We start from the raw sequence: 60256 nt of genomic DNA, 5'->3' as shown, positions 1-60256 counted from the left end.
CTGGATGGCCTGTCATTGTAAGAAAACTTTGTCACGTTTGTGCTGTTACAGGGAAACTTTCTAATGCCAAGTTTGATGATATATTCTGTTATATTCTGTGCCCTTGGAAACCAATCATGATAGAACTCAGTAGATTAGTTACCCACCATAAGCTTGGAGCCAAAGCAAGCACCCAACAGCACTTTCTGTACCTGTGTATAAGCTTTTATGATATAAACTGCCCCTGAGATGGACCCTCACATAAAAGAGACACAGGAGGATCTGGGGGTAGCCACTAGAAAGTCCCAGATGCCAGGGGCCCAAGAGGTTCCCAGGACCCAACAGGGAAGACATTAGCCAGAGTACCCAACAAAAGGGAGATAAAACCTGTAGAGACCATATCCAGTGGACAGGCACAGCCCCCAGTTGAGGGATGGGGTCACCCACTCACCTCAAAATACTAATCCAGAATTCCTCCTGTCAAAAGGAAATGCAGGGACAAAATGTGGAGCAGAGACTGAAGGAAAGGCCATCCAGAGATTGCCCCACCTAAGTATCCATTCCATCTGCTACCAAACCCAGACACTATTGCTGATGCCAAGAAGTGCTTGCTGACAGGAGCCCAGGTATAGCTGTCCCCTGAGAGGCTCTGCTGGAGCCAGACCAATACAGATGTAGATGCTCACAGCCAAACACTGAACTGAGCATGGGGACCCCAATGGAGAAGTTTGGGCAAAGACTGTAGGAACTGAAGGGGTTTGCAACCTCTTGGACAAACAATATCAACCAACCAACCTCCCCCAAAGCTCCCAGGGACTAAACCACCAACCAAAGAGGGACCCATGGCTCCAGTTTGATATGTAGCAGAGGATGGCTTTATCTGGCATCACTGGGAGGGGAGCCCCTTGGTCTTGTGGAGGCTTGATGACCCAGGATAGGGGAACACTAGGGCACTGAGGCAGAAGTTGATGGGCAGGTAGGGGAACACCCTCATAAAGGCAGGGGGAGGGAGGAGAGAATAGAGGGCTTGTGGAGGGGAAACTGGGAAGGGGGATAACATTTGAAATGTAAATAAATAAAATAACCAATAGAAAATGAAAAAAGAGAGAGAGAGACATACTCCAAAATGAGAAACTATTTGGAATAAGACTTCCATTTTGAGTCGTAGAGCTCCCTGGGAACTGACATACTACTTGGCAGAAAGAGGCATGTACATGGGTAACTGACATCTTGGTTGTCAAGCTAAGACATGAATGTTAGACAAGTCCCATCCTAGAAGACAAGTTAAGACATGAGTATTACACAAGGCAAGTCCCCTGCCAGAGTTGAATACCCCAACGAATGGGAGCAGAATATGTATACGACAAAGATGTGTTCCTAAGGCAACCCCCATCCCTAAATCCTGATTGATAAAATAACTTGGCACAGATTTTCTGCATTTTGGGTTTAAAACCCTTATAGAATCTTAACTCGGGTCATGGTTCATTTCCTGAATCTGAGCCATGGCCCTGGTCAACCAATCTTGGGGCATATGTTCAATAAGCTATCACTGTCTGACTAAGATCAAAAAGGAAGAGAGAGAGAGAGAGAGAGAGAGAGAGAGAGAGAGAGAGAGAGAGAGAGAGAGAGAGAAGAAAGAAAGAAAGAAAGAAAGAAAGAAAGAAAGAAAGAAAGAAAGAAAGAGGGGGAGGGAGGGAGGAAGGAAGGAAGGAAGGAAGGAAGGAAGGAAGGAAGGAAGGAAGGAAGGAAGGAAGGAAGAAATAGGGGAGGGAAGGAGAGAGGAGGAGGAGGAAAGGGAAGGAGAAAGAAGGGGAGGGGAGGGGAGGGGAGGGGAGGGGAGGGGAGGGGAGGGGAGGGGAGGGGAGGGGAGGGGAGGGGAGGGGAGGGGAGGGGAGGGGAGGGGAGAAGAGGGGAAAAGAGGGAAGTATCTCACACCAAAAGAGTCTTTTCACTAAGAGGACCACAACCCAGTCACTTCCTACAGGCCATACCTCTCAAAGGTCTCAATACCATAACAGTAAATGACAAGCTTCCAGCATACCAACTTTTGGGGGGAAATCATATCTGAACCATACCAGTCTCCAGTAAGTGCCTGATCAATGAACTCAGTGTTCTAGAAAACCAAGTGAGTAACAGTCTACCATGGTATTTCTGCTCAATTCACTTTTGCCTATGTTGTTGGCCTTCCTGCTCAGATGGGAAGGTGTCCTGGGACTCGAAAGCTCAGGAACCACACAGCTTTGAGGAGAGCAGGTATCCCAACCAAAAGGCATCCTCAGACATGGGAGCCCAGGAACCACATAGTTCTGAGAGGACGCCTCCTCAGCAGAGGCATTGCAGCTCCCAGAGGAGGGATCCCCAGCTGAGCTGAGGAGCTCAGGAGCCTCAGCCTGAGCCTCGCTCCTTCTCTTCTCTTCTCTTCTCTTCTCTTCTCTTCTCTTCTCTTCTCTTCTCTTCTCTTCTCTTCTCTTCTCTTCTTCTCCTCTTCATTGTTTCTTGGCTTCTTCTGATAAAAGAGTGACACCAGGCAGCAGATCTCATGAAAGAGATTTATTGGATGGGGTCCAGGATGCGGAAGAACATGTCTGCTCCTAGGAGAGTGGAGAGCCAGGAACTGGACAAAGGGCAGGACTTACACAGGATTTTTAAGGAGGTGGAGCTTTTCAGAGCAGAAATTATCAGATTGGAGATTGGTGGGAGTTCAAGTCCTGCACTTGGGGGAGCTAAGGGATTGGTGGGTTTCGCTGTTTGAGGAGTGTTGAGTTTTCATGCTCAAGGATTGGTGGGTTTCTGTGGGAAGTTCAGAGATTAACGGGCTTTCTTATTCAGGAATTGGTGGCTTTTGTACAGACTCTTCACCTAAAATTAGCATAATCTAGGGAGGGTTCTGTTGAGGGGCTGGAGATGACCTTTGTGACAGTTACAGAGGCTGGATACACAGTCATGACAATTAGGGTGATTTGGGGGAGGGGTCTGGCTGATGGAGCTCCTCAGGCAGGGGCCTGGCCACTTTCCAACCTTGAGGGTTTATAAAGTCTACAAAGTTTACAAAGGGAGTCCATAGCATGGAGGGAAAGCCTTCCCTGACACTTGAGAGGATAGCCAATTCATCTCATATTGAACAATACAGAAGAGAATTATCAACTCATTCAAGACAAGAAAATTTTAAAAAATATCAGGACTCATCAAGGTACCAGTAATTTGTCATGGTACACCTGCCAGTTCGTAGTATGTTCTAGTTTGCTTTTTTTTTTCTTACTGAGATAAAATTTTGATCAAAAGCAGCTTGGAGAATGGTTTGTATAGCTTGAAGGTTGTAATCCATCACCAAGGGAAGCCAAAGGGAACTTAGAGCAGGAACCAGGGTATGGGAACTAAAATGAGAGCACAAAGGAGCACTGCTAACTAGTTTCCTCTGGTGTGCTGGGCTGTTTCTTATACAGCCCAGGCCCACCTGCCTAGGAACAGCAATCCCCACAGAGGGCTGGGTCCTCTTACATCAAATAGCAATAAGGAATGCCTGCCCCAGACACGCCCACACACTAATCTGATGGAAGCAGTTCCTCAACTGAGACTCCTTCTTTCCCAAGTGACCCTAGATTTTGTGTCCTATTGACAAAACCTAACTGGTAATGATAGAACTGGATTCTTATTCGTGTCTTCTTCTGCTACAGTCCAGGCTGTGTGGCTCCTGTACCCTGTTACTCCTATTATACTGATCACAGGCAAAACATGAGGGTGGCAATGAGGACAACGAGGTCATTCTTGTGACCCAGCTTCACCCTATATACTCAAACTAAAATCACAGTTCTATAAGAAAGCAGGCTGAGCAAGCCAGGGGAAGCAAGCCTGTAAGAAACATCCTTCCATGGCCTCTGCATCAGCTCCTGTTTCCTGACCTGCTTGAGTTCCAGTCCTGACTTTCTCTAGTGATGAACAGGGGTTTGGAGGTGTAAGCTGAGTAAACCCTTTCCTCCCCAACTTGCTTCCTTGTCATGATGTTTTGTCCAGGAATGGCACCACCCACAAGGGACCTCCCCAGTTGATCACTAATTGAGAAGATGCCCCACAACTGGATCTCATGGAGGCACTTCCCCAACTGAAGATCCTTTCTCTGTGATAACTCCAGCCTGTGTCAAGTTGACACAAAAAAACAGCCAGTACACTCTGACATTCTGCATGTTACACTTTCTCAGAGGCAGACTTTGGAATGCTCACACAGAATCCTATTCTAGACACGGTCATAAATACTCCGAGGTGCAGATAAATTCAAGGTGGGAGCCTGACATTATATTCATTGGCTCTCGGTGAAACTTCAAGGAGGACTTTGGAGCTTGAAAGAGAAACCTATTATTTCTTCCCTTGTGAGAAATTTCTAAAGCAGCTGCAGGAACTGCCAGGGCCTAAAGAAGGAGACAGACTTGCCAGGACTCAAGGTAAGATTTCTGGGAATTCCTTCATAGAGTCTTGACAGAGCTTGGACCCTATCAAGAGGGCTCCAAGACCTGGACAAGCTCTGGAAAGGTCTTTTGGGAGCTGCAGGAATCAGGAGACCCCTATAGACTGTACACTGATGTATGGTGGGAGCTCACAACAACCCAACCTCTGAGACTATTGCTCAGCCATCTGGGAGGCTGCTGAAGAATCAGAGCAGGTTCCTGGAGCTAGTTCTCCATCTGCCTGAGCAGAGTAGTCCCAGGACAGAAGGCTGGACACCCAGGACAGAAAGCTGGATGCCCATGGTGGAGGCAGAGGAATGACCACTGGCTTTTTGGATGACCACTCCCTGAAACCATCTGGTTAAATGCATGGTGGTCAGGTTTGTTTAGGAACTCAGCCAAGAATTGGTGGGAAAGAACAACCTCCTTTGTTCCTATCAGGTCCTCTGGAGCCCAGCCCAGGGCTCAGCTGCTGTATCAATCACCATGTGTACAACGATATTGCTCTTGAATAACAAGGAACCTTTTATGAAAAAAAAAAAGAGGAAAGACAAAGCTAACCCATTTTCCTATGGCATGGAAAAGAGAATAGCATTCAGCGTAGTATGAAAGGCAGACAGATCTTCCATCCAAACCATCAGGATCTCAGTTCCTGGTTACAGTAGAATATCTACCTAGAAAGCACAGAGCCCTAGGTTTGGCACACACACCCTCAGCTCCACATAAACTAGGCACGGTAGTAATCATGGGAGGTGGAGGTAGGAGAATCCTTAGCTATGTAATAAGTTCAAAGATAGCCTGGACTACGTGAGACTCTGTCTCAAAAAGCAAACCTTAGCTTCAGCATTTCTTTATGACTGTGCTCAGGTTAGCTAACCTCTCAGACCCTCGATAGTAATAGTACATGGCCGGAGGTGTTGCTTATCATATCAGTAGGGCTGTGAGACATAATCTGCAGTTGCTACAGTTGTTACTATCCATCACCTCCCTGGAGAACTTGGAGTTCTTGAGAGAAGGCCAGGGATGCTTGACACAGGATGTTCTTACAGCTGAACATTCATGGTTTGTGTCACCTGACAGGCACAGAATTCTTCTACAGAAGTTAAAACACGGTGGTAACAAGGAGATAAGCCTGGGTTCCAAGCCCACTCCTGAGAGCTGTGTGGCAAGTCATTCCCCCTTCAGAACCATGGTCCCCATGAGGCTTAGTGGAATCACAGGGGATATGGAAATGAGGGAGACATCAGGGGGAATTCCTTGGCTGTCAGGTGTCAGACCAATGACAGGCAAGTCTCTTGTTCATTTTTTAATGGGTGCTGAGGATTGAATCCAGGCCCTCTCGTGCACTGAGCTCTGGCACCACACAGCATTTCCGGGCCTTTTTAGTTTTATGTCATTTTAATTTTGAGACAACATTTTATTAAGTGGTCCAAGTCATCTTGAAATTGCTCTGTAATATAAATAAGTCTTGAAGTTGCAATCTCCTACCTCAGACTCCTAAGGAGCTTGTATCATGAGCCTGTGCAGCCCCAAATTGACAAGTGTTTTGTTGCTGTTGTTTTCTCGGTTTAGCTTCAAGACAGGGCCTCACATATCCCAGGTTGGCCTCAATAGCAGAGAACAACCTTGAACTTCTGAATCTGATTTCACCTCCCTAAGCATGGGACTCTAAGCACATGCTACCACACCCAGTTTATATGATGCTGGGGATAGAACCCAGGATTTCATGCACACAAGGCAAGCATTCTACCCACCAAGCTACATCCACAGTCCTGCCAGGTGTTTTTCTTACAGACAAGAAAAATTGCAAAAGGCCTCAGAAACTAGCTTGGTCTTACAAGGAAAATCTGGATATGTTCTGAATTTTTACCAAGTGATACCTGCATTGCTGACCTAGAGACAACGTTTTAAGATCCACTTGACTTAATATTAGAAATAAAACAGTTCGGAGTCTGAGGGAATGGTAGGGTTCAGAGAGTAGTCTTTCTGTTGCAGATGGCTGCTACTCTTCAACAAACACTGAGCTAAGAGTGCTTTCCTGTGCTGGAGGTGAGAGCCCCAAGGAAGGACTTGAGGGCTTGTTGGAAGGACAAGTCTATATCTACATTTCACAGAGCTAGTGCCCTTACACCTGCAGGTCATAAAAGCAGAAACTGTGAAACAGACCTGGAGCTGTCTGACCTCTGGACCCTGATGCTGCCTTGCCTGTGGCTTCCTTATCTGGGTGATCAGTAGTGAAAGGTGACAGTCCAGCAGCCAGCAGAGTCACATTGATATCAGCCCTTTGGGGTATTTTCCTCACTCTGGCACCTGCTGGCACCATAAAGCACTATCATGAGTTTACTTGGTATTTGTCATCTAGAGAGTCCAGAAAGCTTTTTGCTTGCATCATGCTAGAATCCAGTTCACCTTATTTTGGGTCAAAGCATTTGACGACCTGCCAGCAAGAATCTACAATTTACGTGCCAAAGCGTTAAACACAAGAGGATAGTAACAGGTGATTTTTTTTTCCTCATCTGAGTGGAAAATATTTCTACATATGTCCTTAATGTGCTAAGGAGACTGGCTGCCTCCTCCCAGGCATCCTTCCTCATCAACATAGGGAAAATAAGACATCCTCCAGATCTACCTAAGTAGGGACCACAGTCACATTATTCTCTTCCAGAAATCTCAGACACCTAAGATGGAAATGAGAGGCCATTCTCAGACTCCTCGGTACCCTAGAAATAGCAGCTGAAATATAGATGAACCGAAGCCAGCACTGTGTTTGCATGGTTCAATTCCCAGCACCCAGATGGCAGCTCACAACCACCTGTAACCCCTGTTCCATGAAATCTGATGCCCTAGATTCTTCAGACACTAGGCACATACATGGTTCATAGACATAAATGAAGGCAAGACACCCATACACATAAAAAATTAAATTAAATAAATTTTCAGATACCTGGTCTTTCAAGAAGTCCCAGCTCATTTGAATATGGACCCCAAGGAAACAAAGACTCTTTTTTTTTTTTTTAGATTTATTTATTTATTATATGTAAGTACACTGTAGCTGTCTTCAGACACTCCAGAAGAGGGCGTCAGATCTCCTTACAGATGGTTGTGAGCCACCATGTGGTTGCTGGGATTTGAACTCCTGACCTTCGGAAGAGCAGTCGGGTGCTCTTACCCACTGAGCCATCTCACCAGCCCCTCTTTTTTTTTTAATTAGATATTTTCTTCATTTAAATTTCAAATGTTATCCCAAAAGTCCCTATTCCCTCCCACCGCCCTGCTCCCCAACCCACCCACTCCTGTTTCCTGGCCCTGACATTCCCCTGTACTGGGGCATATAATCTTCAAAAGACCAAGGGCCTCTCCTCTGACTAGGCCATCTTCTGCTACATATGCAGCTAGAGACACGAACTTTCGGGGTACTGGTTAGTTCAAATTGTTGCCCCTCCTATAGGGTTGTAGACCCCTTCTGCTCCTTGGGTACTTTCTCTAGCTCCTCCATTGGGGGACCTGTGTTCCATCCAATAGATGACTGTGAGCATCCACTTCTGTATTTGCCAGGCACTGGCATAGCCTCACAAGAGACAGCTATATCAGGGTCCTTTCAGCAAAATCTTGCTGGCATATACAATAGAGTCTGGATTTGGTGGCTGTTAATGGGATGGATCCCCAAGTGGGGCAGTCTCTGGATGGTTCTTCCTTCCATTTCAGCTCTAAACTTTGTCTCTGAAACTCCCTCCATGGGTATTTTGTTCCCCATTCTAAGGAGGAATGAAATATCCACACTTTGGTCTTCCTTCTTCTTGAGTTTCATGTGTTTTGCAAATTGTATCTTGGCTATTCTAAGTTTCTGGGCTAATATCCACTTATCAGTGAGTACATATCATGTGAGTTCTTTTGTGATTGGGTTACCTCACTCAGGATGATATCCTCCAGATCCATCCACTTGCCTAAGAATTTCATAAATTTATTGTTTTTAATAGCTGAGTAGTACTCCATTGTATAAATCTACCATATTTTCTGTATCCATTCCTGGAAACAAAGACTCTTAGCTTACATAATAGGCTTGCATTTTAGTGAAGACAATAACAGAAATAAGGATTAAGAGGGACTGTTGGGTTTTCGGTGGAAATTGTATCTTGTGTGTTTTGTAGCAGCTGTGCATCATGAGCAATCAAGAGAATGTGTCTGCTGTCACCGTCCCCAGTAATGTCCAAGTTATGCAGCCTACATATGCTGTGGTCTCTGGAAGCCATGAGCAGCCTTTGGGAAAAACCACCACCTACCCAGCCTCAGCAACAATGCTCCAGTATAACCCAGGGAGTGCAAACTTCCAGAACCCACAGGTCATGATCCAGAATCCCGCTGGAACAACAGGCCTGCAGGCTGGGCCCACTGGACTACAGTATTCAGCAGGAATGGCTGGCGTGCAGGCTCCACCAGGAGTAATCCAGTACTCACCAGAAGTAACAAGTGTCCAGATCCCGCCTGGAGACCCTCAGAATCCCCTGAACACTGTCCCCGGGCCAACACAGACCTCAAGCCTTCCCCAGTGGAACATGTCCTTTATGACTTTTCCTGAATTTAATCCCAAGAAATTCATAAATGAAGAGGTCAGAACATTAGGGGTGAGTGTGGCATCATCTCTCCAGCTTCGTAAGTCCATTCCTTCATGGACTTTGTAAGTCTGTGCCTTCGATGGGGTCAGAGGGCAAAGGAGGTCATAGCTTCTAAAGGCTATGGCTAGGATAACCCCACAAATGGCAATCCCTCCCTGCATTCCTCAGCTCCCCAGTTCGTTCCATGTGTTTTGAGGGAGGCTATAATATTGACCAGCCATTCCTTTCCTAACTATCAGTGGCAATTTCACTAGAAAAACCATTGACCCAGGCAAGTGGCCAGGGCTTCCTAGAACCTCAGTCACTGCCTCTCATAAGTAAGCTCCTCTGCATCCTAATGCCTCTGAGGTTGCTAATCCTCTTCCACCAGGGATATTCCTGCCTCTTTTCAGAAACCTCTAATTTCACTTGGCACCCAGAAAAGCTCAACTCTATCCTATTTTTTGAGGCAGAAACAAGATTGGTTCTATGCTCTGCTAATAGATGCCAGCCAACTCCTCGTAAAATGACTGGCTGGAAGGATGATTGGATCATAACAAGTTCTTCATCTCAGTGCACTCCCTCACTCAGCATGGAGCACACTCCATGAGAAGATAGCAATAACCAGGACACAGTTCTCAAAGACCTGGTGGGGTGGGTATTCACTTCATGGCAGCTATTGTAACTGTACCTTCTGACAATTACCATGAGACACATTTGGTGCTCAAAGAGTGCAAAAGGCCCTGCCTCCTTTGAGAGGTTGCAACCCTCCTAGAGGATAAGGGAAGGGTCAGGAAGGAAACAGACTCATCAAAACCCTACCACAGTAGAGATATGTCTAGCTTATGCCCTACAAGGCTTCACATGTCAGAAGGTTTGTCTCCAGTGGGTAATGATGGGAGGTGCCAGAGAGCCTTTAAGAGGTAGGGCTTAGCTTGAGGTATTTAGGTCATTGGGCTCAGAAGAAATTTGTGTAGTCCTTGCAGAACCTCTTAATAGTTCTCACAGGAGCAAGACTGCCCTCCCTCAACCCCTCTGGCTTTCAGTTCACTATTTACTCTCTCCCTCTTGCATGTTCTCCCACAATGATACAATTTTCAGCACAACGGCAAAGCCAAGAGAGCCCCCATCAGAGCTGGCCTGAACTGACAGTCCCAAAACTATGAGCCAAATAGACTTTCTTTTTCTTATCCAAATTGCCCACCATTTGGTATTTCATCATAGTATCTGTACATGGGCTAATACATGCCCCAACCCCTCACTTCTTTTCTATATTTTTATCCCAAATTTATCAGAGCCACTGCTTAAAGTGTGTAAAACTGTATCAGGGATCCAAATGCTAATCCCAAGCGCCAGGAAGGCTATAACTGTATGTGGGAAGGTAAACAATGATTATGTTGCATAGACATTCTAATTCTGTATTATGCCTTTTATCCTGCTAATTAATACTGGTGACATGACTATAAATTCTGGTGGCTGATGATTTACAAGCATTTGGAGACCCACGTTCAAAAAGAGAACTGCTCTGAATAATTTTACCCTTCTCATTACTCAAGCCACCCATTGGTGTCACCTGCGTGGCTTTAAAACACATCTGGAACAGACCCCACTCAGAGATGCTGGTCTAGTCTAGATGTTGAGCTAGGTGAACCCCAATCCCACTCATACCTCAAGTGGCTCTGGAGCACAGCCAAGGTGGCAAAGAGCAGCTCAGCAGCCCACAACCCCACTTGCTCTCTCACCAGATTTCTCTCTGCTCTCCCCACAGGCCATCCAGATCCTCATTGGCCTATTTCATATCTTCTCTGCAGTCAACCCTCAACTCTACAACACTCAATTCTTCGTGGTTCCTTTGCTGGGGGTCTCAGGGTACCTGATCTGGGGAGGCCTGTCTGTGAGTACAAGGCTGTGTGGCCTCCTTTCTAAGTCATCAGAGGGGAACTGGGGAGGAAAAGAAATGAGAAGACCCTTGGACCCCACTCCCAGGCATAGAACCCTTACAGCTTAGAAGTCTGCAGGTGCTGCTGAGGGCTGGGGGACTCACCTATACTCCTGCCTTGACAACACTGCCTCCTGACTATAAGGAGCTTTTGGCTACAAATATTCATTACCATATTATTACCAGAGCTTTTAGGATCAGAGCCTGGACTATTCAGCACTCATAAGCCAAGCTCTGCCAACCACCCTTAATAGGCCTACTGAAGAGATGGGCCATAGTAAAGAAGATAAGAAAGATAATCTATGCACTGTGACCACAGTGAGAAGAGGAACAAATAAAGAGCCCAGAGACACCTCCCCAAAATCCTCCTTAGGGGTTTAGGTTTAAGTAGAGGGTAAGGAGTACACATAACTACCCAGTCATGGCCATGGTGTGGTCCTATCCATAGCTGGTCATGGTGTGGTCCTATCCATAGCTGGCCCATCACTGACTCAGCTCCAGTCTGTCCCGCAAAGTGAGCTGACAAGCTGGCAGAGCTACATGAAATCTCCTAGGACATAAGTTCTTCTTAACTGGCACCAAGCCTCAGCCTTTCTCTTCCTCCAGCATAGGATGCCCAGAATAATTGTAATCCCTTGATGCACATTACTGTAATATCATAATATATGTAAGCTGAAGTCCACGGAGTTTCACGTTATACACAGTGTCTACCTCCCAATCATGAAAGTAACTGCAAACTTTTCAGGAATTAATTAATTAATTAATTAAGCAAGTTGCCCAGCCATTTGGTGATAGGAAATTGGCTATTACAGGTAAACAGCCCTGATCAAGGCCTTCCCCTCTATGATACCTCACCAGCAGGCAGCAAGCATTTGCCAGCACAGCAGTGTGTATATGAAAGCCGGGGGAATAGGAGAAACAAGGTTCTTTCAGAAGGACAGAGACTATCTCTTGAGGGGCTTAACTTGGAAGTTAGGGTGCAGGTCACTCAGGCCCATATGAAACTTCTGTCAGGACAGTGACTCTGTGCCTGGAAAATTTGAATGAAATTTACAGGTAATAAAGGATGAGTTTAAGAGGGATTTTATTATAAAAAAATATATATATAATCAGAAAGTAAGCAGAACCTTCAAGCCTGGGTAGCCAGAAAAGGTAAGAGGTACTTCCAACAACAGGAAAAGCACACCTAGGGACATTTCATACGGCAGAAACTGGGTGAAGACTGAGCTCGTGCCTAAGAGATTGGTTAATCTTCTAGGCTTATTGGGAGGCGGGCTAATTGGGATCTTCGGATATTTTTCTGACACAGCCAGGCAGCTGTGTCACATGAGTGAGGATTCTCAAAAACTACATCTCCTGAGCTACTTACAAAACTTGCACACTGCTCCACTAATAAGTTTCTTCTCCCTCTACCACACCAGCTAAGCAATTGGCACCTGAACATTGATCTTCTAGCTGGTGAAATAACAGTGCCTTCTTATTCATTCTAGTGACTTTCAGATCTATTAGAATTTCTGTGTAGACTCTTATATCATCTACTAAAAAGACACTATTATACCATATATAGCTTTATTTCATTCTCTTCTCCTAAGTTCTTAGATTTCAGCTAAGTTTTAGGTTTCAGTCCCCCAGACTCAATGATCTAGGGAAACTTATTATTTTGAGGTTTCAGATCATCCAGTTCAAAGCTTTCTGACTGTACAATGGCAGTACACTTAGCCATTTAGAAGTGTTTTATCTCGGTGGTTCTCGCAAGAAAGAAATACAAGACTAAGGATATGGCTCAGGAGTCAAGTACTCCCCCAGCATGTACAGGACCTGGGTTCTATCCTCAGTAATACAAAATAAAGTATACAGCAACTATTGTTACTACAATGAGATGAGATGAAAACAGATTCAACAGTACAGAAAGATCAACTGTGTGAAAACAGGGACCTTGTTAGGACTATCGGGCTGGTCTAGGAACACAGCAAGATGAATTAGTAGCAGATATAAAAGAGGAGCCCTGATGTCCTCTCTTACAACTTCAGTACTATAACCACCAGGCAACCCTGCCCCTAACCTCCTAGGACAAGATTATAGTCAAGAATAGGACAGTGTCAGCAGTGAATGAGTTTGGACAATGGTATGGCCCACCATGCACTTGAAGATACCTACTCAGAGAGTTGTAATAATGAATGACTTAGAGCAATGGTTCTCAACCTGTGGGTCATGACCCCTTTGAGAGTGAATGACCTTTTCATGAGGGTCACCTAAGACCATCAAAAACTCCAGGTTGTACAATTTACATATAACACACATTGAGCTTTATAGTTATTTACATCATAGTTCATAACAGCAAAATTACAGTTATAAAATATCAATGAAATAATTTTATGATTGGGGGAGGGTCACCACAAAATGAGGAAGTGTATTAAAGGGTCATGGCATTATGAAGGTTGAAAGTCCCTGGCTTAGGGTATCCTGTATGGCATAAGGTAGAATGCCACTTAAAGTTTGGGACAGTGATAGTGTTAAGAGAAAGCACACAGATTTACATGTCTGAGAAACAAGATGTTTGAAATTTAATGACATGTTCTTTTTTTTTTCTATGTCTATGTAGTTTATCATCTCTGGATCCTTGTCAGTCTTGGCTGAAAAGAATTCCAACAGTTGTGTGGTAAGTCATTATGCCATTTCTTTGATGACCTATGAGTCTTAGATTATGCTTTTTCCTACACTTGGGCAAGAAGATCTCACAGTAACCCTGCAGTCTGACACTAGGCTCAGGATGTTTACACACTGTATTTCACCTGATCCTCACAACTCTATGATGTTTTGTTCTCTCATGTTGTAGAGAAGAAACTGAGCAGAGTATTTTAGGGTAGAGAACCAAGGACCATTCAACACAGCCAAAGTCCAAGTTGAGAGTCTACATTAAGCCAGATGGTGACTGCCTGGAAACACTTCTCATAGAGCAGCCCCCAGTGCATTTTACAGAGAGCCTTTAAAGACAAAGAACACAGATAACTACATCTTTGTTGACAGTTGCAAGGGGAAGTACAGCAAGCAAGCAGTTTAACAGAAGCCAAAACATGCAGTTAGCTGGGCATTTGATCTTGAGTTTCTAGAACAGGGTTGAGTTTTTTCACATAGGATTTTTCCCAGCAGGGGTAGAAAATGGGGTGCAGTTAGGGAGTCCATTTCAGATTAAACCACAGATTCCTCCAGCTGAGACAAGATGGTTTGTCCTGTCATGTTTCCCACTAGTCTTAGTGAATGAGTTAAATTGCAGACTTATCCTGCTGTAAGGAGGTGTAGTTGCCCCTGAGGACCATTGATTTGACTGAATTAATCATTTGTTTTACATAACTGCCCATGAAACTTTAAGTGCAAGGCCCCACTGTTAATTTGATCTGTTTTACAACCCCAATTTTTACAACAAAAACTTCCTTGTCCTTGGCAACTAGGGAGCCCAGCCACAGAGTATGCATAGAATTGTAAATTCTATATTTCTATCTCAAAAGATAAACCTCCACATCTTTTCTTTTTCTGATACCATCAAATACTTAAAGTGGGCATCAATAAGCTATGGTCAAGAAGGAATATGGGTTTCTGATCTGTAGTTGCTCTATCACCTCCCTGTATCTATCTTCCTCCTTAGTTCCCAGGTCCTGGCCTGAAAGCAGTGGGAGTTGTACCATGGCCTTCCACTCATACCAAACACAAGGCTCAAGAGAACATAAAGTCAGGGCCAATGAAACCTTAATTTTAATTCTGCCCTTAGTCTGAAAATAGTCCATTTGGCATCATTATCATGGCTTGGCTTTCTTGATCTGGATGTGGTAGATCCGTGGCATAATAATGCCAGCTACCTTCACAGCCACAAAAATGGAGGGAATCACAGTGTAGGGTCTTTTCCAAGTTGTTTTCAGACCATTTGACTCTCTGCTTGGCCCAGATAGTATCACTGGGCTTGAACAGGGGGAAACTGAGGTTGGACTCGGAGGTCAGCTGGGTCTCTCTGATAGTCCAGTAAAGAACCTTTATGGAAGCCTAGAGGGCCTGTAGTGACTTAAGAAAGAAATGGTTAGAGAGTTCTGCCAACTGTTGGTCTCTGAACTGGGGAAGGAGTGGAGGAGAGGAGGTTTCCTCCAAACATAAACTCATAGAGGACAAATCCCTCCCTATATTCAGTGCAATGGGCCCAAAGCAAAGCTAAAGAAGGAGGTCTGAGTAATTTGATCTAAGCAACTCAGAAAGTTTTTGAACCTCAAATGAGGATGAAGGTCTGTTACCAGAGTCCTGCCAGTTGTTTGAGGAGAGTGATCTTTTCTCTGTGTCTTCCATCAATTTATACATTTGAACAGTCCTTTTTCATTATTTTCATCCTCTATTACCTCTTGCTTGTACTATGGAGTCTCAGGCAACACTGGGTCAAAGTATATCGCCAGAAATCACCAGAACATCAATAGAATCCACTGGCCTTAGGGTCATTTGTCTAGAAGCCAGGCCAGTGGTCTCATTGCCCCTTACCTCAATGGAGTCATTGTATTAATGTCCATGGGAGTGAAGCAACTAAGCTATATAGCCTCTAGGAGGGCCAAGATCTTTTTTCTTTGTTTTTAATGTCCTTTCCTCAGTGGTGAGAAGTCCTCTTTCTCTATAGATCTTATGTGGACATGCATGGTAGTAAAAGTATTGTGACTACCTCTGTATGTAGTAGTGGACTCTCCTTTTCCCCATCTGAGAGCCTAGGTCATATCAGTCAGTTCTGGTATCTGAGCTGAGTTATCTGTCTTGAGCCAAAATCGTTCTAGTTAAAGTAATTACTACAGCCCCCATGTACCTAGTTTCATCTTTAATTAAGCTACTCCCATCTGTGTAGAGCACTGCATCAGGATCTTTCAGGAGGATGTCACCTCAAGACAGTCATGAATGAACACCTACTGGTCATCATCAGGAAAGAAATACATTGCTGGCAATGGATTTCTCAAGCCAGACTCAAGAGTAGTCTAATAGTAGTACTTGGTACTGGTTCACATAGGCATTAGCGAGAGTTCTGGTGTTCCTTGGAGGAGAGCCTCAACTGTGTGGCGTGCCGTGGGGTACCTGACCAGAGTTAACATTTTTTAACTAGACTAGCAGTCATCACCATAGCTTTTAGGCAGATGTTCCATCCTGAGACTGCAGAGTTCAATCGTTTGGACAGGTATGTCACAAGGAATTTTCATGGCCACAAAGTTTGGGTTAAAACCCCTTTTTAAATGCCTTTTGTTTCATAGACCAATAGATAAAAAGAGTTGGACACACCTGGAAGTGCTAGGGTTAGAGCCAAAGTCTGGGCTGTTTTTAAAACCTCAAATGCCTGTTATTCAGTCTCAGCCCAGATTAGAGGCTTAGTACCCCATTCTGTGCTGGTGTTTGGAGGCCTTGCAATTTCTGCAAGCCCTGGTATACAGAGGCAGCAATATGTAGGCACACCTAGGAACATTCAAACCTGTCTCTTAGTCTTTGGATCTGGGATATGAAGTATGACAACAGTCCTACTCTGAGCCAGGTTCCTTTTGCCTCTCCTTAGATAATTACCAAGATAAGTAGCCTCTGATGTACAAAATTTGAGCTTTCTTATACAACACTTTGTAGCCTAATGTCTGTCTTGCAGCAGTCCCTCAGTGGCCTTTTTACAATAATTTTTAGGAAGAGGTCATCTACATATTGTAAGAATACGTCCCAGGAAGCCTCTGTCAGAAAGGCAGAAGATCAGATGAGATGATCTCATCAAACAGGGTTAGAGAATTTTTAAAAGTGTAGGGCAACCTGTTTCAAGTAAGCTTCCCACTGTAACCTCCATCTGGGTCTGTCTGTTGAAAGGCAAAGGTAATTGACTCACCTCTACCAATGGGAGACTAAAGAATGCCTAAAGTCAGTGAACCCCTGTTTCCCTAGAAGAATCAGTCTCATGAGTGTGTTTGGGTTTGTAACTATGGGGTGAATGGTCTTGATTCTCCGATCACTTTCCTTAATCAGAGGTCCCGGGTTTCTTCACAGGCAGGAGAGGTATATGCCAGGGTGACTGGCAGGGTACCAGGATGCCTGTCTCTCTAAGCCAGTTGATATGGACTGAAATTTCCCTTTTGTTTACAGGATCATTGTTTAATCTGGACAGGAGTAGTTGAACTGGTTGATTAAATGAGTATAGGGACTTAGTGTTGGGAGGTTGGTTTCTGCCCATACCCCTGGGAATCTTTGTTGTAAATCTGAGAGATAGTCTAAAGTTATCTTCTGACTGGGAACAGGACTTTCAGCTAGGAGTCATTCTTCTGACAAAGGGCAAGAAACCAAAATTTGCTGGGTATCTCTAAGTCTGTATCTCTCCATCAGAGAAGGTGACAGTGGCTTTTAGTTTATGCAAAAGGTCTAGTCTTCCATTTGGCTCTCTATTGTTAACCATTTCTTGATTTATCTCCAGCAACTGAGACCTACTTATACCTTTACAAACTTTTTTCTAATATCTGAGAACAACTAGATGATAAAGGCAATCTTTTTTATCAGCTGCCTTTGATCTTTCTTAGAAGGGCCTAGTGAAATTTGATTAAACTCTGTTTGGTCAATGTTGGACAGAATGGAAAATCTGCTCTATCTGGGCTGCATTGTCTGGCAGCAATCTTCTCACCTATCCCAGAGGCAGTTTTTCTGTCTTTTTCAGAGAATCATGGGTTTTGAGTTTTCCAATTATATGGCTCACTGATTGAAAGGGAACATAAATCATGAAAGAGGAGGAAGTAAAATATTCTCTTTTCCCACCAGACTCAGCCCAGGGGAACTTTTTCCCTTCTGTGAGGCTGCTTAGAGCAGGTAGGGGAGGTACCAGAAGGAGCTGACAGTGTAGGGAACTATTTCTCTCTCCCTGTGTGCATTCTGCTTAGATGGCAGGGGCCTCTGGCTGAGAGGGAGTCAAACAATGAGACAAGAGAGAACTCCAGAAGTGAGACAAGTGGAGGTTTAGTGGTTTGGGGTTTTCACTGAGCAACCTGGCAGAGGCAAAAAGATTTGGGTCCCTAACAAAGAGGGTACAGGTCTTGAAGCAGGGGGCATCTCACACCAGATAAAGCCACTGGTCAATACAGGAAAACAGAACTGACAGAAACACAGAGAGTCACGTAGTGAAGACAACCAGGGATGTCCACCACACATTCATAAACCTGGCCAGACTAGAGGAATCCAGTGATGTCTCACACGGATTCTAGATATTGTATCAGCAGCCAGCTCCAGCCTTTTCTTTCTGTCCTAACCAGAAGGCCCCTTAACCAGAGTTACCTCCTGGGATGACAGACTAGATGACTCTTATTGAAGGAAATTTAGGGGTATCAGAAGGGTCTAGACCTTTGCAGATCTCTCCTGAAGCCCTAGAATATCTCAGACTGCTCACCCCATAGGAGGAGTCTTTGGCTGCTGTGGTCCACAATCTGTACTGAGACCTGGAGTTGATCAAACTTGTGAGGGTCTTGTAAGGATCTCAGTGTGGCCTCCATATGTTGCAAGGTAGAGACCCAAAGACCACTCAGCGCAACCAAAGTACAAGTTAAGAGTCTGCATTAAGTCAGCAGGCAACTGCCTGGAAAGAAATACTTCTTACAGAGCAGCCTCCAGTGCATTTTACAGGGAGGTTTCAAAGAATAAGAACACAGAAAACTACATCCTATTTGGCAGTTGCAGAGGAAGTAGAACAAGCAAGCAGTTTAACAGAAGCCGAAACAAAGTTATCTGTACATTTTTACCCATTGGGTGTGCTGTTCCCAAAGGACTTTTCATGGTGGGCATAGAAAAGGTGGTGTCAGTTTCAGATTAAAGTTGACTCCAATTGAGACAAGATGTCACAAGAGAAAGGTCAGGCATTGCCTCAAATCACACGGTGATGTGACAAAGCTGGAATTTGAGCCCAGAATTCTCTGGTTCCAAAGCTACACTATAACCTGTTGTGTTTGCTACTGCTGCATAATGAATCATGTCTCAAAACAAACAAGCAAGAAGCTCTTAGCAGTTTGGAAAAGTCATGAAAATGTATTGTGCAATAACCTGGGGGTGTTCTGCATTAAACAGAAAGCCAAACCTAGGCTAGATGAAGAGGAGCATGTATTTCAAACAGTAAGGTTTGTGCTAAAACCTATGAGGCCTCAGCTTAAACAGAGGTGGTGCCAGGTCCTCTTCCCCTGGCTTCCACATGGTTTCTGTCTCTTAAGGAAAGTGGTAAATCCAGGGCCAGTTATTCACTAAAGCATTTCCCAATTCCTAATCCCTGGTCTGCAAGGCAAATTTCTGCTACCCAGGTCTGCCTTAGAAAAGGATCACCCCTCAACTCCCCAACATGAACTAAGCTCGTATGTTCCAACACGACTCACCAAACACTGCCCACAACCTCAGCGAAGCCCAATGCCCTGGGAGACCTCTCTCCGGACTCCATCTTCCTCAGATATCTGACTTTTTTTTTCAGTTTGTTTTGGTTGGAGTTGGGTTTTTTTGTTTTGTTTTGTTTTGTTGAGGGAAGTTGGGTTTTTGTTGTTGTTTTTGTCTGTTTTGGTTTGGTGTTTGTTTGTTTGTTTGTTTGTTTGTTTGTTTGTTTGTTTGTTTGTTTTTGAAACAGGGTTTCTCTGTGCAGTCCTGGCTGTACTGGAACTCAGAATTCACTCTGTAGACCAGGCTGGCTCAGAGATCTGCCTCCCTCTGACTTCCCAGTTGTGGGATTAAAAGCATGATCTGCCCAGCTTGGATGTCTGAAGTCTAATTGAGGTCTCTCCTTCAATTTCTGTGTCTGGCCACTGCCCAGACTCAGCCCGAATGTGACATATACATACATACATACATACATATATATATATATATAATTTTCTTCCCCAAAACCCCACTAAGGAAGCAGCTTGAGTAGAGCTAGGCTGTAAACAATTAAAGGTTCTTGACATCTCACCGTGGCAAAGCCAAGCCTTCACATTTGAAAATCTACCCCAGCCAAACTTGCCAAGCCAAGCTCCAGACCCCTTCACCCTCAGAGTCCCTGTCTCTCTCAGTGTCTCTTCTCAGAATGAGCTGCTTCTTTCTTCTGCAGAGCAGGCCAGCTTCCTCGCTTCGCCTCCACACCAGTCTCCCTTGGCTGCTTAGCCAGCTGTCAATACTCTTCCAATGCATGGTTCTTGCCCTAAGGGGATTGACAAAATGATTGTCTCACTGCCTTCAGGATAAACAGGTTTCTGCTCCAAACCAGCCTGACCCTCTCCTTGCTGTCCTGTTCTTTTTATCCTCTACTTCTTGAGTTTTCCCAAATGCTGACCCTTAACCTTTGCTCACCATTCCTCTCCCTTTATGTCCTTATGTTTAGGTGAATAGCAGCATTGGCATGAATGTTGTCAGTTCCATCTTCTCCTTGACTGGTATCATCATTATCATCGTACAGTTGTCTATTTACCCCAGTGAGATTAGTCCTCTGATGGTAAGCATTACAATGGACCAGTCCCAATGCTTCTTCAGGAACAGAAGAGCTTACACAATGGTTAGCCCTGGCTGTCCTGGAACTCACTCTGTAGACCAGGCTGACCTCAAACTCAGAAATCTGCCTGCCTCTGCCTCCCAAGTGCTGGGATTAAAGGTGTGCACCACCACTGCCTAGCTATACTGCCCGGTTTCTTGAGCATGAAGGAATTGCAACAGAATTCCATCCTAATATGATCCATAAAATACATAACATCCATCAAAACCCTGCAACTGCTAAAAACAGCCACAATGTTTCTATACCACAGTGAGGACTCAGATTAAGAGAGAAATGGTCTAGGAGGGGTAGAGATATGGCTACTTGTCTCAAGCTGCAACCTGATCCCCCTTCAGAACTAATGAAGTAGACTAAGGAAGCCTGGCAGAGCAGAGGCCCATCTACAGAGGTGAGGAAAATCCTCAAAGAGAGAGCTTCCCTGTAGACCCCAGAAGAAGCCGAATCCAGTTGACAGAACTTGGCCTTGGTAGGACATGGCAGGAAACCAGGCAAGGTTTTTGACCTCTGGAGTCCAGCCCTAGGCAACAGGATAAGCTTATTAAAAAGGTAAACTGTGATTTATGAAGAATTAAGATTGATCTTATCAATTAGTCTGAATATTGGCTGTATGACAATAGGCACCTCTGTCACCAAAGAGTGTATATACTAGTGTCAGGCAGAACAAAAGCTTAGGGTTCCAGTTGATCTGATGCTAAACCCTGGAGACCCATCCTCTGCTGAAGAGGAAAATTGGAGAGGAAGTACTCCTAAACCCTGCCTCTGCAATGCACTGTGGACAGGGCCACAGCCCAATGCACACCAAGCTCAGTCCTGCCCTCAAAGCTCTGATTCAGACAAAACCATAGGGATCATGCAAGCTAAGACAGCCAGGAGCCAGGCAGAGTTGACAGTTCTGACCTCACTGGTACATCTCCCAACTGACAGTAAGGACCCCAGGCCCCCCATGTAGGTTCATGGTCAGAGCACCTGTTGGGGTCCATCACAGTTAGGGATTGTCTCAGAAGCAAACAAGTAGTTCTTGTGGAGAGAGGAAGTAAGTAAGACCTCGGGGCAAGGAATTTTACACACACACAGCTACAGGTCATCAGTGAAAGACTGATATGCCAGAGGATTGTTTGAGCTTCCGGCTTTGTGGTACAAAGAGCAAAGTGGGCTCTGGTGGTCATAAAAGTCCACAATAAAGAAATACAGTGGCTGACAGGGTGGGGTATACTGAATGTATATGGCAAAGTTAACAACAGCATCAACACCAATACACCACACACAGAAGCCGTCTCTCTAGTCTTCCAGATGAGGCACGTGGCAGTTGCTTTAGAACGGCTACATGTGTGGACTGTCATCCAGTCAACCCTGAAGACTCAAATGCTCCCATTTCCTCTCTGCCTATAGAGTTCTATGAAGGCAGCTGCTGGTAGTATCCTCCCCTTCGCCCTCCTTGAATTCATCCTCACCTGCATAGCCTCACATTTTGGATGCCAGGCTGTCTGCTGCGCCCATTTTCAGGTGAGTGTTGGGCTTGATTCCAGGAATCAGAGTCTGCTCTGGGAAGGCTTAACAAAGAGTGACCAGAGCTTGAGGGAAGTCAGGATTGAGGAAGTATCAGATAAGTTTTGCCGAATAACAAACTACTGCCAAGCCAAGTAAGTACCTTAAAGCAGCAATCATCTGCTTTAACCTAGGGGGTTGCATGTCAGATATCCTGCATATCAGATATTTACATTATGATTCTTAGCAGTAGCAAAATTACAGTTATAAAGTAGCCACAAAAAATAATTTTATGCTTGCGGTCACTACAACATGAGGAACTGTATTTAAAGGGCCACAGCCTTGGGAAGGTCGAGAACCGCTGATTGACTTGGTTCTTGGTTCTGTATATCATCCATTTGTACTGTGATACATGACTACCTCTTCAACTGACATCATCACTCTTTGGTGGAATCACTCTTTCTGCAGCCAGCTGCCAGATGGACTTCAGGAAAGCTGGTACCCGGGTCACTTAGTGGGATGGTTCATTTCTGCTCCTGTGATAGCTCATCCTCCAGTATGCCAGCTTGAGTTTCTTCATAAGGCACCTGAATTCCCAGGAAAAACATGTAATCCCTCACAGGCAAGCACTCTAGCCCTTGCTTGTGCCCTGCTTGATTAAGTCCTATGGCCAAAGTCACTCACGTGGCCACACTTAGTACCTGTGAGCAGAGGACTAACTCCAGTTAGAAGGAGAAAAGCTACAGAGTTACCTAAGAGGCATGCATAGGAGGATTTGTAGATTTTTTTTTCCAAATGAGTTACTAACACTTCCAAAAGAATCAAACCACGTTTATCTCCATCCCAGGATTCCCACACATTCCATCCAATTCCATCACCATACTTGATGTCCAGGATCCAGTTTTGGATTATGAATCTGCTTGACACTGCAACCTAGAAACTAAAATGTAGACAAGAAGCTTGGTTGGCTTACAGGAAACCCTGGGTTTGATCTCCAGGCATGGTGGAGCATGCTTATAATCCCAGAACTTGTGAGGTAGAGGCAGGAGAATCAGAAATTCAAGGTCACCCTTGGCTACTTAGCAAGTTTGAGGCCAACCTGGACAACATGAGACTCTTATCTCAAAACAATTACAATAATAATTTTAAAATTTTTATTTATACACCCAACAGAGTCTAGTGAGACAAGAAGCAGATAACCCAAATCCACTCTTTCATTCAATAGAGAAAGACTAAAAGGCTCAGGACAAATTCTAAAATCCTATGGAGCAGTCATGTATGTGTGAGATACAGCTCAGGGGTTAAGATCACTGGCTGCTCTTCTAAAGGACCCAGGTTCAATTCCCAGCACCCATCTGGCAGTTCACAACTGTAAACAACTCCAGTTCCAGGGGATCTGATGCCCTCTTCTGCCCTCTGCAAATACATGCATTCATGCAGACAAAACACCCCTATGCACAAAATAAACCTTTTTAATGAAATCCTATGGAGCAATATTACCCACATGGTGGCAAAGAGCACTCCTTGGATAGGAATCAGTTCAGCTTTGAGGAAAGAGCTGCCATTGCTTTCTGCTGCTTCCTAGATGTGTCTCCCTAATCCACTGTTCTCTGGGGTCTTGATCTGTAGTCTCTTGGCTCTGTTGGTAACATTTTTGCTTTCTTGAATGAAAGAGCCTCCCTCATCCATCTTAAGAAAGATGTGCAACTCTCTGAGCATTTTTTTTTACTTTAAGCAACGTCCGCTCACAGTTAATACTCCTTTTGCTAATACAATTTCCTCAAAAGTATCTGTGGATGTTTTATGTACTAGATTATGGATGTTGCAACTTGACAAGAGCCTCAACTTTAGTTGTGTTCTAGATAGACCTCTCTCTACCATCTACCAACACCTATTTTGAGATCTGACTTCTCTGGGACCAAGCCCATAAGAAAAGCCTTTTAGAAGCTTTTCAGTATAGGCAAGGGCCTCATGAAAGACTGGAAACATGGCTCGGTCAGTAAAGTGCTGGCTGTATGAGTGCAAGAACCTGAGTTCAGATACCCAGCACTCACATCAAAAGGCAGGTCTGCAGCATGTGTCTGTAACCCCAGAACTGGGGATCAGGGAAGGTGGGGCCAAGATGGGTAGATGGAGTTAACTGGCCAGCCAATCTAGCCAATCAGTAAGCTCCAGGTTCACTGAGAGACCCTGTCTCAAAAACTAAAGTGGAGAGCAGCTGAGGAAGCACACAGTGACATCTCTGGCCTCCATACACACGTGCACACACATTCACACATATTCCCACGCACTGTGCACACACACATAAACACACACAGTCTTACTTAGCACAGGGTTGATTAGACACAATCCTTTCCATGTGGTTTAACTCTAATTTAACATTTGTTGTTAGGCCTAAAATTTACTTTGAATGTTATTTATCCATTGGTAACTTCAGAAATACAACCCCAAGATGTAATGGCTCACACTACAGGCTTTAGCTAATGATCCTCTAGGTCTTGCAGACAGTTCTGATTTGCTAGGATTGCCAAGTCTACAGTTGTTTGCTGAGATGCCCAGTGTTGGGTGGTCTTGGATAGATGCACACGTGTCTGGCAGTAGGTAAACCGGCTGTGGACAGAAAAACCCTGGGCTACTTATCTCATCTATCAGGTCAGGCAGACTGTTTTCTGTATCAATGAGAAAGATCAAACTGCAGTAGGTAAAATCTTCACAGGTTGCTGCTTAGATCCCCATTACTGTTGTTGTCTCCTTAGCCAAAGAAGGTCATGTGACCGAGCCCAGCATCCACGAGAGAAAGTCTACCCAAGGCATGGAAAGAGGAAGGGGAGGTTACAGCGTTTTTTTAAAGTTCACTACCAAGGATACTGATGGGCTTCCTGTCCTTTGTCTTTCAGAACATGACAATGTTCCCAACCATATTTGGTGGCAACACAGTCAACACAACCACTGGACCTGGCAACACCACCATCCCAAACAGTACCACCAGCATCCCAGTTCAGACCACCCTCCCCAGTAATGTTCCCCTTGAACAAGTATACCAAGATGTAGCCCAGAAATAGTTGACAGAATAGCTGACAGAATGCCCACTTCAATGACATTTCAAAGGAAGCGCTGCTACAACAATATCTTTGTTTCACCTTGAAACACCTGTGACTTTGACTTTGGCATTACCTCTGGGCCAAGATGAACATCCATTTTTTTTCCACCTCTTTACTCTTAAGCTTCCCTTTGGTTTGTTATTAATTGTGCTTTTTTTTAATTCATAATCCTTTTTCCCTTTGACTCTAGCTATCTTTTAACTTTAACAAACTGCATACAATGCTGCATTTTGTGTTTTGTTGCTTATTGGGGGAAGCCAATTCTAAACTAATAGACAGGCCAACTGTTGGTTCAGCCTTTAATTCCCCTCCCCCCACTCTAATCCTGAAAGGTAAGTCCCCCCACCCATGGAACATGAGGAGCACAGAATGTACGGACTGCCTAACCCTGCTATGTGTCCCCAGCACTCTTGGGTGTATGAGTGAGACCCCAAATGGACACCAGACTGCCTGCTGGAACCGTAACAAGAAAGCCGTTCATGCCCAAGAAAAAGATCTGTCTGGGTTGGGCAATGGAAGAAATTCAAACTTCACAGGGCAATTAGAACAGGACCTCTCAAGGATGACAACAGGATGAGAGCAACTCCATTAAGTAGGCTATGTAGTATTTCCCAACAAAGTGTTACAACAGAATTTTATGAACAGAATTGACAGCTTCAGCCATATCCAAAGAAAAGGAAAGGACAAGGATCATTTAGCAAGAGGGAGAGCTGCCCATACTGGCCAGATCACTGGCTCATGGGCTACTTGAACCTGCAGAGGTTGGGGGAGGGAAGGCTGGGTGGTATGGACACTCCCACATCTCCAGTTTCTCCTGTTTTCATTGTTTTGTTGAGGTAAAGGCAGTTTTAGAGGAAGATAAGTCAAGACCTCATGTTTCCCAGGCTGGCTTCAAACTCCCAAGTTGGGGAAGGCTTTGAACTCCTGATTCTCCTGCCCCCATCTCCTAAGCACTGGTGTGACAGGGATGTGTCACCATGACTATTCTGAAATTTCAGTGACCTGGAGGGGAAAAAGAAACACATCTCCCCCTGAAGCTTCCAGAATCTTTCAAGACAGCAGCCAGTAGACAGATTAACAGGAGAAAAGATATTTAAATTTATTAGGTGCCTATCGCAGACTCTCACAAATCCTGGGAAGAAGAGCCAGATGGGTGTGGCTTATGCAGAATCAGACAGTGCAGAAAGAAATAAGCAGCTGAGGTTTGGAGGGAAGGGACAGCAATGGGCTGAGAAGGGTGGAGGGAAAGGTGCAGGATGGACAGAGTCTCAATGCAGGAGCGAAGATAGTTTCTCTATAGTAATTAAAATTACGGGCAAAGGATGTGTGGCAGCCTGTGGTGTTGACACAGTCTCCTGTGACATTAATCCCCCTGCTTGAGGAGATGGGGGCACAACTCGTGGCAACAACAAGGCCTGGTAGAGAACCTGTCTTTAGATCCTGGAACTGCAAGAGTGCCCTGAGGAGCAAGTCATAAGGAGGAAGAGGGTGAGAGACACAGGAGAACTGAAGGTCAGAGACTCTGACTCATTCTTATCTCAGAAAAGCCACATCAACAAGCTGTGCCCTGAGGTACCTGTTTTCTAAGCCTCAACCAATGCCTATGGTTACTGATATAAGAGATGCTCAGGCTGCCCCAAAGATTATCACAGGAGATTTTTGACATAGAGAAAGAGGCATCAAGAATAACAAGAGAAGCCAGTTGGCAGAGACTGGAAAACCTCCTACCAGGGCTAGAGGAAGAAAAAGAGTCGTACCTCATACAGATGACAAATGAGGAAAAGGTAGTTTCTATGCAAATGGCATACAAAGGGCCCTTTTATTGGCATGTTCATGACTTTTGAGACTCCCAGGTGTCTATCCTGCTTCCATTCTCAGAAGAGCCTTTCTCTTCCTTAGTAACCAGCTCTGCCACAGACCACCCAGTCGGGTATGGGGGTCCCTGGAATGAGGGTCCTTGAAGCTAGGTGGGTAAGGATTCAGCGGTGACAAACAGAAACAAACACAGAGGCAGTTTGAATATGAGTGTATTCTGCAGCTCTCAAGCAGGGATTTTATACATTAAAAACCCAAACATTACATCTCTTAGAAACTATATCAAGTGAAACAATCACAAATGCCAACAAAAATCATTTGGCAGAGTAAAGCACAAAAATCATCCAAGCATTATGACTCTGAAATGATGTATTCAGTGACTCACAAACAGAGCAGGTAACTTCATTATAAATCATCAAAATATAACAATTCTAAAAGGATGTATTCTGTGGGGGCTGTTGTCCAAGGCTAGTGACATATTTCCAGGAGCAGGTTAGTAAATCTTTAACGGTCAGTGCTCTTAACCGCTGAGCTAACTCTCTAGCCCCATGATCAATTATTATTTAACATCTAATGCCTGGCTTTTATAAATCTTCAATATGTAAATTTAAACTATTTTATTTCTTTCTAATTAAGGCTTTCTTTACCATGTACCAAAATCCACCTCCAATGACACACGTGTAGCCCTATGACATTTTATTGTTGGGAAAATTTTTACCTATAATAATAGTTTTGTAAATGATTTAGAAAGTAAAGCATTGGTTTCCCTGGAAATTAGGTCATGTTAGTGGCCCGAACTCTAGGGATGGTTTCTTGCTCATTATTCTCCCTTAAAATCTTGGCCTAGGCTCCCAGGAACATGTAAATAAGAAAAGGAATAAGAGAAAACAAAACAGATAGATTGCCATGAGAACTACAACTCAAATTTTTTTCTCCAGCGAAGAGTTCCACAACCAGTTTCAGGAGGCCTCCCCTTTTGAGGTCAATTGCCTTAGTCTGTGGAACTTGTCACACAGATCCTACTGGAGGTGGTATGGCACATCTCAGTTTCTAAGTCACTATCCAAGTGTCCCTGGCCCAACTCCTTATTCAGGAACATAAGTCTATAAATCTTACCATGTGCTCTGTAGACTCACATCTACTCCTATAACAAAGAGGCTGACCTCTGGGATATTGCAGAAAGCATTCATTTTGTTCCTAGTCTGCTATTGCCTGGACAGGTCTGATCTGGGGTTGGCAGAATCATCTTATGCATTTATGTTCCGTGGGAAGGCTGGTCCCATGGCCTTGCTGACTATAAATGCATGTGTGGGGCCTCACCGGCCACAGTTGAGTTGTGTCCCCTGGTTCATCCTGCATCGGGGAAGCCAGGAATGTTCGGTGTTAAGTGTAAAGCTCACAGAGTATACAGCAGGTGAAATCTCTTGTAGCTCAGGTTGGGACTGATCACTCCCACTTCCTGTTGGCAGAGGAAGTCACAGGGCAGGCCAGTTTTGAGGACTTAGGAAAACAACTCTGACCCTCTCTGCAGGTGTAGACACACAGAGGCCTGGGGACTAAGGAGGTATTTTACATTCATCCTGCCACACTGCTCTATCCCACGGTTAGCTGAGAGCTAGCCCAGGCCTGACCCCAGGGTGTTCAGGGTGTCGGAATCTTTAGGTCATAGGTAATCATTGTGCCTTTCCCAGTTGCCCCCAGAAGCTATTGTGTGAGATTCTGAACCCAGAAACTCACAGGCAAATTTGCCAAGCACTTGAAGGCTACTGTGTATACAAAATACACATACAAAATACTGACACATGTTCACAGCAAGGTTCAAGATTAGATCCTCAGCCACCTGCCACCAGAAAGCTGTGAGCCTCCTGGGCCCCCGGTCTAACTGTGGTCAAACCTGGGTGGGCAGAACACAGGCAGCCTGCTCAAGCCTCTGAGGGCATCTCAGTGGGGTGAAAGGGAGTGGGGTGAAAGCCATATGGGTCCGCACCCTAGCTCGGACACTAGTAGTGGGTGCCCAGCAAATCACTTTCTTCTCTGAGCCTTGGCGTTCCCTTCCAAAGACTGAAGCAAGGGACTGGGGTACTTTGGGCTCTTTGGAGGTCAGTGACCACACAAGTAGCTTCCTCTGGCCCCCACCTCTGGGAGACAGGCGGAGGCCTCTGAGCCGGGATGAACTGAGAACCTACCAGAGGCGCAGCTCCTAAGCAGTGATTTCCAAGCCCCACACAAATAGCAAGGTTTTCACAGGATGATGTGTGAATGTGGGAGCGCAGAGGCAGAGGGGAGTCAGCAGCCGGTACAGCAGCCGTGGCAAGCCGGTGAGTACCCCCATTGTCCTTCCAGAAAGGCCAGCCAGGGAATATAACCAGCGAAGAGGCAGGGGTTTGTGGAGGCCCCCAGGGCGAGAGAAGGAGTCACTGAAGGGAACCCACCTGGTATAAGATTGGGAAGTGGGATCCTAGGGCTGCCCACTCCCGCTCAGGGCAACAAGAGACCCACTGCATAGTGAAGGGGGACAAAAGAAGGCTGTCTGTCCTCTCTCCTCAAAGCTAAGACCAGAGATCACTCGGGTACCTGCCAGGGACCCCAGGGACCCCAGGGAGACAATCACCCTCCCAAGAAGTAGAGAGTCCCTTCCTCCAGAAGCCAGCTCAAGTTAGATGTCCAACCTAGTCAGGTGATTCCACCCATGCACAGGTGTTCTGCCTGTCCCCTCTCTAATGAGAGGAGAAGAATATGACCAGGGTCACTGCCAGAAAAGTCTTCCCACCAAATACTGTGTCATTTGCAGAAGGGAAGTATTAGTCGAGGAAAGGAATTGGCTGTCCCTGCTGTTCAGCTTCAGGGGGGCAGGGAGGTGAGGGGGTTGGTAGAAGGCCATGGGTTATGTGAGGTCCAACCTGAGGGTAGGAGAAAAGGACTGTGAGATCTGCCTCCCCACAGTGTTTACATCTGGTGGGACAATTTACATCACTTCTGGGACAGTGGGGTGGGTCTGGGCTGTCCTGGAAACGCTGAGACTGGAGACAAGATGCCTGGTGCCACAGACAAGACTTAAATAGATGCAAGTTCTTGCCTAGTTTGAGAAATGGCTGCAGACCCAGGATGTATGTATAGGAAACCCTTAGAAGCCTAAAACACCTCACCCTACCACTACTACACAGCCACTTTATGATATTTGGAGAAACTGAGGCCCAGAGAGATTAGGCATTTTGCCCACAAACACTCAGCTACTTCATCTCACCAGATAGTAATGTGGATTCTTACTAGCCTGAATGCAGGGTCTGTGACTCAACTACAAGCCAAGCTGCCAAGTCCCAGATGTGTTGCCATATATTTCATCCCAGAATCCCCACCCCTTAGAGTCAGTCCCTTCCAGCTGCCAGCACCTCCCCCAAAAAAAGAAACTCTAGTGGGGAAAATAAGCAAAGCTGCTTTGGGACCTGGGTGGAAGAGGAGGCTCTCTGGAGATGCTCCAAGACATGTGCTAGCTGCCCAAGGGTGCTCCAGCTAACATACTGGGGCAGCCCATCACTGTAGATACTCATGCCACTGAGGCTGTTAACAGCTGAAGCCCAGAAGAACTGAAGGCTTCCTCTGCACCAAGCATGGGGCCAGATGTTGGTAGCTGAGCACTATTCTCTTTCTGGAGTTTTAGGGGCTTTGCTCTGTGTGTGTGTGTGTGTGTGTGTGTGTGTGTGATTTTAATCAAGTCTAAGGTGGATCTGTAAAGTTCTTTTCTATTTGAATGTTGGTTCTTTTTTATAGGGTATAAATCAAATTTTATATTCTATGATGCAAATAGCTATTCCTAAGTATAACTGTTTACATTAATTTGTAAAAATTCACAGCGATTATAGCAAGGTGACACTTAAGCAGTCTGTGGCTTTTCCAGTCACCCTCAGGCCAAACAGCAGCAATTTAGTAACTAGCAACTAGCCTGCTTAGACCTGGGGCTGCTCCTCAGCTTGGGTTCAGCAAATACAAAGGGTGTTTGCTGCCTTTAATCTTTTTCCACGCTGTTTCTTGCTCTCCCCCCTGCACACGCACAGTGGCTGGCCAGAGTGGCATCCCCAAGGCTGAGCAGTGGACAAGGAGGAAAAAGAGGATAGGGGCCATGTACCTGCTGGGTGCTTTGTGAGTTGGTAGCCACTTCTCTAAAGGGGTGTCTCTACAGAAACACATCTCATTGCTGGGCTCTCTCTCTCTCCTGTGTCCCTCTCTATAAAAGAACTCTCCCCTAAGCTGGGAATCTGCAGACCCAATGAAAAGATCCACATGTGACTTTCTCATAGGACAAGCTGCTCAGAGCCAGCCTCTCTGCCATGGCAAAAGATAACCAGAGATATATTCCCCTCCTCCCTGCACAGTGTCAAGCCTACTTTTAACCTTACTTGCAACTGTGAGAGGGAAGGTATAAAAAACACCCTACAGCTTCTTAGCCACCTGCCTTTTGCAAGTCCCCTGACACCCTTGGTGACATCACTCACTTCAGAGTCTGGTCTCAGCTGACAGTTCAGCCTTAACACCTCTGACCGACACATCAGCCTTCCAGGCCCATGACCTGCCCCACTCCCCCCACCCACTCCACAAAGTGACCTCCATTGCACCTCCTTCCCAGGGCTGCTCTAGAGTCTGTAGGAGAGCTCTTTATAAACTGTAAAGGGCTTTTCCATGAAGGGCTGTTATTACCCACGGCTCATTCAGCAGTTGATAATCAACACAGCTGCCCTAGATGCCCTGAGTGTCCAGGCAGCTGTTCCCTTACGGCAGGGTGCAATGACTTCCTTCCTTCTTCTCCTATGCATGCATGAGTGGTAGGGATACCCTGGCTGATTGTTCTTAAGGAAGATGGAAGCACAGAGATGGAGTCACCTGGAATACCACAGATTCGTTAGTCACTGGCTTTCGGTGGAGCTGAGGGCACAGGAGAGTGTGAATCTCAGGATGTATTCCTGCTTGGGTTTGCCACTTACCCCACCGAGAGTGCAAAGCCTATTTCTGTAGGTGTTTCTCTTCTCCTGAGGATCACGGGGTCTGTGTGTGACCATGTTTCTCACCACCCGCCTGGGAGAGATGCTGTTAATGATGCAAGTGTTCCCTGCTGGGTGCCTTGAGCCCAGTGGGAGCCCAGAGAGAGCCCTTCTGACCTCAGAAAATATCCCTAGTACCCATATGATCCATCATAGTCCTCAGACATGATCTTCACCTGTTCGTGGTGAAATGGCAACTATGAAAGCAAGTGTGTCCTTTTAGCCTAAAGTTCCACCTTTTCTGACTCCAGGGGGTTAAACTATCCTTAGTAGTTTTTTAAACCGCCTTACTTGGGGAAGCACTGTTGTGCCAGGCTAGTTCAGCCCCCTTTGGTTCTTAATGTGATTACCTGGGAATGCCAAGCCTATCTGAACTATTGTTCCAAGGAAGAACGTACAGCAATGGGCCTCCCTCACTCTGACAAAACAAGGATTCAGGCCCAGGAGTGGGTGAATTCTCTAAAGTCAGTATGGTCCCTACTGGGAAGTGGAAATTCTGGGATCTATCACAGATTAATCCACTGAGGTGCTATGTGACTTCAAGGGAGGCATTCGCCCTCTCTGCTTTGTTAGCCTGAATTGTATATCATTCCTGCTCTTTCCTATACTCTTGACTACTGGAGTACATAGATTCTTCTTAGTGTCTTACATATATTTCTCCATTTCAGAAGGATGTAATGGTCAGGAGAAGCTAGAGTGTGCTTCAGAAACACATAGCTTAGTGTCCATGTATGTGTGCATATGTATGTATATATGCAATGTGCATGTGTGTGTATACATGTACAGGTGTGCACACATACATATAGAGGCCAGAGGACAACCTCAGGTGTCATTCCTCAGGCACCACCCACCTTGTTTTGTCACTGTCTCTCACTAGCCTGCATCTAGCCAGTTTGGCCAGACTGGCTGGCCATCAGGCCCTAGGGATCTGCCTCGATCTGTCTCCTCAGCACTGGGATTCAAAGAACTCCACCATGCCCAGCATTTTTATGTGGGATCTGGGCATTGAACTTGGGTTCTCGTGGATTGCAAACACTTTACCAACTCAGCTATGTCCCGTTGCCATCTTAGTGCCATAGACGCAGGGGATGGTCTCCTCCTGCTGCTTCACAGCCCTGAAGACTTCCCTCACTTGGGAACTGAAGCACATAGAATGGCCTCTATCTGGAAGATGGCTAGGTACTGTGACAAAGGGGAAAGTCTATCCATCATGCCCCAGACTGGTCACTGAACAACTAGCTCAGAAGTTGTGAGTTTACTGCCACTCAAGAGATTTTAACCAAAACAAATCACAGAACCACACCAAATGCCAGGCACCCAGAATACAATAGCCAGAACAAATGGTCAAATGACAAAGACTGTCCCTGGAGGCAGCAGTGACAGTCAGGTGCAGGCTGGGACACAGACAGACTTAGACTTGAGTCTTTCCCCTCAAGTTTACAAGCTGAGTTGCCTTAAGCATGTCCCCTTTCTGCTGCAAGCACACCTAGATGATAAATGGTGAAAATTATCAGGTCACCGGGAAGGTGAGAGGCAATGTGTCAGAAGTGTCCTATCCTCAGAATAAGGTCAGAAAATGCTGCTAATCCCATAACCTGGGGCAGGGTGGAGCTGTGCCCTGTGAATAGTTCAGCAAGTTTCAAAGGTCAGTGATGACCTAGGACTGCTAACCACACTGCTTTGAAACAAGCATACCACAGTCCCTTTGCCAGTTTCTAAGAACAGCCTGGTCCATTTTGACTTCTGATCCTCACTGCCAGCCTCTGAGATGAGAGGGGCAGCTATGTTAGCTACAGCAAATGCCTGAGATGATCTATGTAGAGAGAGAGCAGGTTTGCTTCTGGCCCAGTCCAGGTTTGGTTGCCTATGTGAGACTGCGGTAGGACATTATGGCCTGAAGTCTTGGTCTCAGGCCGATGACACTGTTTGGGAAAGGTGTGGAAGCTTTAGGAGGCGGAGCCTCTCTGGAGAAAGTGGCTCACTGGAGCCAGGGCTTGAGGTTTCATAGCTAGCCCTACTTCCTCCCACTCTGGATGCTTCCTAGATACAGATGTAGTGCAACCTGCCGCCTCACTCCTGCCTGACAGTATGGACTTATTCAGTCCCTGACGTGATGGATGGACAGTGTTCCCTTGAGTGCTAAGTCAAAATAAACCCAACTTGCTTTCACATGCATATTTAGGGTATTTGGTCACAGGAATAAGAAAAGTAATACAAGGTTCTGTCACCTGTCAGTCATAGCATCCTGAGTCTATCAAGCCTTTGTCTAACTAACATGTGGGCCTTTGAAAGACATTCAAGACCCAAACTCTAGCCAAAGCCATCATAGCCACATTTACCTTCATTGTATAGAAATATCTGGAAGCTTATTTTATTTTCCTTCTTACTCCAAATCATAGCAATTAGTGTAATTGACATCTAAAGCAACAAGGAAATTCTAATCAACATGTATTATGGTCCAGGCAGTGTTCTGAGGTTGAACTTGGAAAACTCCAGCTCACCAACTGGATCCAAGCCATCTGTCCATGTCAATAAAGCTTTACTGAAACACAGTCCCACCTTTTATGTATGCATTCATTGCCCATGTCTAGTTCACACTACAAGGGGCATCTCCTACTTAAAACAGGAACTACTTGATCAACACCCAAAACCTTTGCTAGCTGAGTCTCTGCAGGGAAGGTTTGCCAGTGCTGACTTAAGCAGTACTCATGTCTGCTAAGAATCATTTCAGTGTGAGGGCCTGGAAACCAGAGCCCCAACTGAGCTCCACCTTGTGGGAAGTAAGAACACCATTTTTAGATGCTCTTGATATCACACCTTTGGCTGGAAGAAACATTAGAAAGTCCTTAAAGATATCAAACAACTTCTGCCACCCTCTGCATGGGATTGTCGTTCAATAACACTATTTACCTGAAACATGCTCTTCTTTTGCATGTATGTGCATGCATGGGTGTGTGTGTACATGTATGTGCATGTTCATATATGTGCAATTGTGTGCATGTGTCGTGCAGAGTCCTGCCTCTCTGCTGGGGGTACCCAGGCATGTGCATGTGTGTGGAGGTCAGAGGTCCACTCTGCATGTCACTCTTCAGGGGACAACTACTTTGTTTCTTTGAGAGAGAATCTGGAACTCATTGGTCTGGAGCTCACCAAGTAGGCTGGGCTGGCAGGCCAGAGAGCCCCAAGGATTCCCCGGCACTAGGCTTACAAGTTCGAGCCCACACCCAACTTTTTACATGGGTTTCTGGGACTCCAACTCAGGTCAGTCCTCATGCCTATACAGCAAGCACTTTACCTGCTAAACTGTCTCCCCAACTTATGAAACATTTATTAATCACCTACAGTGGACAGAAAATGCTCATGACAGCCAATTTCACCCCATGCCTCCACTGCCATTCCCTTGGAGGTACTCCAACCACTGGAACCCTACTTCATCCTTTGTGGAGACTCACTATGCATCTCAAGGGCAGGTCCAACCGGACCCTTGTGTTTTACACTCACCAAGACGAATCAGGCTCATCACAGAGCAAATATCTAGCATAAAGATGTTCATCTACTGAACACAGGAAATGGACTATGTCAAGAGCCTGCTATTCCAGAAACAAAGATGGGTATATTTGTGTTGTCCACAGTGCCAGAATTTATTGACTAACAATAAATTTTCAAGCCAAATACTTCCAATTTCCCCTTAATAGCTGACTGCTGACTAACATGTGTGTTTTTATTCTGATCTTAAGTATTAGTGTTAACTCTCAGATCACACCTTATACACCTCAGTGTGTGTGTGTGTGTGTGTGTGTGTGTGTGTGTGTGTGTATTAAAGAATAACCTCAAAAGTACAGAGATCACAGCACAGTTTAAAGAGACCTTACCAGAGGCAGAGAGCTACTAGAGACACAAATGGGCACTGCATCACTTCATTGGTTAGATAAGATATTAAGGACCCCAGTTGGAGAGCTGAAGGCACAGGATTGCAGAGCTGAGGGGTGCTACGGAAATGCAGGACCATAGAGAAGTGCAGGGCTGGTTCAGACAAAGACACAGACTGGTTTTCCACCAGTCGGTGGAAACCAAGCTGAGCTGGAGCCGGACAGTCCGCCTGTTGGTCCCATGACACACACATTGGATGATCAGATGCCAGGTCAATGGGGCCATCCCGACTGCGGTGCCAGGCGTCTCCTTCATAGGTCCAAGTGGTACTTTTCATCCTTAGGAGTAAATTGTCTGTGCCCTGTGGGTGGTGCTGGGCAGGTGGTGGTTCTTGTGCACACAGTGAGACAGAGTCATCATGACTCACTGTTGGAACTCACAGGAGGGCCAAATGCTGCCTCTCAAAGGCAGTCGCCCAGGGCAAGGCACAGCCCAAAGCCACTCTTTAACACAATATGGAGTAACTTGGAGCACAGCAGAGCTTGGTTCTCACAGGCTGTGTGACCTTGCAGCTGTAATGACTCATGAACACAAACCACAGTCCTACAAGCCATGAGTAAATACATGTTTGTGTGCTGGATAGATGATGTGTTTTAAAAAAAATACTTCAGATGAAGATGCTACAACAGTTTACTGTGTAAACTGTGGCCTTTACCAGGCCTATAATGTGATCGGTTCTGTGGCCTTCCCCCTACATTTTTGTCCAAAAAGTAAAGCAGGAAGAGGTTACCATCTAGCCCCTTGTCTCACAGTGACTACATGGGCCAGGGTTCAAATCCTGGCTTCTGTCATGGAGCTGTGACTTGGACTGCTGGGTTCTTCACCACATGTGAAAACCAGCAAGGCAGATGGCTGTTTAATGTCATATAATCCACTAGATTAGTGACTGCAGCACCCTGGGAAGCTACCACCTGACATCTAGCTAACTGGTCAATGTTCCCTAGAGAGTTTCCCAGACCAGCCACACCTAAGATTTTCATAATCCTTATTTATCTTGGCTACAATAGTGGTTATTCCTTGGGTAGTCAAAGAGAGCAGGATGTTGCCCCAGGGTAGTTAGGTATCCACAGTTAACAGATGTAGGCCTAGAGGAGGGAGGGAAGAGGTACGTCTTGCCTGGTCCTTCTCTTTCCTTGATAAAATGGTACTTCAGCTAAGCTCCACCTTCCCGAGCTGTGTGTTCTTGAACCATCATTCACCCTCTCTAGGGAAAGAAGGATGTTCAAATAGAAGCTTTTTTCCAAGGTTCCACTTGGGCTGGGGATGTGGCTCAGCAATGGTGATGGGCTTGCCTCAGGTGCAGGCTGGGTTCCACGCCCAGCATTGAAATAAAAGTCCTTCCATGCAATGTAGGAGAAATCAAGATCAGAGTCAAGAGTCCAAAAAGTCTAAGAACCCACTTCGTTTCTGTAGTCTCTTCTCTAACCCCAGCTGTAGCTGAGAATTTGGGTTCTACTGTGACCTCAGTAAGCAAAAGCTGGGAGATACACCATTTAGTCGACAGCCTTAAACATATGTGTGACCACCACTACTGCCTTGTTATCTCCTGAGCCTTCGTCCCCCAGGCTCTCTGAACACGATGTCTGCACCTCCTGCCAGCAATGGTGTGTTCGTTGTCATCCCGCCCAGCAACGCCAGCGGCCTCCGCCCACCTCCAGCCATTCTGCCCACCTCCATGTGCCAGCCTCCAGGGATCATGCAGTTCGAAGAGTCACAGCTGGGGGCGCAGGCGCCCAGAGCTACTCAACCACCTGATCTTAGACCAATGGAGACGTTCTTGACCGGAGAACCCAAAGCTTTAGGGGTAAGGGCAGCTTGTCATGTGACTTGAGACAAACTTGCTGGGCAGGCAGAGTGCCTCACGCTCAACAGGGAGAGGTGGAGGCAGGGGATAGATGTGAGAATTCATTCATGCACTACACAGACAAGAATTCCCTTCCCCCTTTGACCTCACCCAATAAATGAGAAAATAAATGACCAGAACTCCAAAGAGGATTAAGAATGATGGATGGGGGACGGCAACGCTAGCAAAGACGGAAATATCTCTCTGGGGAGCCGACACTGAGGCTAGATCTTACAAGTTAAAGCCAGCCCAGCAAGAGCGGATGGGCAGAAGGATGGGTGAGGGGTAGGATTAACTATCATGAAGACCAGCAAATGCAAAGGCCCTGAGGTGGGAATGGGTGTGGCTTGTCAACGAAAGATACAGAATACTGTCGTGCTTGTAATGTAATGAATAAAAGAAAGGCTGACAAGGGATGAAAATGAAATGATAGGTGAGAGCCAACTCCTGTAGAGCTGAGAATCCACCAAGTGTGGCTTCCAAGCCCTTCTCCCATCTCAAACGGCCTAGATAGTGGTCTCTAAGAAGGATAAAATATAGATTAGATAGATGAAATAGATAGATGAAAAACAGATAGATGGTAGATGAATAAAATTGATTAAGAGGATAAGAGGTAGATGATGATTAATAAATATGATTGATAAATGTCAGATAGGATGGATAAGTAAGACAGGATAAATATGTAGGTAAGACAAGTAGACGATAGAATATATAATATATAATAGGTGGTGACTGATGGATAAGATAGATGATAAATTTTGAGGTTTTTAAAAATAGGTGATGGATAAATAGGCATGTGAATTGGTAAAAACAAACAAACAAAAACGTTTGAAAGGCAATGCAGCAGAACTTATCACAAGGCCACACTTCCCAGAGAGTCCCCACCCTTAGGAAAACCATCCCGCTTCCATGGGGCACTGGTAAATAGAAGAAAGAGGAGGAGGTAAAGATAAGAGGGGGCCAGGAGGAAGAGAGATGGAAAGAAACCCAAGTGGAAAGTTCAGTCAAGCAGTGTAGCCCCCAACCTCCAGGATGGGCTACGGAAAGATAACAGGAAGAAGGCAAACTAGGCATTTGGTACCAACGTGCTGAGAGTCAAGGAACCAAGACTAAGAAAATCAGAAAAGCAAATCAGAGCTGTCCTTGACAACCAGTCACAAAGCCGTGGCCTGGAGCTCCTCCTAGTCTGAGGAGAGCTGGTTCTACCTTAAGGCTGGCCTCAGCCTCCTGCTCATTCCCCAGGAGCTGTGGAGAGCCAGGTCTGCAGGACAGCAGAGGGCGGTGTGGAGCTCGTGGTCCCAGGTCAGTGGCGTGAGCCTTTTCTGCTTCCCACAGACGGTGCAGATCCTGATCGGTCTCATCCACCTTGGCTTCGGCAGCGTCCTGCTTATGGTTCGGCGAGGCCACCTGGGGATGCTCTTCATCGAAGGTGGCGTCCCCTTCTGGGGAGGAGCTTGTGTGAGTGCGGGTAGCCATCCTCGGCTAAGGAGTGGCTTTGCCCAAGTCACCTCGCCCTGTCCCACTTCCGACATTTTCCTATCCATAGCCTATCGTATGTCAGAGTTTTACTCACCCCTCACAAGACTAATATGGGAGTAATAGCTATCATCACTATTCTACCAGAAACTACGGGTGAGGAGCAAGCAGGCCAGTGTCCTAATCACACCTGGGCTACCTGAGTCCTAACCCCACAACCATACCCAGCCCCCACCCCACCCCTGCTTCTCTCTGTGGGTTCCAGCCCTGCCTGAGCTGGTCCGTAGGGAGTCTCCCTATCCAATGTCCATTCTTCTGGTCATACATCACTGGAAAACCAAATCAGGGCTACCTTGTCTGCTCTGAGGTCCCAAAGAGAGGGAGTTTGCAAGATAGCCCTGCTGTCTGTGCCTTACAAAGGGGCCAGTGCCTCTGGGAATGGGGAGCCTCCAGCTACCTCCAGGAAGCACCGGCTTTCTGATGAGCTTAACGGGGTCTTCATTGAGGCTCTGCTGTGCATGACGGTAGAGTCCCCTCTGCATATCCCAGACAGTCTCAGCAAGAGCTCAGAAGCCCCTAAAAGTGGAGGTCAGAGACCAACATTGCTGAAACTTCACAGCTACAGCTAAATGGCTGGGAACAAGCTCTAAGCCCTGCTTCTAGTGGTCCATAGTGGACCCAAGAGGGAGGGACATGTTGGCCAGCAGGAGTCTAAAGTGGGCACTGCCTTGGGAAGAAACAAAGGTAGCACTGTTCTTTAAAATCCCTCCTGCTTCAAAATCTGTCACAAATGTGTGCCATTCCCATGGTAGGAGGGGTAATAAACGCCTGTTTGTCAGTCTCTCGAGAGACAACAGGGTCCTGCGGCCTAGGCGGGGCATATGTAGCTTTTATCTTAAAACTTCACAGGGCCAGGGAGAGAGTTCAGTGTGTAATGAACTTACACGGCAAGAGTGAGGGCTTGAGTCCTTACCTCCACCACCCTTGTCAAAAGCCCACCTGGGCTGGTGAAAAAGAGACTGACAGCCCTTCTCACAACTCACTGGTCAACCACCTGGCATAATCAGTGAGCCCAAGTCCACATAAGAAGTCGTATCTCAAAACCGAAGTGGGCAGTTCCTATGGAGGAATGACACTCAAGGTTGACCTTAGCACAGAGGCACGCATGCACAAGTACACACACACAGAGGCATGCATGCACAAGCATACACACATACATACAGAGAGAGAGAGAGAGAGAGAGAGAGAGAGAGAGAGAGAGGCATGCACATGCCCTCATGTGTATATGAGAGAAGTAGCTCTTCATTTTATGTTCTTGACACCCAACTGCTACTTGTTAAGTGAATATTAGAAGGAAAGGTGAGTGTACTATGACACTTCAGTAATATACCGTCAACGAAAATGCATACCTAGTAAACCATGGCTTGAGGTCTCAAGACAGAGAGAGGCCTCTTTGTGTTTGTTTTTGTTGTTGTTGTTTATTTGTTTGTTTGTTGAGACAGGGTCTCTATTTGTTGCCCTAGCTGTCCTAGAACTCACTACATAGAGCAGACAGGCCTTGAACTCACAGAGTCACTTGCCTCTGCCTCCCAAGTGCTGGGATTAAAGGCGTGTGCCACCATGCCCAAGGACAGGGGCCTCTTACAGAACCACTAAGATTAGGACTATATCCAAGATGCCTGGCCAAGATGCAGACAAGGAAGTTGATGCCCCTCTATCTGTTACCTTCTTGATGGGACCTAGGTATGATGCTCCCTGCACGTGTCTCAGCCAAAACCCCATTGGGCTCTCTCTTCCCCACACAGTTTATCATCTCTGGGTCCCTCTCCGTAGCAGCTGAGAGGAACCACACCAGTTGCCTGGTAAGTCTGAATGGACACAGAGAGCCAGGGATAGGGATGGTGCCCACCTACCTGGGTGCCACTCGGGACCCCGCTCCCATCTGCTCACTCATTTGGCCCATTCAACAAGCACTCCTTGGAGATTTTCTAAGTGTCCACAGAAGGAATTTAAACATCCACATACAGAAGGAGGAGACGAGACACTTGCAAAATGCCACCCAAGGTAGATGGTAAGAGTCTAGTGATAAAGTCTTCACAGACTTTCAGAGGAGGCAGTCGCAGGAAGGGTCCCCAAGAGAATAGCCACCAAGTTGTTAAGGTAGATGGGCCTGGGCCTGAGGGAAGACAAGTTGGGGGTTGGGAGGGAGGTGGCAGATGCATGCTGCAAACATGTCCCAGGAAAGCCACTAAGAGGGTTAGGCCTCCTTCCCAGAAGCTCCCAAGAGGATGGAAGAAGCAGAGAGAGGCATCAGGGCCTTTTCTTGGGGTCTCAGGGAAAGAGAAGAGAAAGAATGGGGAAAGGAAAACCCAGCCTCCTCCAATGCTAATGGCCCCAAGCCCCTAGGCCGGGAAGGAGGGTGCAGGAGACTGGGCACAGTGAGTGTCCTTTCTCCTCTTTGCCTCTTCTTGTTGCTCCTCTTCCTCCCACAGTTGAAGAGCAGTCTGGGAACCAACATCCTCAGTGCCATGGCAGCCTTCGCGGGGACAGCCATTCTTCTCATGGACTTTGGTGTCACTAACTGGGTGTGTTGGCAGATGTCCCAAGGGGTGATAAACCCAGAGAGATGAGGGTTATAGCCAGGACTAGGGAAGACCCAAGAGTCTGCAGTCCTGGGCTAGTTGCAGAGCCTGATGCTCCAGTAGACCTCATGAGTGTACTGACACCTTGACCCTACCCCACGTCGGATGGGGAAGGCAGGGGAAGGGAGATGAGACCCCGTAGAATGGAAGGAGTGAGGCCCAAGGCTGGAGTCAGGAAGGCTGGAGCCAGGTACACACATCTGCCTCTTGCCTGGGAAAGTTATTCTTGGTCCGGGGGGGGAGGGGGTCTCTTTACTTTTAAACGCTCTGTTTGCCTTGACTGTGGGTTTGGGTTCTCAGGATGTGGGCAGGGGCTACCTTGCCGTGTTGACCATCTTCACCATCCTGGAGTTCTTCATCGCTGTCATTGCCACCCACTTTGGGTGCCAAGCCACCCGTGCTCAAACTAACGCAGTAAGTATTCTCACACCACGTCCAGAGCCCCTGAGGTTGCCTGTTGTCCAGGAAGAGGTTACTCCTGCAGCCCCTCCCACTTCCCCTTTGTGGCTGAGCTGTGATGAGAACCTCAAGTTTTGAAATGGGACTATTCACCCGTGGCCACTGGGGGCGCCAACACTATAGGCAGAACTGAAATTCTTCTGGAATCAGAGGACAGGGTTGGGGAGGGCGAGGCGTGCACCTTGCACAGAGGAGCCCACAGACTGCCTACAGATGGACACATCAGAAAAGACAGCATGTCTCAGTGGAAGCTCATTTTTCCAGGGGAAAATAGGAGGCGGGTGGAAGAGAGTGGGAAGAGGGGGTTCTGATAGCGCAGAGGCTTGCCTGGAAGGAGAATGTAGAGGATGGCAGGTGCCATTTAAAGTTGGAGCAGGAGGATGAACTAGATTAAAGGAGCCCAGTGAGTGACTACTACTGTGAGAGCAGCATGTTCAGGCAAGAACTATAGAAGCCCCGGGTTCAGCAGAGACTATCCAGAGAGGAAATATCAGCTCACTAGCCCCTAGGGGAAATGAGGTTTTGTCTACTTTGCTAGCTTCAGTGTGTCCAAGTCCTAGCTCATAACTGACCCTAGAAAATGTTTGCTAACATGTCAGTTACACGATGCTTTTGTGTGAGAGAGCTGCTGTTCTCTGAATACCCACGGGGTGGCACTATTGCAACGCTCCCCGAAGACCGCAGAGCCACCCAAAATTTGGGATTTTTTTTTTTTTTTTTCTTTGCAGTCTGTGATTTTCCTACCCAATGCCTTTGGCACGGATTTCAACATCCCCAGCCCAGCAGTCTCTCCACCTCCTGCCTATGACAACGTGGCATATATGCCCAAGGAGTCATCAGAATAGATTACAAGTTCTGCAGGTTGAAGTCCAGGCTTCCCACTTTACCCAGAGCCTCTCCACCCTCACTTTGTCCGTTCTAAGGCAGCGGTTTCCCAGCGAGACTCTCCAAGCCATGTGCACTGTGTCACTGAGTGACATGTTCCATCCATTTCCTAGTTCCTCCAATACTGTCTTTCCAAAAAAGGCATAAAGCTGGTGTCCAGGGTGTGCCCATTCTCAGCCCTGTCACCTGACATAGACGTCCCGTACACTCCTCCTCAGTCCTCTGCTCATCGTGGGAAATCTTGGCTTCGCAGAGGTTTCGGAGGTTTGTCTTCAAGATCATTAAGCACGGAGAACTCAGAATGTTCCAGAATAGACTGGCATTTCAGAGGCTCAGAGCAAGGCTTGACCTCCAGGCTCCTAGCTCCGAAGATCAGCTCTGTCCTTTGTCATCTGCTGTTACATCTTTGGGATTTCATTTTCCCACCCGGAAACTAGAGTGTTAAACTACACCACATAAGACTAAGGCGTGATGGCGCACGCCTTTAATCCCAGCATTTGGGAGATTGAGGCCAGCCTGGTCTACAGAGTGAGTTCCAGGACAGGACAGTCAGGGCTACACAGAGAAACCCTGTCTCGAAAACCAAAAAAAAGCACCTCTTGGCTAAGCCCTGCATTTCTCTTCTCCACCCCGGAACCTCCTTCTCCTTATTTGTAACAGAAGATTGGCATTGACTCTGGCTCTGCCCACCTACTAGGACAGGAGGCTGCAGAGGAGACTGAACCACTCCATACTCCCCCAACCCTGCCTGAAAAGCAGGAGTGCCCCTGAGAGTCACCACTTCAGCCCAGTGTTCACAGGCCCTGACATATGGCTTGTATCATCTATACTTTGGAGAAAAATAAACAGCGTGGCTTAGATTTTAAGTTGGTCTCAATGTGGTGGCATTTGCTTTTTAAGTTTGGGATCTTCTGAGGGCTTAATCATGGTTAATCGGAGATTCAGGCAAGTACCCCCATTAAGAGCAGGCAGGATATGGTAACTTCTTACAGTTAGGGACATCTCCATGCCTTGAATTCGATGATGATCACATGGGTAATTGCATATGTGAAAATCAACTTGTGTGGAGACAGGGGAGATGACTCCGTGGTTAGGAACCTGAGTCTCTGTGCTCAGCATGCAAGTGAGAAGCTGGGCACAGTGACACGGGTCTGTAGTCCCAGCACTGGAGAGGCACAGAGTGGAGGAACCCATGGGCCTGCATGGCCAACAAATCTATCTGAATCAGTGAGTCCCAGGTTCCATGAGAGACCTTGGGTTGAAAGTTAGGATGGGCAAGTAAGAGAACAAAGGAAGCCTTCAGAGGCCTGAACTCGGCGTGTGGACGGAGGAGAACGCTAATGAGATTCCACAATACACGGAACTTACATACATGCTTGCCGAGTGCTGACATTAATCACGAGTAGGCTTTAACAAATACTAATGAATTCAAGATGTGCTGACTGTACGCACGTCAAAGTCTTACCAGATTTGCCCAGCCTCCCACCTCAGTCTGGTTCGGATGCCCCTTTCTTTTTTCTTTTTCTTTTCTTTTTTTTTTTTAAGATTTATTTATTATATGTAAATACACTGTAGCTGTCTTCAGACACTCCAGAAGAGGGCGCCAGATCTTGTTACGGATGGTTGTGAGCCACTATGTGGTTGCTGGGAATTGAACTCAGGATCTTCAGAAGAGCAGTCAGTGCTCTTAACCGCTGAGCCATCTCTCCAGCCCCCCAGATGCCCGTTTTCTAACCATCTAGATCGTCATTACATCATTAGCTTCATGCTTTTCCCACTGTTCCTTGATGTCATCTCCCATGATTCCCTTCCAACCTGTTCATATCTTGACTGAGTACTCAGAACCCACAATAACCACAACCAAGTTTATGCTGAGACAGACAGGAATAAGAGATCTCAAAATACCATCTGGGAACAGGCATTTCTGTTTCAGGACAATGAGCAAAGGTTCTGGATAAAAATCTGAGAGAAGAGGGCTGGAGAGATATCTCAGTGGTTAAGAGCACCGATGACTGCTCTTCCGAAGGTCCGAAGTTCAAATCCCAGCAACCACATAGTGGCTCACAACCATCCGTAATGAGATCTGATGCCCTCTTCTGGTGCATCTGAAGACAGTTACAGTGTACTTAGATATAATAATAAATAAATCTTTTTTTAAAAAATCTGAGAGAAAACCTAGTCTAAATAATGGCAGATATTTCTTCAATAATTTCTGTTGGAGAACCCTAGCTTGCCTAACCTCAGAGAGTTCTGTTTTTACATAGGATGAAGCATCGATCTATTATCAAATACCCAAGGATCCTAACTTTAATAAAGGAGAGAGATTTATTTACCTCGCTGTTCTGGAGATTGAAGGTCAAACGTTCACGTACAGTGGTGAGTCTGTCCTCCAGGCAGAGTCTAAAGGTGGCACAAAGCATTGCTCAACAAAAGGCAGGAAAATCATGCATGCGAATCTGATTCTTCTCTGTTTCTGATAAAGTACTAGGATTCATTTATGCCCTCATCCCCATAGCCTTCTAATCCTAATCACACCCCAAGGCTACCTACCCCTCAGTTTTCATCAGGTTGAGTTTCTGACTGATGACAAACAGGGTGGCACTTCAGTGCGAGAACTATAGGGGGCGCTCTCACTACTCCCAGGGGCTCTTACTTAGCTCCCTATTTGGTCATTCCACAGTTGTTGACTATACTTAATAATCAAAGGTGGGTGGGGCAAGGAAACAAATTCTTGGCCTTATTCCCACAATGAGTCAGTTCTGCTCAGAGCAGGTGGGAAGCTTTTTAAAAAGCTCGACTCTTATTTATTTCTTTAAACATCACTAGCTCTGCCTGCTTTTAATCATCACACAAATGAAATTATATAGTATGTGTGTATCTTTGTGTCTGACTCTTTTGACTGAATGAAATGTTAGAGATTTATCTGTAACATCTTATATTTTTATTTTATTATTTTCAATACTATAAACCTTTTGTTTTATTCTATCAGTTTAATTGATTTACCTGTTGATGGATAACCAGGTTAATTCCATTTTGGAGCATCGTCAATAACACTAACTTTAGTGTGTGCACGTGCCTCTGTGTGTGTGCACGTGCCTCTGTGTGTGTACACGTGGTCTCACACACACACACACACACACACACACACACACACACACACACACAGTAAGAAGACTGGAGAGACAGCTCAGCAGTAGTTAAGCGTACTGGCTGCTCTTCCAGAGGACCAAGGTTTGATTCCTCCCGAGCACCCACTTGCCACATGGCAGTTACAATTGTCAGTAGCTCTAGCTCAAAGGGATCTGACACCCTCTTCTGGCCTCTGAGAGTGCCAGGCACGCATGTGGTGCACAGACATGCATACAAACAAAAACAATTATACATATTAAATAATAAAATCGTTTTTTAAAAAAGAAAGAAAAGTAAGATAGAGAATAATACACACAAATAAACCAACATACACATATATACATACAAATTTACCTAACTGCATATGCTGCATACACTTTAATATGTATATTAAATATTAACAATTAAATGTGTATTCTCCGTCTTTAAAAACCAGAGGAAAAAGATAGAAAAAGCACAGTAGTTATCTAGTTCTGCATGAGACAGACTGGACAGCTTGAAGTTACACATTCTCATCTCACCATGTCCATGGTCAAGATCCAAACATGCCTTAGATATAAGTTCTCTGTAAGTCACATGCGCTGCAAGCTTGGTGGTGGCTGGACTTCACTCTCAATCAGGGCTTCCTGTTACTTGTGGTCACGTGACCATACCTTTTAAGACAAACACTACCATGCTTACACAGATGACAATACATCTGTCTGGCTTACCACCAGAGACCAAAGTCAAGCAAGAACTTAGGATGACCATGGCTGGTTTGAGGAGGGACACAAGGCCCAGGGCAGGGTCATTGTAACCACTATTGTGGATACTTTAACTTTCAAAAAATTAAAAGATTCTTTGAGGGGCCAGAAAGGTGTCTCAGAAGCTAAAGTTACTGCACAACCTGACAATATCCGTTCAGACCTCAGCACTGTGGAAAGGTGGAAAGAAGGAATCAATTTCACAAAGTCCTCTGACCTACACACACTCACACAGACACACAGACAGACACACAGACACACATCAATCACACACTCATATCAGCCACCCACATCAACACACACACACACAAATAAAAATTTGAGAATTTTAATAATCAACTCATTCAAATGCTGCCTTCACCAACTTGACAATGAACTGCTCCATGAACTGAAATGTCATCACTGCAACATTAACTGTCTCAGCTGTTAAAGGGAGACATAAGGAAGGAGACTCAGATCTTCACCTGCCCAGGTTTGGAAGCAGATGGTTTTGAAGGATCTAGTCCAGACATGCATCTCTGATTAGCTGGGAGTGTGAGCAAGGGGTGGGTCCCAGAAAGAAAAGAATCCAAAGTCTAAAGCCATAAAGATGTTCTGATTTCCACCTCTGGCTCTGTGCTGAGGCAGCTCTGGATGGTCAGGCACAGCTGAAGCCTACAACAGAGTTCCCGGGGCCAGGTGAGTACCCCCTCTCCACAGCAGAAACAAACAAGGGAGGGTCATCAGGGCCTCAAGTGGGGTTCAGTCTTAACACAAGAGATCAGCCTCTTGTGCTCGTCAGTCAGTAGCTGCAAGCTGGTGGTGAGTGGCTGAAACTTGACCCCCCCAGAAGTGAACAGGAACTGTTTATCAAGCAATGTCCACAACAGCTGGAGAACAAATGTTCCATGCTATGAAGTCCTGGGAAGTGGGGTTACTACGGGCCTCTCTCCAGGAAGGAGTCTGCTACCAGGAGCCCAGCCCACTACCCAGGATCAGTTGGTGATTCTGAGAGCTAAGAGGAATGACACCCCGTCCCTTCTAACCCTGGAACCTTGAGCACACAGAGAGACAGATTTGAAAAAGCAAAGCAAGGAAGACACTTGGGAAATTCCACCCTCTTTTTCCCATATCTTCCCTTTACACCAAGTGCCCAGCCCTGAGACCTCGAGAAAGTTTACTTTGCAAATGCCAGGGCCCCTTCTGACCTAACATAACTGAAAACCCAATCTTCTAAGGGTGGCTGCCAGCAGCCACTCTGTCACACTGACTCCATACCTCTCGGTACCTGCCTTTCTCTGCCTAACATGCCCATACATACATCTACATATATGTACATATATGTGCACATATTATATACACATACACACGTATGTGTAAACACACACTACACTACCCTCTCTGCTCTCTTGACTTCTTCTGCACTGTCTGCTTAGGGTCACATTCCCATCAAGATTTTCTCAACCTTCTAACCCAGACCTCCCATGGACAGATCTTATCCATTCTAGACATTCCCTGGCAACCAGCTCATTGCTCTGCAGACAAAATCCTGAAGGGCAGTCCTGTGTGCTCCCAGATAACTGTCTCCACACACTCTCCTCGACACAACCTTCCCAGCTATCAGGATCCCATAGCTGATTTCCTCCTTGCTCTGAGCAGGAGTCAGATAGAAGCAATGAACTCCCCATCCTGGAGATTAGAATGGGACCTCTCTTAACAGAAAACCAGACAGAGGTCAGGTGAGATTCAGGCTGTAGGGCAGGTATCATTGGCTTTTATTACTAAATTCTAACCTCTGGCCCTGGCCCAATTAATCTTTGCAGCCCACCCTCAGGCAAGCACTAGTGTTCCTGTGTATCCATAGAAACAGACTTAGACACTGAGATGCAGGAGCAGAGCCAGGGCTAGGCCTGGCCTGTCTGCTTGGAAGATTCATGTTCTGGCCCACTAAAAGGTTACAGAATCCTCCTAGCTCTGTCTCTGCCTCCCACAGGCTAAGGAAACGGGAGAGATTTGCAGAAAGTCTGAGGCTGAGTATAAATCACCAAGACCCTACGGTTCCTTAAGACACCAGACAGCTGGGTCTGTGGCTCCTCTAGCTGAGGAGCCTGGGAGAGAAGACCAAAAAATTCTCCCTCTGCCCCTCCCATCCTGCCAGTCTACCTTCACCCCAGGGCAGTCTGCCCAGTCCTGAAGATAAGGTGGGCAAGGTAACAGGGCACAAGCATTCTATGGGTTTATTACTAAAAGATGGACTCCAGGGAAAACCTAAGCCCAGGAGAGGAAGTTTGAGGAGGGAGAAAGACTGCACTATTGAGGAGGCTAGCCACCTGGTGTAGTGGTTTGAATAAGAATGGGCCTCGATAGCTTCATACATTTGAATGCTTAGTCACCAGAGAGTGACTAACAAAAGCCAATGATACTATTTGAAAGGATTAGAAGGATTAGGAGGTGTAGTTTTGTTGGAGGAAGAGTGTCCCTGGAGGTGGACTTTGAGGTTTCAAAAGCCCATTCCAGGTCTAGCCCCACCCCCACTCAGCCTCCGTAAAGCTCTCAGCTCTTTCACCAGAGTCACGCCAGCTGACATGCTCCCTGCTGTGATGATAATGAACTAAAACTCTGAAACTGTAAGCAAAAGCAAGCCCCCAATCAAATGCTTTTGTTTATAAGTTACCTTGGTCATGGTGCCTCTTCCCCTCTTCATGGTAATTAAGATAGAAGTTGGTACCAGGCCTAACCATGCTGTTTGCTGAAGAAATATGGAAGACTTGGAGACTTTAAATTCTTAAAATGTTTTGTTGAACACTTTAAGTGGGGTTTAATGGGAACTAACACACTTACTAACAGAAGCATGGAAGACAGAGGTACTGAAAGCAATGTAGATTATGACAGCCTGGCTCAAGAGATTTCAGAAAGGAAGATTAGTAGTAAGTGGCCTAGAAACTGTTCATGTGGTATTTGGTGAAGAAGGTGACTGCTTTCTGCCCTTGTCCTAAAATTCTGTCTGGGGTTAAATTGAAGGGTTTTGGATTAATGGTGTTAAAATGGATGATTTCAAGACAGCCTAGTATTGGCTATGTCATGTGGTTATTAGTAGTCACTCTTGTGCAGGTATACAATGAAAAGGAGTAAGTTTGACAAAAAGAAATATAAAATGTAAACTATGAAAAGAAAATGAGTATTAGGCTAGGTGGTGTCGGAGCCAAGTCCAGTGCTCAAGAAGATAAAAAGTTTAAAGAAAAACCTGATATTAAATAGAATAGAGGAGTAGTGACCTCAGGGCTAGACCCTACCCAGCTAAGCGTCCAACCTGTGAAAAGGAATTAGAGAAAAGTTTAAGTAGTGAAGGAAACCAACAACAACAGAAAGCTCATGAAAATGTAATTGAGCAAGGGGGCTAAGTTCCCCCTCCACCAAACAGCAGAACTTGGCAGCTCTGGCCACATGACTCTGGTTTTAGAGGGAAGAATACAAGAAGGGGGACTGTGAAATCTTCCTCCATGGCCCAAAGAAGCCACTTGAGGACAAGCATGTGTCAGTGTTGTCTCTGCATGGAGGCCCAACGCCACCATAGAGTGAAGCTGTGATGGCGACGCTTAGATTTTACTGGAGAGTGCAAAATGAGGATACCTGCCAAGGAGAGTTGCAGACTAGGTGTGGAACCATCCCAAGAGAGAGAAATGTGTTGCAGTCAAAGGTAAAAGGAGTTGGAGATCACAGGAGCACTTTGGCATCAGGTGTGGAGATGCAGAGTTTGGCGTTTGCCCTGCTCATTTTCAGTCTCAGTTTGGTCCATTACTTCCTCACTAAGCTCCCTTTACTCCCTTTTGGAATGCTAATATAGATTTTGTGTCATCGTACACTGGAAGTATGTGAACTGTGTTTTGATTTTATCTTGTAGGAGGTTACAGTTAAGAAATTGCCATGAGTCTCAGAAGAGATCTTGAACTTAGGACTTTTAAACCATGTTAAGACTGAAAGCTGACGGGGACTTTTGAAGTAGAAGTCGGACTAAATAAATTTTGCATTATGATATGGCTATAAGCCTATGTTGGCCAATGTGGTGGTTTGATTAAGAATCCACCTCCCACCCCCACCCCCACCCCACTCCTATAGGCTCCTATATTTGAATGTTTAGTCACCAAGGAGTGGCCCTGTTTGAAAGGATTAGAAGGATTAGGAGGTTTGAACTTGATGGAGAAAGAGTGTCAGTGGGGGTGGGCTTTGAGGTTTCAAAAGTCCATGCCAGACCCATCCCTCCCCCCCACCCCAAAGCTGTCAGCTCCTTCACCAGGGCCATGTATGGCAGCATGGTGACATGCTCCCTGCCATGACAATAATGAACTAAACCTCTGAAACAGTAGGAAAGCCCCTAATTAAATGGTTTTGTTGATAAGAGTTACCTTAGTATTGGTATCTCTTCACAGCAATAGAATAGTGACTAAGACACCAGGTTGCAAACTAAGGTCTCAAGTTCATGTCTGGGGAAGTGGGAGATTTCACAAGAGAGACTGATTGGGAGCACTGTGTAAAAGTTAGAAGGCTGTGTTTTTCAGAACAGTAACTGATCTTCTAGTTGTGTGGTCCTTATCTTGAGGACATGGCTCAGTCAGCAGCCTGTGTTTTGCAGAACAGTAATGACAACTTCCTGTTTGTCAGGTCCTTATCTTAAGGACATGACTCTGGAACAAGAGCGAAGGCTAGAGCCAGGCAATGGAAATCGGGAAAAAAAAAAATGACAGGACAGAGTCACCATAGTTAGCAGCAAGATAAAGTCACCATTGGCTACAGCAAGAGAGAGTCACTGTTGGCAATGGCCTACTGCCATTACACTCTTGATTTTGGGACGTGGCAAGGGACTTTATAACCCACACCCTTTTCCCTCTGGTGTCTAAGGTCTGCCCCCTCAGGCCCCACCCCCTTAAGAGTATACAAAGTTCCTTTTAGCATGATTCCATTCCAATTTCAAGTTGGAAATAAGCCTTGAGATCAGAGCCCAATCCCAAGCCCCACTAAACAGTGGGGAGCAGATACCCCAAAATTCCTAACCAGAGGTTTGGAAGTTTGTCATTAAACCCAAAGCAAACCCTACAGAATATCAACTGGCATATATGGCTGGACTCTAAGGAAGAAGATTCTACAGCAAACTAAATGTAGGAAGTGTCCATAATATCAGAACAGAACACATCCCTTCAGGAGTCCTCAAAGCCTTGAAAAAGTAAGAAGGTAATGTGTAAGGTTTCCTAAACTTGTTTAACCATGGTCCCTTTTAATGTAGGACCAATGTTCCATGCGATGTGCTTTGGGAAAGGGTACTCTTGAGTCCAACTCTTTATTGGATATTTGAACCATTTCCACTGCCACAGCTTACAGAAGCAAGCTCCCAGGTGTAGACACCTCCCCATCTCCAGTGACCACATGGCCACCACCACTAACCACCACAGGCCATCCCAGCTCTGCCCCCAAGAAGCTTCACTTGAAGTCATAGTTACATCAGAAAGACCTGGGGAAAGTTACGCCATTAGAGCCTTAGAGCCGAACATTCCCAGATCAGCTAACAGAAGAGCCACACAGCCATCTCTCTGGGTTCCGCTTCCAAAGCCCAAGGAAGAAAATGCTCTCTCGTCCTTCCCACTAAACCAAGGGCTGTCAGTGCCAGTTAATGGAGATATCGACCAGGGGGTCCCAGCAGTCCAGGCCAAGAACACAGGAGATGGGATCAGACCAGCTTACCATTCTTCCACTCCCATTTATTGGCTGTGCAACCTTCGATGTGTGATTTAGCTTCTCTGAGGCTCATCTGCAAAATGGGAAAACATCATTCCCCTTGTAGGGCTGGCATGCAGATACCAACAGATGATACATATAAAATGCTTGTATGAGTGCTTGGAACAGAGAAAGGACTCATGAGTGTTGGTGTTGCAGACATTGTTAAGTACTGACTCTCTGGCTCCATGTGGGCTCAGAGTAAGCCCTGAACAGAAATCTCCTTCCCTTCTCTCTCCTATCTCCTCAAACCCAGAAGGCATGGGCATCATCGAAAGGTCATGGTTTGGTTCTCATTACCTTCAATTGTCTCATTCTAAGCCACAGGTTGGGAACTGTTCACAAAATGCTCACATGAGCCAGGCCTCTTGACCCCTAGCTCCTGCTTACCTTCCAGGCAGCCAGTGGAAGCTCCCTCTTGTACTAGCTGGGCATGAAGTTCATCTGGTCTTGATTTCCCTGCAGCCCCAGAGAGGCTGAGAACATTGATAGACTCAAGATCATTTAAATCAAAGTCAATGGGCTTCTACTTTCTGAGTCTCCACTTGGCTTTGCAGGGAGCCTTTTTCTCTGTCTGTGCTTGTTATATGTGTGTGTTTCCTCACCGATAATAGAAAGCCTTGCTTTACCATCTGAAAACAAATCAAGGTCAAAAGCTACTGGACAAGGCCATCACTGTCCGCGGGGCAGAGGTGACAGCAAGAGTTGCATCTGATCCTTGGACACAAGCTCAACTTTAACAAGGTCTTCTTCTTGGTCTACAGCCAGGGTTCCCGGCCAGGGTCAATGGCTGGCCAAGCTCCCACAGCGGTTCCCGGCAGTGTTACTGGAGAAGTCTCACGATGGCAGAACCTAGGACCTGCCCAGCCTGCACAGAAAGTAGCCCAGCCCCAAAACCTGGTTCCAGATGGGCACCTTGAGAAAGCCCTGGAGGGAAGTGACCTTCTACAGAAGTTGGGTGTGAGTAGGGAGGTGACACCCAGGGAAGAGGTTAAGTGGGGAGCCCCCAGCTCCCAGTTACACTTCTCCTAAAACTGAAATCTATGCAACAGGGAGGCTGGGGCTTTGTGGAGTGTGAACAGGGTCCAAGATGCCAGCCATGCAGAGACAGAGCACAATGCATGCCCCAAGTGGGGTTTTGACATCCTTGCCTGTCCCTCCAGTGGGCCCTGGGGAGGGGGTCCCTCCTTGATGACCAAGCTCCCTGAGAAGTAAGGAAAGGAAATCCCACCAGTAGGTCCAGGCACTGCTAGTCATGTAGGGCTAGCCATTTGCCACCTCACCTTAGCTACTTCCGGTTTCCCACCCAGGGCTTTCACATCGCCATTGCTTTTGCACACTTGGCCTTTGGTGGCTACTTGATCTCCACAGTCAAGAATCTGCACCTGGTGGTGTTGAAGTGCTGGTATCCACTCTGGGGAACTGTCTCTGTGAGTAAGAACCCAAATCAGTGGGTACAGGGGTACGCAGGGCCCCTGGGAGGCCCTGGCACTGAAGGCTGAGCACAGCCAAGAGGCACAAAGAGTAAGCCTACCTGCCTCCATCTTCCCTCTCTATGTTCCATTCCCTCAGTTACACTATTCATAGCTCCTTCCTGAGAGTGCCTGTCACTCATGGGACCTGTGGACCCTCCTTTAATTGACCATGTATGCTGGGTAGAGAGAAGAACCAGCATGAGCTAGGTTCACAAGGCTTCTGAGCACCCAGCCTTTTGTAGCCAAAGCCTTTCATCGCTATCAGGGTCTTTCTGCAGCCACACACAGCTGCAATCCACAACCCCTGTCCTTCCTGGGCCATCAGCCAGAATGAGAGACAGTATGGGACACACACATACACATACACACACACACACACACACACACACACACTATTCAACAGAGGATCCATACTCCTCCGAGACTCCAGGGCACTATCCTAGCCCTGAAAACTGCCTTCACTCTCAGCCCCAGCTCCATAGTGTCCTCTTGGGCAAATGTCTTCACCCCCATTCCCAGCTTCCCCTCAGTCCTCTATCCCCACTGCCCCAGCTTGGCATTCCTACTACAGTAACAGATCTTCCTACACATGAAGTGCCTATCACCCCATGTTCCCTAGGATGGCCACATATCAAGGACTCAGCATACATATAGAAAATAGGTCAGAAACACCCTAGGTCTCAGAGCCAGAAGCAATGTCCTCCCTAGAGCAATAGCAAGGTTGAGGGAGGGTAGTTACTGTGACCTAGCTGTGACCTGCATGAAGTCTGGTGGTTTGTGTCCTCCACGGGCAAGCACATTGAGGGGCAGAGGCTGGAGTGGGCTTGCTCAATCCAATTGGTGTTCTGTACCTCACCAGCCAACAGGGCTTTGTTTCATAGAGAATGAAGGGGACTTTGTGGTCTCAAGGCACCTCAAGTTCTCTCCTTTGACCTCCAAATGTGGTCTGCAGTTTCTCGTTGCAGGGATGGCGGCCATGACAACAGTGACATTCCCTAAGACCTCTCTGGTGAGTTGGCACCTTGAAATCCTTCTCTCAAAGCCGGGGGGTGGGGGAGAGGGGACAAGGGCATCTTACAGGGGTGACCTGGAATGCATCTTCAGGATAGAGGAAGGCATCTGAGAGGCACCAGGTGCAGAGAACTGACTAGAGTTGACAGAGAAGAAGGGGTGCCCCACCTGGAGCTCCTGACCTCTCAGGAGCCCACCCCTCCATCTAGAACAAACCTTGGCTTCTTTATTAATTGCTTTTTCAAGCCTGACAGAGAGTGGCTTACGGTTTAAGAGGGTACAGTCTACCATAGTAAGGAAGACTTGGCAGCAGGAGCGGGAGGCTACATGCTCGAATCTGAATGGATCAGAGAGCAGAGAGAGGAATGCCAATGCTCATCTGACCCCTTTTTATTATTCCATAACTACCTATTGCTCCTCAGAGCAAATCTAGCACGTCTTGAACTCACTCATTACATGGCAATTGAGGACCACCAGGCTCTGCATCCCTTCCCCCGGTCCTAAAACCACTTCTCGGTAGTCCTCGGGTCCTCACCTTCTCTAACCCACACCCTCTCTTAGCGTTAACTTCTATCCCCATCAACTGTGGTCTGGAGGAGTCATCCTACACTGTCTCCTCACTGCAGCCCAGGAGTTTTAGTCTAGAGTTTAAGTCCTACCATGTCCTTGAGCTTCTTGAGGGGCATAGAGAATGGGCACGTGACCCAGCAGAGGCAGAAAATGCCTGGCAGAGACCTGCCTGACAGGAAGCCCTGTTTCAAGGTCCCAGCAGGACAGGTGGAGAGGAGGAAGACCCTGGGGGATTAAGGGGCAGAGCCCTTTCAGGCTCTTCCTACCCTTCTCTGTGTGGTCCTCTGGATGTTAGACTCTGAGAGCTGGTGAACCTGATGTAGGATGGTCACTGGGGCGTGTGTTGTAATGTATCCTTCTTTAGTATAAGCCTCCTGCACTTGACAGCGGCTCTTGGTCCTTCCAATGTGTCCGACAGAGGATGAGCATTCCGGGGCCCTTCCCAGCAACCAAGGCCTGGTGTCACTTAGCAGCCTTGAGCTCAAAAGACAGGCAGAGCCTCCAGATGGGGGTGCAAGTGTCACAAACCAATTTCCTGGAAGGAAGGCCTTGAGCTGGATTGCTAAGCTTTGGCCACCAGCTCTAACATTTCAACTCTGCTTGCAGAAGGTTCTCTGTGTGATAGCCAACGTTATCAGCTTGTTCTGCGCACTGGCCGGCTTCTTTGTCATTGCCAAGGACCTCTTCCTGGAGGGTCCTTTTCCATGGCCAATCTGGAGACCATACCCTGAACCCACAGTGAGTTCCCCTCCCCTCACGGGTCCTCTGAGTCCAAGGAGGGAACAGCCTTGAGCTTGGCTGAGAAGAAGCAATCATTACTCAGAAAACTTGTCCCGGAACCAGGCACTGACAATCTATACACATCCCTCTGGAGGCATGGCGGAAGCAACATGGCTGGCCTTCTCGGGAGTCAACAGTAGGAAACTGGACTGTGCTTGAAGTCACCATATCCAGTCCTCCTTTTACACATGGGAAAATTGAGGCCCAGGGAGAGGGAAAGTCCTGCCTGGTACTGAGCAGCCAATTCACTGACAGACCATGCCCTAGAACTCCTGGTTCCATAGCTAAAGCACCTCCTCCCAACAGCCTTGCAGAACAGGCTAAGTCCTCTTTGCTGCCCCCCTTTTATGGGAGTGAACACTGAGGTTCAAAATGGATAAATTAGTGACCAGAGGCTGTACAGCAAGTCCAGGATACAGGGAAGGCTTAAAGCCTGGTCTGCAACAGCCAGCCCAGTTCTCTCTCACTGCACCGTTGCTCCTCCACCACAGGAGGAAACACTGCCACTCTAGGGTGCCTCTCAGTCAGGTTCCAAAGTGACCCAAGTTGCATTTGCACACGGGTTTCCCTAGTGAGTGTAGATCTCTTCCTGGAGATCCTCCTGTCAGGGCCCACAGCCATCACAGCCTGCAGGGTGAGTGGTCAGTAGCTTTGCCCCAGTGGCTTCCACTCACCCGTCCCCAACCCTGCTATAAAACAGGGTCTAGGCAACTCCATCCGCTGAGTAGAGCTGTCCATGACCCTTAGGGCCTTTTCCAGTTCCCCCAGGGGCTTGAGAGACTCTCGGGTCCTCCTGCTTCAGGAAGCATTCACCGAATGTGCCCAGCATTGGGCATAGGGCATAATGGAAACTGTCCCAATCCCTCAGAATCCCTCCCTACACTCTGAGGGGAGCAGAAGCCCTGCTGTTTCTCAGCAAGGTAACCCATCCTTCTTCCTGCAGACCTACATCCAAAGGCTAGAGCTGACCCTGTTCTGCTTCACCTTCCTGGAGATCTTCCTGTCGGGGTCCACAGCCATCACAGCCTATAGGATGAAACGCCTGCAAGCAGAGGTGAGGCCTTCCTGTGGACAAAACCCTCAGGGCATGGAGACACATTAGACAGCAGAGAGCTCAGAATGGACAGACAGCAGGCAATGATCACAGGCTGAGCACTTAGGAGATAGAGTCCTCTGTGGAGCACTACATGAATCTGCATATAGTTATATAATGACACAGATAAACATAGCTTTATTTCAGCTTCTTTCAGGCAGGTGTGTACTTGCCACGACACAGTTAAGTAAACCAAGGCTTAGAGAAATCACACCACCTCCTAAAGCTCGAGCAGACCAGCCCACGTTGGGATGAGCCACAGTCAACAGGACTCTGGAGCAGAACTAGAACTCAAACCCCACCTACTGACCCCTGTGGATCTTTCTCAATCAGTGTTGGGAAGATAGTCAGTCACACGTAGACATCTAGAAGTTCCCTCATCAAACCTCGTGTAGAGCTTGAGATTTTGAAAGTGACCCTGCCAAGACACACCTCATAAAGAACTGATCGTCCATGTACTAGACCAATAAGAACAGTGACTTCTCTTTTGCAGGACAAGGATGACACCCCTTTCGTTCCTGACACACCTATGGAACTTAAAGGTCTATCGCTGGGGCCACCACCATCCTATAAAGATGTGGCCCAAGGTAACACACAGCATGAGCAAAGTAAGAGGCGAAGGGATTCCCATTCGGGGCTCCACAGATCTTCGAAAGGAAGTTACCATGGCCCCTTCTCCCTGGCTTAGACAGGGGCTAGTTCCCCCTGGGAAAAGGACAGTGATGTTTCTAAAACAGTACACCAAGGAAAGGGTGGTGGTCCCCTCCCCTAGGCCACCCCAGACTCAGATACCTCAGTGCCTAAGATACCAGCCTCCTCTACTGGATCAGAATAGAACCAGGATGTCCTCCTTACCCACCTACAGGATGGCTCTTAGGTGACCCCTGCACACCCCAGCCTCCCACCCACAGCAGGTGTACAGTGGCTGCCCATGGCCAGAGTGGATGGCATAAGCTATGTCTAGGGTAGTCAGTCATGCTGGATTTCCCAAAACCAGCCAGAGGAACATCAAACCAAAAACCACACAGGGTCTCTGTCTCTGGGGCCTCAAGTGTCTCCGTCTGTAAATGGAGGAGAAGTGACAGCCATGACGCAGAGGCTCCTGAAAGCTCAGAAACCTGAGATTAGAAGTAGAGTTCAAGAAGAAATTCTAGCCTGGGAATTCTAGACCTACTCATGCTGGTGAGAAAGTCGAGGAAAGGCCCTGCCTTCCTTGCTTCCCAACCTTCAGTGATCAGAGTTCACTGGCCAGGCTGGCTTATTTGTGAGCCACACTGGATTCCTTCCAATTCTTAAAGTTAATTTGTTCCTTATATTATTATAATGGATCTCTGTTTAGCAATAAAATCTTTTGTAACCAAAGTAAGCCCCCAAAATAACAAACAAGGTAAGACCAAGTATCACCAGAGTCTTGGCCCTCTAGCATGACCTCACCTGCTGCTCACAGCTCACCCTCAACCTGCTGCGGCCTCCCTAAGCTACCACGAGATTCCCTAACACCCAAGCACACACTGCCACTGAGCCATAACCCAGGCTCTTCCTTTACCAGGACACTCCTCCTCTGATACTGGCAGAGCCTTGGCCACCAGCTCTGGACTGCTGCTGGCCTCTGACTCCTTCCATCAAGCTCTGCTTCACACGGGCCCAAGGACCTTGAGAAAGTAGTCTAAGACTACTAGACTTTCCCAGTAAGTGCTAGTGTAGCCCCGAGCTGAATTCCTGCCCCACTGAGGGTGCACAGGTGGTCGTGGCATGGCCCTGGATCTCCAGAAGGAATATTTCACAAGGGAGGGGAGGTGCGACATTCAAATACCAGCATCATCAGCCCTCTTAGTTCAAGTGAACCCTGTTCTTCCAGCAGCCTGCCTACCCACACAACAAGGGCTTGGGAATCTGGGTCCAGGGAGAGCTCAGTCCTGGCTATTGACTGCCAAGTGTCCCTGCATCTATTTGATTCTAAACATCATTGAACTGTAAATGACACGAGTTCATCTACATGTGCATCCTAAGGGCTTGTAGTTCAGTTGGTAGAGGGTTTTCCTAGCTGGGAAACAAGCAAAGTAGATCTCTTCACCTGACTCAGTTTATAGAAAAGATGTGGATTTGAACTCTGACCTCATTTGCTTGAACTTGGAATTCTACTTTCCAGTCTCATCAAACTGTGTACTTTAGCACCGAGGCAGGTCATGGAGGCCTAATGGTTATCCCCTTGTCCCACAGATAAAGACTGAGTTCCTGCAATGCCAAGTCCTTCCCTGCCTCCCATTGGCTGGACTCCGGTGATGACACAGGCGTGACTTGCACAAATAAATGCATAACCACTATGAAAAGAAACCGGGGTGTCCTGAGAGTGTGATGGGAACAGAGAGGAGTGGAGTGGAATGGAGGAGCCAAGAGGCCTCTCCCATGAAGGCATCAAGGGATGCCTACAGGTCTAACTGTCCAGTATAGGCATACGTTTTTTACAACTTATTTTTAATAAGGGTTCGTTCTCTCCTGTAACCCACCACCCACTAGAGGTAGTGGAAGAGAAAAGTTATTAGGATGTGGGGGAAGTGGACCTGTTCAGCAA

General features: G+C 46.6%; 3 protein-coding genes across 10 annotated transcripts; all 3 read left to right on the top strand.

Moving 5' to 3' along the window:
* Positions 1 to 4280: 4280 nt before the first annotated feature.
* On the top strand, positions 4281 to 25283 carry Ms4a18 (membrane-spanning 4-domains, subfamily A, member 18). Of its 3 annotated transcripts, none has more exons than XM_006527428.2 (7): positions 4281 to 4415; positions 8570 to 9040; positions 10779 to 10904; positions 13552 to 13608; positions 20302 to 20412; positions 21859 to 21972; positions 24852 to 25283. In XM_006527428.2, exons 2-7 carry the CDS (start codon positions 8579 to 8581, stop codon positions 25014 to 25016), a joined length of 1035 nt encoding a protein of 344 aa, XP_006527491.1. In that variant the 5' UTR covers positions 4281 to 4415; positions 8570 to 8578; the 3' UTR covers positions 25017 to 25283. The 3 variants fall into 3 exon arrangements, with proteins under 3 accessions (XP_006527491.1, XP_006527492.1, NP_001238778.1); NM_001251849.1 differs by having other exon boundaries at positions 4344 to 4415; positions 8567 to 9040; positions 24852 to 25282; XM_006527429.2 differs by lacking the exon at positions 10779 to 10904 and having other exon boundaries at positions 4310 to 4415; positions 8567 to 9040.
* Positions 25284 to 29007: 3724 nt separating this feature from the next.
* On the top strand, positions 29008 to 44004 carry Ms4a15 (membrane-spanning 4-domains, subfamily A, member 15). 3 transcript variants are annotated; one of them, XM_006527212.4, is made up of 7 exons: positions 29008 to 29188; positions 37399 to 37637; positions 39012 to 39134; positions 40958 to 41014; positions 41645 to 41737; positions 42095 to 42208; positions 42982 to 44004. In XM_006527212.4, the coding sequence occupies exons 1-7, from the start codon at positions 29119 to 29121 to the stop codon at positions 43096 to 43098; spliced, it is 813 nt and encodes a 270-aa protein (XP_006527275.1). In that variant the 5' UTR covers positions 29008 to 29118; the 3' UTR covers positions 43099 to 44004. The 3 variants fall into 3 exon arrangements, with proteins under 3 accessions (XP_006527275.1, XP_006527276.1, NP_001030070.1); XM_006527213.4 differs by having other exon boundaries at positions 29018 to 29188; positions 37385 to 37637; NM_001034898.2 differs by having other exon boundaries at positions 29057 to 29188; positions 37463 to 37637; positions 42982 to 44000.
* Positions 44005 to 47582: 3578 nt separating this feature from the next.
* Ms4a10 (membrane-spanning 4-domains, subfamily A, member 10) lies at positions 47583 to 60018 on the top strand. Of its 4 annotated transcripts, NM_023529.3 has the most exons (9): positions 47607 to 47688; positions 53520 to 53715; positions 54066 to 54185; positions 55183 to 55239; positions 56418 to 56549; positions 57535 to 57645; positions 58178 to 58271; positions 59234 to 59372; positions 59905 to 60018. In NM_023529.3, exons 2-8 carry the CDS (start codon positions 53542 to 53544, stop codon positions 59347 to 59349), a joined length of 804 nt encoding a protein of 267 aa, NP_076018.2. In that variant the 5' UTR covers positions 47607 to 47688; positions 53520 to 53541; the 3' UTR covers positions 59350 to 59372; positions 59905 to 60018. The 4 variants fall into 4 exon arrangements, with proteins under 4 accessions (XP_006527392.1, XP_011245640.1, NP_076018.2 ...); XM_006527329.3 differs by lacking the exon at positions 54066 to 54185 and having other exon boundaries at positions 47583 to 47688; NM_001379527.1 differs by lacking the exon at positions 59234 to 59372.
* The last annotated feature ends 238 nt before the right edge of the window (positions 60019 to 60256 follow it).

Source organism: Mus musculus, chromosome 19, assembly GCF_000001635.26.
Source record: "Mus musculus strain C57BL/6J chromosome 19, GRCm38.p6 C57BL/6J".
NCBI lineage: Eukaryota > Metazoa > Chordata > Mammalia > Rodentia > Muridae > Mus > Mus musculus.
This window is presented reverse-complemented; position numbering and strand designations above follow the sequence as displayed.

What these genes read in the sequence shown, in the direction of transcription:
- Ms4a18 (XM_006527428.2), top strand. Translation starts at nt 8,579, where the DNA reads ATGAGCAATCAAGAGAATGTGTCTGCTGTCACCGTCCCCAGTAATGTC. An exon ending in AAGAGGTCAGAACATTAGGG is followed by an intron (nt 9,041 to 10,778) that starts GTGAGTGTGGCA and finishes CTCTCCCCACAG; the next exon opens with GCCATCCAGATCCTCATTGG. An exon ending in AGAATTCCAACAGTTGTGTG is followed by an intron (nt 13,609 to 20,301) that starts GTAAGTCATTAT and finishes CCTTATGTTTAG; the next exon opens with GTGAATAGCAGCATTGGCAT.
- Ms4a10 (NM_023529.3), top strand. Translation starts at nt 53,542, where the DNA reads ATGGCTGGCCAAGCTCCCACAGCGGTTCCCGGCAGTGTTACTGGAGAA. An exon ending in TGAAACGCCTGCAAGCAGAG is followed by an intron (nt 57,646 to 58,177) that starts GTGAGGCCTTCC and finishes TCTCTTTTGCAG; the next exon opens with GACAAGGATGACACCCCTTT. An exon ending in CTATAAAGATGTGGCCCAAG is followed by an intron (nt 58,272 to 59,233) that starts GTAACACACAGC and finishes TTCCTTTACCAG; the next exon opens with GACACTCCTCCTCTGATACT.
- Ms4a15 (XM_006527213.4), top strand. Translation starts at nt 29,130, where the DNA reads ATGTGGGAGCGCAGAGGCAGAGGGGAGTCAGCAGCCGGTACAGCAGCC. An exon ending in CCTTCTGGGGAGGAGCTTGT is followed by an intron (nt 39,135 to 40,957) that starts GTGAGTGCGGGT and finishes TTCCCCACACAG; the next exon opens with TTTATCATCTCTGGGTCCCT. An exon ending in CCCGTGCTCAAACTAACGCA is followed by an intron (nt 42,209 to 42,981) that starts GTAAGTATTCTC and finishes TTTTCTTTGCAG; the next exon opens with TCTGTGATTTTCCTACCCAA.